Source organism: Hyalella azteca, unplaced genomic scaffold (genome assembly GCF_000764305.2).
Source record: "Hyalella azteca isolate HAZT.00-mixed unplaced genomic scaffold, Hazt_2.0.2 contig13715, whole genome shotgun sequence".
In the NCBI taxonomy this organism is placed as follows: Eukaryota; Metazoa; Arthropoda; class Malacostraca; order Amphipoda; family Hyalellidae; genus Hyalella; species Hyalella azteca.
In genome coordinates, this window is record NW_025943627.1 from 54,320 (window position 1) to 120,445 (window position 66,126).

Below are 66,126 nucleotides of genomic sequence, written 5' to 3' on the forward strand. Positions count from 1 at the left end.
TACATGGATAATGCATAGAGTAAATTGTATACTTCATTACTGCAGGTGAAGCAAATTGCAGGATGGAATGGCTAGAATTACATCTCAATCAGTGACATTGCGGAAGCATAATTTGCATGGATACTGAACTTTACAGAATGACGAGGCGGACTGGGCAAGATTTCTATGGAATCTGTCATGACAGAAAGTAAAACTTATTAATTGTAAGTTACCTTGTTGGATGAAACTGGTGATATGAACCTTGCAGTTATGGCAATGATTTGAAAGGAATAAACATTCAAGTATTGCAGGTATTTTTGGTCAGAAATATTAAATAACAACAAAGAATCTTATTTGTGCAAGACCCTATGAGTCCTAATTTATAATCAAATTTGAATTTAATAATTATGAATTATTAATTATGGATGCAAACAATAATTAGTAAACTCATATGGTGCAAGAACAGGCTAATGAAAAATTTCTAAACACCAAAAATTTAACTGAATAAATTTAAAAATCAAGCACTTATAGCACAGCTTGACTTGTGTAGATGAGCTGCATCACTGAGCTGTGTCACCAGAGTCATGCCCAAACTACTGACATTAGTGAAGTGGATGTGATGAGAAGTATGTCTAAATTCTGATAATATAACTAGCAGAATTAAAAAATCAAGCATGCTTTTAGAGCACTGCTTAACATATCTATAAAGACATAAACTGAAGCATCTGAGAGCTGCATCACACAATTCATGCAGTATCTTCTGACATGAGTGAAGTGGATGTGATGAGAAGTATGTCTAAATTATGATGATGTAACCGGCAGAATTAAAGAAATCAAATACGCTCTACTGAACACTGCTTAACATTTCTATAAAGAGATAAACTGAAGCATCTGAGAGCTTCATCACACAAGTCATGCCCTAACAACTGACATGAGTGTAGCAGATGTGATGAGATGAGTACCAGCAGCCCTGTGGTGATGAGTGTTGTGGTGGTGATACGTAAGCTGCTTGCGGCGCTGTGGTCGGTGGTGGGCGCCGTGAAGCGCTGCTTCTGCTGCGTCAGGAGACGGCGAGACTCCTGCCCCAGCCTGCCCGTCCTGCTGCAGCCTGCGACCGACACTAGTTATGTGAGTCGCGGGCTGGAGATGTTCATGTTAAGAATTGGTGGGCAATATGCCCATGTATCATCATGCTCATGAAGAAATAATTAATTAAGATACCTCTCCTTGTTATTTTAATTAATTCCTTCCTTTAAGATAACTATCCTATATTAAGATAACTAGGTATCCTATATTAAGATAACTATCATATCCTTGTTACTTATGATAGCTATCCATGACACTAGTTAGTTCATTATATATGCCAGCATGTGTCCAGAAAATATTTTAAAAATGCAATTGTATTCTGCCGCTTGATCGCAGGTCTTTGGAAATGAAATAACTATCAGGTAATCCGTAGCGGTTACGGCAGAACTGAGAGTTTATGATGGCTAAGAGTGGCTTGTGGCAGAACCAAGATGTTGATGTGTGTGGGGGGCAGGACAGCGCCTGCTGGGGGGACTGGGACGGCGGTCCGTCCTCGGTGGTGTGTGAGGGCCGCAGCAGCGCCGCGCCACGGCAGATGTCGGCCGTCCAGGAGCAGATCTTCTTGTACCGCCAGCAGCAGCAGATGCGGCAGTCTGAACCTGTTCCTGAACAGCCAAATTTACTTGAGGTATAATATAGATAAAATATATTTAGATCATAAGTTTCATGTTGCTAAAATTAACTACGTGTATATGTTTTGTAGGCTGGCAGTGGGCACTATGGGCAGTATTACTGATTTATTTCTAGCAGGATTTACCCGTGCAAAAAAGGATAACGCACAAAAATCGAGATAATTCCATTACAATTCATGTGCTATGTTAATTCCGAGATACAAGCAAAGTGGATGTGGCTTGAACGTATATTATTATTGGGAAAGAATGAGCCCTAACAAACTCGTCATAATATTAATGCAGGCAATCCCTGGCTTTTAAAGACCTTCAAACTTCGCTGCATGATTTTGAGCATATGAATTTTTTCCTTCCGATAGACGTGTACTGTAGTCTCTTTTTATTTTCGCTCCCAATAGATTATGAACGGCTTTGTGACGGTCAATAATCAACAAACTAATTATTATTCTAAACTATTGACGTTTTCAGGAACTGGCTCCTAAAATTGCGCGTAAACCACAAGTTGTGATATACGCGCGACCAGACGACGACGAGCAGCGATGCGCCGCCCGCACCAGCCTGTCCTGCACTGACGCCCTCATGCAGGTCCTCCACTTTATATATCACTTAGAATCATGCCATGAATGTAGCGGCAATATTTACAGTGCTCCAGTGACCGTCATCGAAGAAGCCTTTATGTTTCTGTATAATGATTTGTAGTATAACGTGAAATTATGTCTAAGTATACTTCGTTAAAATTCAAGTATTTCCTTGCACTTTTCCGTATATATTTTCTTGGAATACGCATCTTCCTTTTTCTTTCCTCTTCCACCTATTTCCCTTCCCTTACCCCTTTACTTTCCCGCTCTTTGTACCTGGTTTCCCCGCATTTTCTCTGGTTTCCATACCTATTTCCATCTTGCTTTCCCTGATTCTTTACCCCAACCCTGGGTGTTGTATTAACCCTGTTTGTGGACGGCAGGTGGGCGGCGAGTTGGGCGAGTGGGACGAGGAGGGCGGCGAGACGCACTGGGACGACGACAGCGAGGACGTGGCGCCTGAACACGTCGCGTGCGTGCTGCAGCAACAGCGGCAGCAGCGACAACAACAGCGTCTTGCTAGAGAGCAGCGTAAACAGCAGCAGCTGCAGCAACACAGGGATAACCGCGCCAAGATGGCTACCAAGATATCCTAGTGTTGGATATTCATGTTTTAAAAAGTTATTTATGCTTTAAAAATTACCGAATAATAATAACACAGTTGACTGTACAACACCTAAAAACCACCAAGATATCCTAGTGCTGGATATTCCTTTAGGGGTCACCGAGATATCCTAGTGTTGGATATTCCTTTAGGGGTCACCAAGATATCCTAGTGTTGGATATTCCTTTAGGAGTACGCTAGACGAAGGAAATTGCCTGCCCAGGATACATGATTAGGAACCTAGATATCCTTCGGTGGGATACAAATTTCATGATGACCTAATATCCTGATCTTAGGAGGATATTGCCTGCCACGGATACATGTTTACGAACCTAGATATTCTAGATCTTAGATTTCCAATGGTAGAAATAAAAGATGTCCAGAGATAAATGTTGTTGATGTTTTCCTGTTTGTTCTAGTGTATGTTTGGATATTATTTCTTAATTAGTAGTAATTTATATTTTTAATATACGTGTGTTATAATCCACCGTGCTTAGTTCACTCGTCTTTCCATGTGATTGTACAATGTTATTTATGAAGGAGTCAAATTTTTGTGAATCTTTCAGGAATGTGCGTGTTGTTTTATCTTGTGTGTACAAGAAGCTATTTGCACTCGACTTGTCTTTGGATGGCAACAAACAAATACTTGTTACCGCTTGTTTCACTCCTTCCTAAGCAGATTCCTTGTTTTACATGTCGCTTTACGCTATTATTTCCCTTGGGTATTTTTCCCTTCACTCGGCGTTTGAGGTCTTCTACTTATATATTTTTGAACAAATAAACATTAGCAATTCGTGAAGGATATTATAAACTGGTGTAATGGTTTGGAATTTTGAGAAATGAGAGGCTGACGATAGTGTTGTGAGGTTACCTTAAGCCAAACTTCTTGTATTATATTTAATGCGAGAATACCTATTTAGGTCGAGCTTGTTTTGTCCATCTACGCCAAACCTGTAATTATATACATAATCTTAATGCAATGAAATTATCTGAATTTCTTGAAACGTTAAGCGCGACTAAATGGATCTATGATGAACTGCCAGCTGCTAGTAAATAGGTAGTAGCTACAACTGCTTGTTCACTTGGTATTTATTTCTTCTTTCATTTGTTTGTGGCGAATTCATGCATTTTAGTGTAAAGTGTGAGCGCGGGCGGCTGTGTTTATGAGTGCAAATTATGCATTACACACGAGAATCATGTATAACTTTGTATAAAAGTTCATTGCCACTGAAAAAGGCAGGATTATTGTACGTTAACATAATTACAGATGGTTTGGTTATACTGAAAATGTTCCGCTTGCTGCGCCTTGATGAACGTTACTTGTTTTCTTGATGATATTCCTATCTGTATCCAGAATTTTGTATTTTACGCTTATATTCGAGGGGATTTTATGGAAGCGAATTGGGAACCCAATGCTTTATTATTACTTACGTGCTTAGATATGACTAGCGTTCTGGGCATGCGTAGTGCTACGGTTATCCCTGTGCTATCTCAAGTTATCAAAAATTCATTCCTCTGTAGTTATGTCGTAGCTTTTATATTCTCAGTAATGCGTTGTATTTTAGTCTCAAAAACATTGGAGCCAGATGACGGCGTAGTGGGAATAAAAGCAAGTACCGAAACTATTTGTTACTGTTAATTGTAATCGACCTTCTGCTATGGAGGAGAGATCGCTGATTTTGCGAGTCATGGGACGTAATTAAACTCATTTAGGAGCGGAAGGCATGAACTATATGATGGCTGTACAAGGCTATGTCCCTAACTCCATTGTTTGTCTTGCCCTCACAAGAGGCAATAGTGAAAAAATTTTATTTTAAAGTTACGCGGTATTAGTTACCAGGTTTGGTAATTCATACCACAATGAGGAGTGGGAGGGTAAGCGTTACTGGTATGCCAAACCAAACAAGTTTGTGGGGAATCATTTGAGTGCGATTTGAGAAAAGTTGAAGTTTCGTCAAACTTGGATGTAACTCATGTAACTCATAACTCAAACTTGGATGTAACTGCTTCTTAAAAACTACGCTGTAAAGCGAAGTTAATTACTTAATCAACAATATTATGAGCCAAAAATACGACTGGTTCAACTGTTACGATGCGGTGGCTTAAGGACTTATCTCATCCTAATGTCGCATTCTCGTGTGTGTAGGCGAGGTTGTTTGTTGTACCTTGGACCAAAATACTTGATATTAGTTTGTGCTCCGATGTTATGAGATGAAATCTATCAATATTTTAGTGCCTGCTCAGTTTACTTTATTCTCCTGCTCGTAATTTATTTTTTTAGTAGATTGGGAATGAAAAGATCATGATGTCGCTATCAACAATTACAATGCAGAGCATTTAGGTATTCACAATGAATAATAATATAGTAAATCAACTAATGCCACGAATTTTGTCAGGTCTTCCAAGTTTTTTGGAATGAGTTTTATCTTCCCAATACCTTTGATATATCTATTTAAATTATTGATACTAGGTCACTCGAATCGAAAATTCACTAAAAATTTAAAAGAAAATGAAAGTCCAGAAAAAGTCACCATATCACCAAGATATGGTGACTTTTTATCGATTTTTTTCGTAATATTCAGTTGTTTGCATTTCAAATATGGCGTCTCAGTGCCAATGCTGCCTTCAGTGTTGACTGATGACGCGATGTGTGACGCCCGCTTCAGTGTTGACTGATGACGCGATGTGTGACGCACGCTTCAGTGTTGACTGATGACGCGATGTGTGACGCACGCTTCAGTGTTGAGTGATGACGCGATGTGTGACGCACGCTTCAGTGTTGAGTGATGATGCGATGTTGTCATCTTACCTTGTCACTCCTCGTCCAAAGTTCTCCACTAAATGAAGTTTGTATGCACGAAATACAATGAGTTTTAGGGACTTTATTCATGAAGCTTCATTTCAGTTAGCTTCACGCTGTCCGAATGTTCTTGGATGCAAATTTTCTGGACTTCAGCGAATTATAGACGGATATTTGCCTGACTTCAGTTAAATATAAACGTATGTCTACTGGAATTCAGTAAAATGTAAACTATGTAAACGTATGTCTACTGGAATTTAGCGAGTCCTCGTATATAGTCTCGCTAATTTCAGTTGTAGTTTTAGAAAATCTATGGTTGTTTAATAGGGCTGTTGATGTTAATACTATAGCGCTCATTGTAAAGGCCATGTTCCTTCACCAATGCTGGGCCAAAATCCTCGTCCTATTTTGCATTTTTGCGATTAAAATTTATTCACTGAAACACCGAAGTTTTATTTGAAGAAAAATTTTTCCCAGCGCAAGAATTTCTACTCAAATACAGAGACCAATTGGAAAATTATTTAAATGAAGTATTACGAGTGTCTCCTTATTTCAGCATTTCGGTCTTAGTGCACGAAAAGGAGCAACTCCACCCGTTACGTTATTACAACCCTCGACCCGCCCCTCCACCCGTTACGTTATTACAACCCCCGAACCGCCCCTCCACCCGTTACGTTATTACAACCCCCGAACCGCCCCTCCACCCGTTACGTTAATGATACCGCAGCACTTGCCTCAAAAATTATTTGAATTAAGAAATATAGCATCAATTCTTCTATGTATCTTTAATTCGGTTTGCGGTTTAGCCACGCTTGAAATTCATAAGGCAAGGATTTGTTTGTCGTTTACATGGAACGTTTTTCTCTCTCGTCAAGACTTCTCCTACTACATAATGGGAATGCAGCCAAACGGTTTATTGAGGGAATTAATGAGAAATATTGCTAACGCGGAAATTGATTAATACACTGATAGTTTGATCGCCAATTTATTCATATAATTATTTTTTGACTGGAAAATTTATTGGAAATTTTTTAATTTGGTATGAATTCATGCGATATTCTCATAAACGTACATTGCTGTCACATATTTTGCTTTGGTATTTGTCATGAGCTAACTTCTATTTATGTACAAGGCAATAATTTCTTACACGGAATAATTTCTCGTATGGTTCATCAATTTGCTATTGTTATGATTCCCTTTACTGCTACTTATTCTCTTGCCATAAAAATGTTCGCGGTGAAGATACCCCGAGAATTAATTTTGATTTAAATTTGATCTTCATGGTTAAGATTAGTGATCGCCTGCAGTTATCATAGGTGGTTAGTTCATCCCTCCAATTCCATCCCTCACGCACTGCAAAAATGCGACACCAGGTGGTTTTGTTGGTATTGCCTCTTCCATACGAGGCTCTTCGTTACTTAGTTCTTCGACAGCTTGGGGGGCAGTGGTAGTAGGGGGGGCAGTGGTAGTAGGGGGGGCAGTGGTATCAGGGGTAGTGGTAGTAGGAGTGGTCGTGGTAGTGGTCGTCGTGGTGGTCGTCTTAGTGCCAGAAGGAGGGAAGAAACAGTTGAGGATCGTAAGCACGACGCCCGAGTCGGTAAGTTTAGTGGCGAGGACGTCGAATATGTCAGGACCGAGCATGGAGAGGAAGCTGTTCATAAGTTGGTTCAGGTCCGAGCCAGGGGTCAGGCCTCGCATGTCAACCTGTCAACGAGGGGTAAGAAGATGACATTGTTGTTGATTAAGAGTGACAAAATTAATTCCTATCATGATTGCCTTCAAACTATTACACAAGCGACTATTGTAATTTCCATCAAGATTTTAGAGAATTTTTTTTGGGCCACTGTCAGGATTGCAGTTACATTATTCCAACTAATTATCTTGAATACATTTTTGATCTTAGTGATATTAACGATGTATGTGCCAATAAAACTATCAATGTTTTATTAAAAGAAGGCGAATGCCACTTGTGAGAACATAACAATTATAATAATAATGGGCATGACAGATCTAATGTAGATTATATTGGCGATAATAGTAATTCAGACAAAGATACACTCGATGATGTCAAAATCATCGAGGAATAAAGTATCATTAGTGTTGAGCATCAACAAAATCACCTTCAGAGCATCTCGAGAAATTCAGACATAAAATCATTTCTTATCATATTTTTGATGTTAATGATTGTTCTCTCTCAAGTATTAATTATAATAGAAGCAATATTTAAAATGTCTCTCAAGTTCTTGTTCTCCATATCAATAAATTGTGTACTTAATTTGAACTTGAACGCTTACACGATTTATCGTCTTCTGTTCACGATTTCTCGATCTGTCTGCTTTTAAATGGTCTTAATGGTTCTGTCTGCTAATAATGGACATTTATGAAATTTTGCAGGCCTATTATTATCATATATAACGCAGCCGTAAATTTAAAATAATGCTTCTGATAGATTTGCTCCATGAGCACCGGTAGTAAATCAGCTCATAAGTGTTTTATTGTGATATCTCGGTAGAAGTTGGAAGTGAAACATGCATGTAGCTTTTAATTACATGCCTCAATTTTATACGATATTGCGATATCTTGTTAAAATTTGAGCTAACATTCGCGTCGTTTTTGTGTTATTCATCTAAATATGTTGTTGCGTTATCTAAACGGAACTTCAAACTGAAACATGCACGTCGCTTTTATGTGCCTCATCTTAACATCTTAACATGTTGTTGTGTTATCTAAACGGAACTTTATACTGAAACATGCACGTCACTGACCGTCCAGCGCTTCAAGTCGAGGGTGACAGTGACGTCATCAAACACCACTACAGGGTTGTCCGNCTTTTATGTGCCTCATCTTAACATCTTAACATGTTGTTGTGTTATCTAAACGGAACTTTATACTGAAACATGCACGTCACTGACCGTCCAGCGCTTCAAGTCGAGGGTGACAGTGACGTCATCAAACACCACTACAGGGTTGTCCGGATCACTCCAGTCGTTGACGGAGGTGGTGCCGTTGATGCCCATAAGGAAGTCCTCCAGTAAAAACCTGTATAAATTAATCAATGATATGAGCAAAATAGGTAAGAATAGAATATGTTTTGTTAGAATTTGAATCCTCGATCATGCTGGAGGATGGAAGTGTTCACTGGGTTCGGCAATGAGCACAAGTTTAAGCGATGGTTATTTTTATGTCAATAGTAAGGTAATTTATTGCAGCCTAAACTTAATCAAAACATTATAACCATCTGGACCCCATACTTCGTTTCTTCTTCGAAAAATTATTGTAATCACGGAGGATTGAATTATTCGTATAATATGAAAAATCCATGACTTTTGTGCGTAACTCCTTCTAAAACTTCTTTAGTTTATCCTCTATAACTACTAGTTTTTGCAATATTTTTATTTGTGGCGAAAGTGGACATGATGTGAAAAATATAGATTCTAAATATTAGCGTGCCTATTTTAGGTATATATCTATAGTATAATCAATATTTTAGCGTTTATTAGGCCGTAGGCCTGTCGCCGATTCTTAAGATAGCAGAACATTCACAGCTTGTTGCGGTCTCGAACTCGCAACTCACTGCTACAATTCTGCTGTGCGTAACCGCCCGGCCCCCTTGCCGATTCTGACCAGAAACTGGCGCACAGAGCTGGGATCGAACCCGCGCCTCTCTGCTCCAATCTTGGTACTCTGAACTGAAGCCACTGGGCCACCCTGCCCCATCATATACATAATTTTGTGTATCATCATATATATACACACAACAGAAATCAAATGAAATCTTTAAATCTATGTGCTCAAAGAGGAGAATTTATTTTTTGTATGCAACTATAAGGATTTTTAACTCACCATCCGTCACCAGAGCCGTCAATTAAAATGTTATCAATGAGAACTCCACTCATGTTCAGGACTTGAGCGTACATCTCAAGTCTCGGCTCAAGAATATGCATTTTCACCTCCATCGTCTCATTATCAGCGGTGCAATCCTTGGCGTACATCTCATTGTACCCCGATATGCTCAGGTTCCTAATGTGCACGGTTATGCTGCGGAAAGTAAAATAAGAATTCGTATAACAAAACAAGCATCAGTATCAACAAATTCGTATTAATGCAAGAAAGCGGGCATCCGTATTGACAAATACGTATTAATGCAAAAAAAATAAATAAGCTTCCTCATTAATGCAAAAAAAATTATTTTCTCAGTTTGTAGGCAGCAAATAACCATATTGCTCGGAAGTTACTTAATGAAAACCAATGCATTTATTTATTTATTTTTTAGCTGTTTTTCTTTCCCATCAATTTTTAATCATAGATATTTGATTTAAATTATGTATCAGAATTGATTTCGTATTTATATAATATATACGTATATTCAAGGTTTACCATTTATGGCTATGACTTCCAAACCGTTAGTTAAATTAACATTCCGCTATAAATATCTGAGCTTCTTTATAGAGGTTGACTTATATACGTCGTCTAAATTGATTTATAGATGTTGACTTATATACGTCGTCTAAATTGAACGCTGAAGCCTCTACCATCAGCTTGTAAATCCCTGCCAAACAACACAGATTGTCACAACTGTTAATTCTTCAATTAATGGCTGTTCTTGTCGGCGTTCAGAGAAAAAGGCTAAGATGAATTGATTAAATTTAATCGACTATTTTTCACTACTTTGATGTCGTTTGTGACCCAGAAAGTAACCATTGTTGCCACCTTAATTCGGAATTTTTTATAATCATGCCCACCAACTCCTCAACCAGGCATAAAAAAACTAATAATTTCGGCAATGAAGGAATGATATATGTATACGTTATAACTAAACGTTTTTCGTTCCGTCTATTCTAAAACATACTTGAGAAATCCTGGGATGTAGATGGGGATACCATTTGTGAAATTTCCGTCGCCCGAGATGAATAGGTTACCATCAAGATTTGACAGGAAACCTTGCAAAGTTTCGTTGAAAGCTTCTGTGAAATCTGAAATTTTAACAAGCAAAATGAAGAATCTTTTCACTGAATTTTAAATAAATTTAATCATATTCTTGAAATTATAGCCTTGAATAAACTCATTAGCATCTTGCCTCACTAAGGTTCTTAAAAAATCTATAGGCCATCTCGCAATTCAAGGTTAGCGATTATTTGCCGCAGTAATTTAAATGACGCCACACAAGCCAACGAATTTTTCGTAAGTAAAAAATGTGAGCTGATTTTATCAGACGTTTTTCAAATTTATATAGTATATTTTTTCACTAATAAAATTATGAGACGACAATGTCTCTTACAGCTCACGAACGTGCATAGCTTTTTTTTTGTCCTCTATCCGGAGGTATAGTGGCCAGATTAAATCAGGTTATAATTATTACTATTGAAATGATACTCTTTATAATGTATAGTATTTCCATATAGAATATTTTTAACTCACCTAAAGGCGTAGCTAAAGCTGAAGTCACCACCGTCATCATCATCACCGCAACCCAAAAGCTGATGTTGCGTTTCATCTATTGAAAAACGAATTGTTTTAAGTTATACCCTTATATTCCAGTTTATTCTCTGTTATATTTTTGTTATTGTAGTCAACATGTGATTCCACGCTCTACCTGAGAGTGCTTTAACGAACTACAGAAATTATCCTTAAATATAATGTTAAATATATGTTTCATCGTTGTCGCAACGGGTTTAAAGAGAAGGCGGAGAATTTATGTTCTGTACAAAATTTCAACATTCCAAATTGAAGGGGTATTGACGAACGTTTGAAATCGTAATTTTGTGAAAAAAGGCAACACGATTTTTACTTAGAGATTATTATCATCAGCCTACTTCCATCCATTTAAGCTAGAGAGATAACTGTACCTTGTTTCTTGTCCTATGGATTCCACTTATCAACTTATTCTTGAAGTCACCCCTGATGCGTGCGATGTCGACGCCGAGTGAGCAGTCAGTGTCCGGTACACCAAGCCTGCAACGCGCCGTGCCTGGGAGTTGCGATGACGGAGGTCGCGCGATGCAGAGGAAATTCATTGTATGATGAGCTTATCAATTCAACTTGAAGTGCCTTTACAGATAACATAGCGATCGTGGTTCTCATGTAGACAGGATGAGGCTCTTATATGAAGAATTACACTTAATGAAACATTAGCGAGACTAGATAAATGATCCTTGCGATGCGTTATGGTATATCGTATACTCAGCTAGAGGTCGACTGATGCATATCAATTTTTTCCAAAGTTATATCCAAGAGAGTTATGTATCAGAAATATTGCAAGTTTTTAGATAGCAGCTCTATAGTATAACCTAATCTTTGCAATTCGTTTTCTGTACAAATAGAAGTAACGAATACCATAATGAATATGAAGCTGCTACGTACGTTTCTATTTATCGAGCTCTTTATTTTTTAAAATAACGATGTCTCTCAGTTAACATAGGTTTACTTTATAACCGATGTCAATACAATGAGCAATAACCAATTTTATGGTATCGTGAAATATCTTTCACTGCCCAGTAAAAATTTACAGACGCAGGAGCTTCTGATTTGGATCACCATGCAGAACTGGGGCAACTCTAAATTTTGTTTGGGTGTATTCTACCGTTTTTGATAGGCATTCTTTTGATAGCGCAAGCAAAAACCTATAAAACAATTCTCTATAAACTCATTAGCTGAGTGTACTCGTATATATCTCCGCAGTCCTGCAGCACACGTCTTTATAAACTCATTAGCTTAGTGTACTCGTATATATCTCTGCAGCCTTGCAGCACATGTCTCTATAAACTCATTAGCTGAGATGTACTCGTTTATATCTCTGCAGCCTTGCAGCACACGTCTTTATAAACTCATTAGCTGAGTGTACTCATGTATATCTCTGCAGCCTTGCAGCACATGTCTCTATGAACTCATTAGCTGAGTCCCTGAGTGTACTCGTATATCTCTGCAGTCTTGTAGCATGTCTCTACAAAACTGAATTGCTGCGAAGTACAAAAAAAAAGCTTAGAAGCGCGTCCTAGAACTCCCTAAATAGATGGTTAAAAACTAAATATGAAAGATGTTTCCATATCTGCAACCGTGCATGCATGAATGTCGATTGCTTGAAAAATTTGCTCGGTGCAGCTGCAGGAATATATTTAAATTGCGTATACGGACTTATGTACGAGTACTTAAAATTTCTCAGTTATATCGTTGCTCTGAAATACAAAATGTATGATAAACGATTTGCATGTTGCTAGCAAATATTTCGTTCGTCATGCCATCCTGCAATTAAAATGCAAATTGAACTGATTATTGTACCTTTGGAGCCACAATTAATCAATCTACTATACACAGTAAGTGGATGTGACTAATTAAGCTTTGTACTTATTGAAAATGAATTATAAACAGAAGAAAATCATAACTCGTTAGCTAAAGCTTAGCTGTTGCAGCAGTCTGTCACTCAAACTAAATTATAATTATGAAAAAAATCATAAATCGTTAGGTAAAGCTTAGCTGTTGCAGCAGGCTGTCACTCAAAATAAATTATAATTATAAAGAGATCATAAATCGTTAGGTAAAGCTTATCTGTTGCAGCAGGCTGTCACTCAAAATAAATTATAATTATGAAGAAATCATAAATCGTTAGGTAAAGCTTATCTGTTGCAGCAGTCTGTCACTCAAAATGGAATTAATTATGTTACAATCTCGTGTTTTCCCTGCAGCGTTTATTGCATATAAAACTTATAGGCTCTCGATGCGCCACTTGAGTCGTATCGTCGGGGCCTTGATGCCGTCAGTTCTTATCGCGCAGAAGAAAAGCTTATGGTCAAGACCGTCCCATTCTTATCGCTAGTGTTCGCTTAATGAAATACTCTGTTATTTCTCGGTATGATAACGTGTATGCTAGACTAGATAAATGAAGCCGGTAAGCATGTTTATCCATTTCACGTCTTAACTGTTAGAGGCTTTTATAATGATGCTCGTTCAATTTGCTTAATTGGACTTTGGTCAGGATAATTTTTCACCTGATTTAATTTTCTGTTATCAATAACGCTGATGGTAATCATATGACTAATTTGTCGTTAGGAAATTCCTAACTGACTTACAAAATATATCACCATGATATATTTTATCATCAATTAATAGCATGATTTCGTTTATTTTTAATTTTCATTTTCCTACATGAATGATTAATTAGTTGGACGGTCAGAATAAAATGCACTAAAATTATTACAATAAATGAAATGAAATCTTGTTTGTTTCACCACGCGATGACTCAGCAAGATTAAAATGTTTCTGTTCACTATAATTTAATGTGCAATGAATTTTTTTCGTTTTCTGGTGGTTCTATAAGCCATGGTGGTTCAATCCATGCATGACCTCGGGTGGTTATCAATTAAAAGTTTAAACCCTAATATTGAAGTTATAAAAACTCTGATAGAAGTACATATATATTTTTACATTTTTTCATACCAGTATCACGCTTCGAAAAAAAAGTCTAAAAACTGTCAGACCGGTGTTTTAGTGGTCGGCCGCTCACGGTGAAACTAACTTATGTTAAAAATGAAACCCGTACGATACCGGCAAATAGCAGGCGGCCATGCACTAAATCGATTGCCAGATCGTTTTTTCGAACCGTGTATGTATAACTATTTTTTCACGGTAAAACTATTTCTATTTAATCATGTAATGAGTTAGCCAATGCAATCACTGAGAAAATTGTCAACTATTGGTCGCAGGGTATATGTAGAATAAGCGTCTGTTCCCCTGAAAATTACATACACAATTGAACTCAGAATTGTCTGCGGTTAAAAATATTCGTTGATTTGATATTGCTGATACGTCGAAAGTTATAATGAATCTACAAACGCCGTCTTCTACGGAGAAGAACATGGCTTTCATATTGGAAGGGCACTTACTTACTAACTGCACTGATCATGAATGAAACTCCATCTAATTAAAAATAATCCAGTAACATACCGGTAAAATATAATAATCTCCACAGTTGAAAAAAAATTCCCTTATATGAAAATAAATTTTATTACAAAATACATTTTAAATCCCATCCTCGTATCTGTCCCAACTATGTACTACAGACGTAGAGTTACTTCTGCTCATTATCGCTCTTATATCTTACAGAATCTCATAATAAATATTACACGCGATTCTCGGCATCAGCGACGGGCGGCCAGCCTTCGGCCGGCCTTGAAACGGTTGTAATTTTCCTGAAGTTAAACATGGAAACAGTCGCCGCGTTGTACGATACGAGCGTGAGTTTCAACAGGCATCTGTTGGCTCCTAAATTGTCCTCATTAAAACTTTGAAGTACACGCGAGGGAACGTTGAATTGCTTTTCCATTCGTTTTACATTCACCTCATTATTCCGTCTAAATAAATGAAATTTATTAATTCTTCTAGATTGAAGTATTCGCTTCATTTATTTAAAAAAATCATCGTAATATTCATGTATTTCATGTTCTAATCATTCATTAATGACATATTAACTTATTCGCTTTGTTCATATAGATTTATTCAATTCTCAAGTTAACCCACCGATGCATTTGTCATCTTATTCTCCCTCTCTGGAACTCAGTATTTATTAGTGAATCGTACCTTATCTGAACTGAGTTTGAATGAGTCCTCTACTGTATTTAGTGCATTTCACTGCCGCCGCTAATCTTATTACAAAATGATATAAAAAGTCCATACAGCCAAACACTTATGCGATTATGTCTCTAGACTCTGGTGTTTGTCTGTATTATGTATGGGCGGGTATGGGCGCTCCTACTTCTCCTGCACGTATGCTCACGTGCACGGGTGACTGCAGTCACTGCACCGCCATGATCTCCCTTGCAGGTCTCCCCAACCAGGACCTCGAGTTCGTTCAGTTACCCCCCACAGGCATCTACGGCACTGGGTGCCTGAAAACGGAAGGTTGCCGCGGCGAGGGCGGCTTCCTGGTGAACCGCGAAGGCGAGCGCTTCATGGAGCGCTACGCACCCACTGCCAAGGATCTCGCGTCTCATGACGTCGTCTCGCGCTCCATGAACATCGAGATATGGGAGGGCCGATGCTGTGGTCCTGAGAAAGATCATGTCTTTTTACAACACTTCTCTTTAACTTCACTTCTTGTTTGTTTGTTTGTCTGTCTGTCTGCTACAAATCTTGTAATCGAAATTTAATACACTTCTACTTATCCTATCGATCTGAAATTTTGCACACTTGTGTAAAGTTGGAGACAATGCATGAATCAAATGTCAAAATAAATTATTTTAAAAATTGAAATTTTTTCAAAATTACAAAAATTGAAAAAATAATTTTGTCAGCTCCAAATCTTGTAACTGATATTTGACACACTTTTACCTGTTTAATTGATCTGAAATTTTGCACACTTATGTGAAGTCGGAGGCAATGCATGAATCAATTGACAGAATAAATAATTTTGAAAAAATTTATAAATAAAAAAATTGAAAAATCAACTTTTATAATATTCGAAAATAAAATGAGAAATTCATTCTACATCTTTAACATTGGAGACACTGGATTCTTTAGAAGTGTTGTCTTTAAAAAGTAATTTTTTAAACGTATATTATTTATTACAGCTTCAGCATCTTCCTCCTGAACAACTTGCCGCGCGCCTCCCCGGGATTTTCTAGATCGGGTTACGACCACAAACCACAGTTTAGACTTTGAAGAGTTTATTAGAATCAAACTATTTTTTTTATGTTGGCACTGACTCATTCATATTAAAGACTAAATTTTTGCAAATAAAGCTGTTACCAAGAAAAAATATAGAAAAGTTTATTTGAAGCAAAATTATGCGTTTTTGAAGTACATTTGTTCCCGTTTTTTTACGTCTCGTTGTTCTCAGTGCGTGATATGTCATTTTCCAATAGTTAGCCTGTGAAAGTGTTTTCTACTGATCACCTCAGACGGCAACGCGTTTTCTTTGAATGTCCTTATCACGCAACAGCCAACAGGTGCAAATCTTATCTGCACGGAAGAAATTTTGACCATTTGAAACAAGGATTGTTTTTCCTGTCATCACTATCTTTTACTTACCTATAAACTATCGCAAATTTAAACATTCTAGGTATTTTGTTAAACGCTCACTGAAGTAAACATTTTATAACAGCTAGCTAAACTGAGTTACTCAAGGAAAATCAGTTGTTCACTCCACAAAGAATAACTGACTAATGTAAGTAACAGCAGCGACTTTAAAAGTATATAAGATATATATACAGATGTAAGGAGTAAATGTGATAATGACTCAACTATGAAACTACTTAAATGTACACTAATGAGTAGCCTTTATTTTGCCAACCGACAAAATCAGGCGATCTTGTCTACTCTGCATCTAAATATCAAACAACGGCGTCCACATCAACTTGAAAATTTTGATGAGCAAAAAAGCCCACCGAACGTAAATATCAACGGCGTATTAGCATATTTATGAATAAAATTATTTCTTTGCGCCTGTAATTTTTTAGATGTGCAATTAGGAAGATGCCCTATTTGCCCATACATAGGGTAGTTCGGGAACCATTCCATCCAAACGTTTCATTAATTAGCTCAATGATCACACTCTCTTCTTTACCGCCATCACGTTTCATGTATTTAGATTTAAATGCTTTTAGCTTAATGTGGAATTTGACAGGATCCAGCCCGAATAAATTCAAAATTTCTAAAAGTTTCCATCTACAAATTCATGAATAAACGTGCATTTTCAGTAGTATTTGGGACGGTCCTAATTATAAGCTGATATTTAAATAATTCTGTATAAGGTCTTTCTGTAGAAGTACGTTTCCAAGCACCCAGAGAAATGATAGAGAGTTGTTCAAATGGCGATATATTTTTTGAGTTGTGTGGGTCAGTATTTGGCCAATAAGCCATTTATTTTGTGTGCGGATGTTTTAATGAGGTTAAAGCTCCGTAAAGTTTTTTTTAGTTTATTAGTAGTAATTTAATTATAAAGAAATCTCTTGAACGCTTTACGAGGGTTTATATTCCATTCGTTCAATGACTCTTTTGCGTGGCGAAGATTTGCCATGTACAACCTCTATCAATATCCTGTAACATTTTACTACGTAAATTCACCACATCATGATTGGGACTACAGTGAAGAAAAATGTTGTACATTTAATTGGTGTTTCTTTTACTTCTAAGGAAACTGAACTTCGGTCTAAGCAGACTGAGGATATAAGAACTTATTGATCTAAGTCAGCTAACTCTGGAGCTCAGATTTTTAACGTATAAAAATGGTCATCGTTTGCAAGTCTTCCAGTGATGCGCAACGAATTGATTTAAAAGCTAATACCACAGCTCGTCAAAGGCCCCCAATCGCTGTCCGTGCCGAATATCCAAGCCGGGCATCACTGTGTCGTGTTTACACTGAATAACCGCGCGGAATGTGGCAGTACAAGCGTGTGTGTGGTCGTACAGCACAATCCATGTGTGTTTTGCCATTGTGATCGCTATTTTTGTATATGAATAAGCATGAGTTAATCTTAGTGTTAGTTTATGGTATCACTTTTATTTATTTCTTGTTATTGTGTTGAGACAACCAAATATATTATTTTTGTGTGAAGTAATCACTGCATAAAGAATATTTACGAAATTTCCTGACCTTATAACATTTGAATTATAATTTCTTTCCGGTGTTCTTCACAAACACAATTTTTAACGCGCAGCTTTAAATAAATTAACTTGTTTGTACTTCTGACTTTTTACAGTGAATGGAACGATAATTTCGCTGGCGTTGACAGATCAAAAACCAGGTTTCCACATGACATTTCAACATGATAAACGACGTTTTAAATTAACACTATTCATTCTCAAGTAAAACTATTGAAAACAGTATATGCTACACGTTGATTTTAAATTAAAGTACGACTTTATTCAATGAGTAGTTTTGAATCAAATTACTTACTGCGCCCGCTTCCTCACTGCGTAAAGTCGTAAGAACCGAGAAAGTGAACCGAAGAATCTACACCGACGAAGGAAAGCCACAGCGAAGGCCGGTCGGTCGGACAAGGTCTAAGTCATAAATGATATTTCCGGTGTCCACGAGAGACACAGCGGAGCAAGCTCCTCACATGCGTCACTTTTCGCAGCGTTGAATAATATGTACCTCGGAATTGTGTGATGCGATTGAAAATTGAATGATATATAAAGTTTTTTTTGTGTTGTTCATATGTAATTCCAATAAATTGCTAGTCCAAAGTGAAACAACGGAAGTAAAGTGATCAACTGAACGACAACGACTGACTCCATCTTATTCGATGATGGTCTTCGGGAATAAAATAATAATAATATATTCTTATTGGTCATCTAGTCTTATTCCCCCAGACGTCATAAAGGTGATTAGTTATAGCCATCGACTTGTTATTATATAATGAGAACTTATGACGAATGAACAAACGTTTCTTTTAACAATTTATTTCAATACTTTTAAATTTAAGCGAAATAACGACGTCAAAAATGCACAAAAGATATCTGATGAAAAAGGAGCTGGACAACTGGTAGAAACGAAATAATCATTATGAAGTAAATCTTTACAATGAGTAAAAATACTAGCTTCTACATAGAAAATTCTACGATAAGAGTTTATACTCGGATGATTCACTGACCAGTAGCTTCTGAAATGGTCACAGAAGCAAGTGCGTGCTGCTACTTTTCGTTTCATGACTGCTTGCTGGTGCCTGCTGCCGATTGCGGTTAACCACTGGGCAGTCTCCCATAAGGCGTCGTGTGAGAAGGTCAGGTCGGAGTTTCGTTCGTGCTGTTAACTGGACGTCTCTAACTGAACACGAGACATGTTCAAGTGACACTTGTCAAGTTGGTTCAGGGAAGGTGATGGAAATTTCTCTATATTAAGTTTTGCACAGCTTGAAACTATTTCTTAGTAGTGATGTTGATGGATTGTTAGTGTTGAATGAAGAGCATTGGTCTTGGTTGAGTGTAAAGAATAAGACACGAGCATACTGCCTTGAGCGCACATTTTCACTCCCGTGAACTTCATGACTAAGATTACGAACGATGTAACTCTCTTCTGTGGACAATAGCAAGCCTTGGCAATGTCAAGGCTCAACTTTGCGAAGTTATACATGCATTATTTCAACATATTGCATCCTTCGATGACCTGCATTAGGTGTACGAAGTAATCGGTGGAGGTACTGTAAAAGTAGCGTGAAATTAGTGTTACCTATCTTATTAGCACTTTTCCGTCTAGACTTCAGGGTTCAGGCATCACCGCACCAGTAAAGAGATGGATCGGCTTCTTATTAATTTACTAAAGACATACTGGGACGAAATTCATTTAGTGCCTAATGATTCTCTTAATTATAGCCCACGTACAACTAGAGATGACCGTTATTGTCATTTTGACACCTGTTCTGAATCCATTCTAATATAGTAAACTACATATTAACTAATAACGAAGTAACTACATATTAACTAATTTTCAATTTTAGATGTAGGTGCTCTTATCGATCTGCAGAATGTCGACGCTGAGAGTTATTTTTTACTTGGTAATTGGACACGACGAGACCGACGTTATCTTGGAAATATTAGACTGCGCGACCTAAACTCCAACGTTTACTGAAGAGACTCAAAAAGTGGACATTCGTTCATGGGTTATTCTCCGTCATATGAAACCCGAAGATGTATAAGCTTTAATTTTAAGTAGGTTTAAATTCTTCAATTTAATTTCTTGCATGAAAGAATAACTTTTCATCGTTACAATTTTTCGTGAATTATATATTTCTTTATACCGATGATGTCCACTTTCTTTACTGTTACCATTTTATCTCCTGATACTACAGCACAACATACTAATGCGCATCATGAATTTCCCCTAGCTTTCTGTGAACTCTCTAGCATGGGAAGAAACATTCATGACTATTTTATAATTTGATGCACAGAAACTTTAATTCAAACGTCATATATACATGTGAGCTTTTCATGGATTTACGTATCTTATCAGTTCGAGGTGTTGTTCATGCTATTGAATCGCTAGGCTGTATCTTAAGTTTTCATGTAACTTATGATTCACAGGCTTGCTTTTGTTTTTACAGAACGAATGCAGATGATTATATTTCAGTAGTTTCTTTGTTAAGTGTTTCGCGGCGGTGTATTACATCAATTAACCCATGAACTTTGAGACCGTGCATTGCAGCACACCATCGCAATAATTTTAATATCGCAATTATTTAAAAGCACGTTGAAGTACGGGAAAAAGGAAGCTAATCGTTCAATTCTTCTTGTTGGTATCAATAAACTTATTTAAACTCATTTTAACTGCTTTTCGCTGGTTAAATTTGTTCCCCTTGTTAATCACACTTGTCGCTGGCGTAGGCGATTTATAACAATACATTAGTTATTAGTAAATATAATTTCCTGAGTAGTATGGCGTCTGGAGATTACCAGTCAGTGTTGCCAACGGACGAGTTGTCGTCCGCCTCAATGGATCTGGCGGGAAACTCTACCTTGGCCCCCATCCACTACCCAAGGGAGGCGACGATCTTCGCCGCCGTGTGCAGCATCTTGTTCATCGTCGTCGGCGTGGCGGGTAAGTGTTTATTTCATATAATTGCTGCAATAAATAACATTTTGGACTTTAATGTTCTTAGCTTGAACCTAAAAACTTCACTATGTCCATTTTCGCTATCTCATTGCCCAGCTAAGTAACAATTGTTACTTTAGTAATGTTCTTAGTTCGCTTCTCAGGACTTCATTATGTCCACTTTTTCCGTCTCATTGTACCAAATAGTAATATTTGGTACTTTAAAGTTCTTACTTCGATCTATGAGCCTATAGATGTCCACATGACTATTGCATGCTGTAAAACAAATTTATGGTAAAGCTATTCATTATATGGTCATGATTTAATGGAGCATTTATGCAACTTCTCGCTCCATATTTTTTGATCGTTTCTTAATTCTGATTAGTCAAGAATTCACCAGGAAATGGTCACTAGTAAATACTGCAGTTACTTATACCTACTACAGTTACTAGGAACTAGTACAGTTACTATTTACCACTACAGTTACTAGTAACTATATACCGGTACTACAGTTATTAGTAACTACTACAGTTACTAGCAACCACTACAGTTACTAGTTACTATTACAGTTACTTATAACTACCCAGTGAACCTATTTTAAGAAACAACATCCAACGCGGCTCTATTTATGCTTTATGTGATCATTTTTTTCGTTTTTTGATTCTTCAAGTCGCTGAACTTAAGCTTGATCTCTCAGTTATTAATCATTAGCGCTTTATCGTTGACATAGACACGGTTTTCGGACGGCCATTGATAACGAGACACTGGTTCTTACCCAGGGTAGCCGGTAGAAAACTGCTGACTCAGGGCATTAGTCAGCGCTTAGTGTTCACGCACACGCCACTGTTCCGTTGCTGGGTGTACGACTCTGCGATGTCAGCAGTGTGCTTGTTTTAAACATTGTACACCCTCAGGTCGTTAATTTTAAAGGTTCAATTCTTTACGGTATTTATGTGGTTGATAGTTGTGTAAGTAGATTTGTACACATATGTATAAATTACGTGTGGTCCGTGTGTACAGATGTGTGTACCCGTATGATAAGTTTTTATTGTAAGTAAAAGTGGATAGGAGTGGTAATAGCTAGTGGATTTGTACGATAGTTACAAGCATTAATGTTGGATAGTTATCAGTTGATAGGTATGGTAAGTACGAGTGGCTAGGTATGAAGAGATGGATATAGGTAGGCGGTGCTAGCGATGCAGGGGGAAGTGACCAGTTGTGATCTTCCGGTCGCGGCCCATCTCGCTACAATTATTTGATCACGCTACAATACCTTACATCACGCTACAATGCGTTGCATCACGCTACAATTATTTGATCACGCTACAATGCGTTGTATCACGCTTTAATGCATCACGCATTTACGACTAAACGTCTACTATGTATCGTTATCGAATCTGAAATTGCGAATTTAGTCAATTTATTTCTTTCGATGCTCACAAGTTCCCTGATATTGAATTTATATCATGTATGCAATATAGGTAATGACGCGGTTTGCTTGGGTAACTGGGCATTGACACCGCGATGAAACGTACAGACGATCGTATGTTGAATGTTGCACAAAAATTCCCGTCAGTTCTAGTGATGAGCCTCGCTTCGCATAGGTGCTGCTCTGTATTGACTTCCAAATCCTGTATAGTTTGTGATATCTGCCCCTGGCACATTAAATATTTGTTATATATTCTTTAGAACGGAAAACTTGATTAAGAATGGCACATTTGGTCATGTTGCTGCACCTTGGATGTTTTTTCCCCAAGTCGATTTATCCCTGCGTGTGATCCTGCACTTGATCGCTGTCACTCTTCATCGCAAAGTACACTCACTGAAGCGCGTGGTCGCGGCATTTGGAGTGGCGTACGTGTGTGTGGATGCGGCTTTATAATCCCCTGAGAGGAGTGAAGAACACGAGTCGCGGTATGATGACGAAGGCCGCGTATGATATGCAGGCGGCTAGTCGTGGTTCAAATCTTCTTGTCTCTGTCAAAATTCTAACAATGTTAGGGTTGCAATTCAGAGAGTGACGGAGTTGCAGTTCAGGGATGGGGGTTGCAGATCAAGGTTTTGATTGCAGGTCAGTGTTGAGGTTGTAGGTTAATATTGGGGTTGCAGTTCTGGGATGGTGTTGCAGTTCAATGGTGGGGTTGCACTTCTGTGTTGACTTCTGTGTTGGGGTTGCACTTCTGTGTTGGGGTTGCTCTTCTGTGTTGGGGTTGCACTTCTGTGTTGGGGTTGCTCTCCTGTGTTGGGGTTGCACTTCTGTGTTGGGGTTGCACTTCTGTGTTAGTGTTGCAATTCAGAGACTGACAGTGTTGCAGTGCAGTGATGGGGTTACAGTTCAAGAATAGTGTTCGAGTGCAGTGTCGGTGTTGCAGTTCAGTGTTGGTATTGTTGTTCAGTTTTGCTGTTACAGTTCAGTGTTACTAGCGTAGCTTAGTGATGGGTTTGTAATTTAATAATGGGGTTACAGAATATGAACCTAGCTGGTCACTGTACAAAAATGGGGGTTCTGGTTCAGGAATTAGATTGTGGTTCATGGATGAGGTTGAAGTGCAAGAGTAAAATTGCCTCATCTTGATGTTGCAATGCAGGGGTTTTGTCGTATTTCATGAAATGCATGCCCTTAAGATAAATAGAATAAAATGGGACATTACTTCAATAAATAACCAGTCCTATACGTTCAGCGTGTGAAATTTTTCAATGAATGCAATCTAAATTTAATGTCTGTTCACTTAGATGCAAAACTGTTCACTTAGAAGCATTATATTCACTGTCTGTTCACTTAAAGCATTATTTTATTGACACGTGTATTCAGAGGAAGCACAACATTTCAAGATGATGGCGAGCGAACCGGAATGAAGCTTTTTGTGCTGCCCAAGTTTTTATGGGCATCACTTGCGACGGAGAGTAAAGTCGTGACTCAAGACTCAGCAAGAGATAAATTAACCATCATGTTTGAACAAGAAAATCACTCCATCTTATAGCATCTGTCTTGTGGTTCAAGTCAAGATAGACTCTTTTGGGCAGCTACAGATGAAGCAAATTGGTCTTTTGTATTGCAAGATTGCGTACAATTGCGCCGGGCACTCCCTTTAATGCAACATAATTGTCATGGTGATGATAGCTCTTATGATGGTAGTGACAGACAAGTTTGCGTGCCGTCACGCAATTCAAGTTTAATGATTTAAACTTTGTGCTCTATCATAACTTTTATGCTAAATTTAATGTTAGTTCCTTCTAATGTTTGGAGTTTCCGACCAGGTTTGAATTTCATGTTTTGATGGTAACGAGTTATTTAAGACAAATTAAGTTACATAAATGACATGTAGATGGGATAATTCAATACTTGTATGGTTCAGAAAGATATTGGTGGAAATGATTTTTGGAACTAGTAAGCATATTCTACATTCTTGTAGGTATATTACTTGTTAGTAATTAGTATCATTCCAAGTAATTCAAAATTTTAGTTATTTATCAGTAGAAGCGGCTCCCAGTATCATAACATTTTTGCACGTCCTTCAAAATAATTTTCAACTAATGCGAGTTCGCCCTGAATATCGATCTCAATTTTAATTTGCTAAGTTGCATATCCGTATAATTTAAAAAGAATTAGCCTGCATATTAACCGACAAAGCAGCTCTTAAGCCCTTGCTTTGCAAGCTTGAGTATCAGGTTTACAGGGTTGGATCGTTTTAAGGATCTCATAAGGTCGAGGAAATGACTGTAAGGTAGGAGATGCCCTCAAAGGGCTGCTCAAAAGAGGGGCAACAACGACGCTCTGTCCTCAACGAAGCAGCAGCTGGTCGGCGCCGGCGTGTACGTTTACGCTATTCATGATTTTTCGCAATATTTCTTGAGCAATACAGTTTTTTTCTCAATTTTCCATTGAGTCGTGCGCAAAGATCACTTGTTAACCGTGCTTGTAAGATTTATTTTTTACTTCACAAGGCAAGTTTTCTCCTTGCATTTTACTTTTGTTTTACCGCTTGCTTCTTGCATCAGTTTATTTTCACACTATACGTCTATCACATTTTTGCTCTTTCCGTAAAATTTTCTCGCGCGTACCTCTCACATCTTCACCCTTGTACGTCTGTGTTTCTTCCCATGGATAAATGTTGTGTATATATATTGTTTTTAGTATACACAATTGGAGTGAAGTTTTTGCTGATTAATTTTTTTACTCTACTGTCCTAAATTAACTCTCCTAATATTTTTATTTCACTCACCGATTTAAAGTGTAAAGCTGTGAAATATCTTCAGTTTCGTAGTCTTTATGTGTTCAGATGTACACTGAAAATAGGCATTTATTTCCGGCCAATACCATACTTCAAACGTTGGGTCGTTGGAAATTTTATGACTGCGGTGTCTGCTTCTTTGTTTTATTTTATTGCTACTCATCGTCATTTTATTGCTGCACTATACAGATTTCTCTTCAACTTATCATTTTGGAATGCTGGTGTGAAGACATAAGCGTTCTGGTCACACCGCATGACATTTCCTGCTGTCACATTCGTGTCAAAAAATCCCCACTTTTCATGATTTCAATCCCCATGATTGGGCAAAAAAATTTAAAAATAATATGAGATAGTGGTTTAATTATATACCTTTCAATCCACGCTTCCGCTCCTGCTTTTAAAGATCTCGAGTATGAGTATATGTGCTGAAAATATCTCAGAACAGCTTCCGCCATCACTCGTAAGTATGGCGGCCGCGATGCGTGCGTGACGCCGATGCTGCTTCGCTGTATCAAAGCTTGTGTTGTCGATGCTTTAGCGGCTCCAGCGGCCAACAGACGCCCTCTGTTGGTAGAGGCTGCTGTTGGTGATGACAGCGTCTGTTCGGCTATAGCACATTACTGCCCCCCATCCTGCTGCTTCCTCGTACAACGTACTTCTATGTACGACGTCTGATACGTACAACGTACTTCTATGTACGACGTCTGATACGTACAACGTACTTATATGTACGACGTCTGATACGTACAACGTACTTCTATGTACGACGTCTGCTACGTACAACGTACTTCTATGTATACGACGTCTGATACGTACAACGTACTTCTATATGTACGACGTCTGCTACGTACAACCTACTTCTATCGAAAATATTTGCTCTAGACCTATAATGTGTAAAAAAACCTCTCTAATCTCTAACTCATCCTCAAATCCCAGGATCCTGCCTGAAATGGATACTTAGACCCTCTACTTGCCCCACGAACCTCCCCATGTTGGAAAGCCCACAAAAACCTGACCTCTTAGATCATAAACAAAGAGAGTTGCTCGTCTCAAGCCGTGATATCTAGCGCAGCATCCAGAAGCTTCATCTGCCGAGTATACGTATAGCTAGAGACGACACGACGCTGAGATATGCTCTATATTAGCGTGCTAGGGATGACACGACGCTGAGATATGCTCTATATTAGCGTGCTAGGGACGACATGACGCTGAGATATGCTCTATATTAGCGTGCTAGAGACGACAGGACGCTGAGATATGCTCTATATTAGCGTGCTAGAGACGACAGGACGCTGAGATATGCTCTAGATTAGCGTGCTAGAGACGAGTGCTAGAGACGACATGACGCTGAGATATGCTCTATATTAGCGAGCTAGAGACGACATGACGCTGAGATATGCTCTATATTAGCGAGCTAGAGACGACGTGACGCTGAGATATGCTCTATATTAGCGTGCTAGAGACGACAGGACGCTGAGATATGCTCTATATTAGCGAGCTAGGGACGACAGGACGCTGAGATATGCTCTATATTAGCGTGCTAGCTAGGGACGGCAAGACGCTGAGATTCGCTCTATATTAGCGTGCTAGGGACGGCACGACGCTGAGATATGCTCTAGATTAGCGTGCTAGAGACGACAGGACGCTGAGGTATGCTCTATATTAGCGTGCTATAGGGACGGCACAACGCTGAGATATGCTTTATATTTTATACATGCCACAGTTTGCTGTCCGTGCCTCGTCTTATATTTGTGCAACTGACCATATACATATATGGTCTATGGAAACCCCACAATTCAACTTTATTCCTAATTCGGGAGTGCATTAAAATCCGCAACTCTAAACTTAATTGACTCTCTTAAGCCATCAAATCTAGGGTTCTATAACCACAATTCACTAGCTTGTCTGATCCTAAGTAGCACAGGCAAGAGTCCGGATTTTTACTCCGTAACCTCTTAGTTAATTTAACCTTACAAAGTCTGAATCTGACAATCTGAAAGCTAATTGGTCTCTACAAGCTGCCAGAACAGGGAGTCTTTACCCCACAATTTAACAGTTGATTTAGTCCCGCAATCTTCCTGCAATCTTGGAGCCAGTGAAGCACCCACCAGCTACATCGTAACTCATGACTGTAGAAACAAGCTCGTATGATCTCCGCTGAGAATTATCGCGCTAGCAATGAACTGAAACAACAACTTGAAGAGCTGCTACTGAGCCCTGCCGTGTTCTGATGCTGGTCACATGGTCCCAGACTTGACTGTATACATGATGCTGTATCTACTGCACTGTAGTAGATGTAGTGTAGTAGACATAGCGTCATGTATCTACTACACTACATCACGTCTTAGCGTCTTGCGATGTTTACGCGGGTTGTACTTTACGTGCGTTTGTGAACTGGGGAATCGTCGAACTAGCGTACTACGTTTTGTTCAGAATACCGTCCACGCCATATATAAGTATTTGTTAGACATGGTTTTTCATTTTTATAAAAGCAAGGTTATTCATACATTAAAACGAATAATTTCATAAAAATTGCGTTTCATAAAAACGAATAAACGAAACGCAAGCTTCTTTATGTAAGTTGTGGGAAGAAGGTGTTCTTATTAGAGTGGCATTTCTGGGTGGCATTTCGCACTTTCTGTTTGCATTAAATCGCTAAAAAATATTTTAATCGCATAACTTAGAATGTTTCATGAAGGAAGCATTCCTTTATCAGTGTGGGCTCAGATTCTTCTGTCGGCTTTCAACTTAGTATAACGATGATTGTTTTCAACATATCCCCAATTATTTTAATTGCGTTTACTACCTAAGCTGTCTAACTTTTTCATTCTGTACAAAATTCTGGTGGAATTTTTACGTAATTTTTAATTATTGAATTAGCTTTAAAAATTGTTTCTCGTTTTACGTCTCAAAGATCGAATACAAACCATCTTATTTCAACCGTCGACGCAGAGACCAACTAATAAATAACAGTTTTCATATACCAGCTCGCTCATAATAATTAACCCTAGTTTGTTGCAAGAAGCCCTGCTACATAATCGACGTTTGTGATAGTTTAGTGACTCACTAAGCTGCACAGGATGTCCCTCTGTCCTCGATTGCTTCCCTCACTTGAGCAATCATGCTTGCAGCGACCCTCGCTTCCCTCGGACAAAGATCTGATTGATCCGTGAGAGGATCATCGAGTGGTTGCCTTTGGGGATCTGAGATTTGGTCTGAGCGCTCACTGCAGCTGCCGACGATGATGCTCATGCTGAGTGTTTACTGCCGGTTCTTAAAAGTTCTCAAAAGTTATTTTGATTCAAATGATGCTGCAACAGCGGCGATATACGTGCAGGTAAGGTTGCATAGACTGCAGAAGTTGGGTTGCCGCAGCGGATGATGCAATGGCTGATGCTGCTGAGTGAGTTATGCAAAAACGATTGCTTTTGTTGCTGATCTTGCGACGACTGGAGCTGCAACTTCGCTGCTCATGCAAAGCAGTTTACAGCTGTTTTAAAACAAGTGGAGAAGCCGCTGTAACGCAGTTGTTACGCAACTGGCGCAAAAATAAATATTGACATGTGATTGCTGCTGATGTATTGTGATTGCCAAACTGATGCTGATGATGTATTCATTTAGCAGCTGAGGCTGACCGTCCTTATTATGCCGCTCACAGCTCGGTCGAGCAAATTGGAAAATAAATTCAGGCTATGGTCCAATAGAGTGAAGTAAAATCACTAGACGATAATTTAGCAGGAATGAAGTTGTAATAATTGTTAACTGTCAGATTATGACACATTGGTATACGGTCAGAAAATTTAGATTCCTCATTTTCAATTGGCAGTATTTGTCAATAATACGTTCAGTTATTGGTTTTTGAACTTATGCCATGGCGACTACTCTAAAGATTTTTTATGTCAGACCTGCAACTACAAACCAACTCGACCGTCCATACTGATGAGATTCGCCTCCGTCCGGGACAGTGGATGACCTATGATAAATTTACATGTCGGTTGCGACGACGGCTGATCGAGGCCATTAAATTCAGAGAACTCAATAAATGTTGATGAACTTAATTTCTCACTACCTATCGATTTGTTTGAGTGGAATTCAATGTGTGAAAATCAGAATCAGACAAAAATATTAATACCGTATTAGAAACCGCCAAAAAATATCAAACCTACAATAATGTGGTGGCCGGCAAGTCGCATTAGCTTGAAAACCTCGCGTATGTTCACAATCAAATGTCATGCGCGACTCCGTCTCGAGGTCGAATTACAAACAAAAGAAGGTAGAATTGCATTACAGCTCTGCAGTGTTTACTGATTATATGCCGTATGTGTATGTGAATTGTGCTTCCCTGCGATAGTTACGAGCAGTATAATTACAATAATTCAGTGCGACCTGAAAAGCGAAATCAGTTGTAAGAACAGTTCTAATGCATGTTGTAAATCGCTGTGTTTAAAAATACAACTCAGTAAGTCACGGACGGACAGACAGACGGACGGACAGACGGACGCACAGACGGACATGGCGAGCACAATAGTGCATTTTTTCCATAAATGAGAAAATGCGCTAATAAGAAGTCATTCTTTTTTGCACTCTCACTGTTTGCGAACACTTATTATGGTTGCATAGTTTGTTGCCTGCATTGCATGCATTGTTCGTGCCATGCGTTTATCGTGGGCTAGTCAAGAAACTTAATATAGACCTCTAGCCTCGCATACATTTCAATTATAAATGTTCTGGCCCGACTTGGATTCAAATGCATGCAATTTCTTTTGCATAGTTCCATAGATTTATAATGGAGAAGTTTTGCAATTGGAGATGCCGCGGTCTCTTCGGTATGTGCGCCTCCCTGTTGAATTTTCTGTGATCCTGAATGTGCATTATTCTGTGCAATGCAACGTCAAAATTTGTTTTCTTGTTCTTCCGTTTGTAGTAATACAGTATTTATTGCATTCTTATATGTGAACCTGTTTTTCTCTAATGGGTCTAAGAAGTTTGTTATTGGCACGTATTAGACGAAATTCCACATTTCCTGTTGTAAAAATAAACTTTTCAAAGCATCTTTACCATTTTCATTGCTGCCTCTTTATCGTGTATGTGTTTCAAGTCAGTTTATTAAAAATGTACCTAATTCTTTTGTTTTTGTACAGACTTTGTCTGAATCTGTATGATCAGACCACGTCTCTGCACATCCCCCAGGCCATCAACAACACCAGCAAACATCTTCATAATTACTGCCTTCCTTCAGGTTACCTTCAGCGCGCCCATTTTGATCGCACGTAAAAAATTAAATTGCCTCTAAAAAATCTCTGCGGCCTGCGAGCTGACTTATTATTTTAGAGACCCCTCTTGCCTGCAATTGTCTGGATGTACGAGCGCATTGATTATTATTTGTTGATTTTTTTAGTTAGCTTGGCTTAGGAGGAGCTATTATGTCTATGACGTCCTGCAGCGTTGTTATGCGCGCAACATAAATTTGCATGCCTAATTCGTTCCATAATTTCAGGTTGCAATTGACGTGTACAACAATAGTTTGAAAGGATCTTCATGTTGTTTTATCTATGATGATGCGTTAACCAAGTGGTTTCTAATTTTTTTGCTGTTTCATGTCTGTGGTGAATTGCAGCTTCAAGTAGACGGGACTTGAGTTGAAACACCATTAAAGTATACACATGCAGTAGCGTGACAAGAAATTCGAACTTCGCTGAATCAAACAAATGTGTAAATTATTTTAGATATCTTCACGAGTGTCTGCGTAGTTAGTTCATCAAATTCAAGCCTCGGTAGTATTAGTGATTCAGCTTATAAGTTGTTTATTATGGAAGCACGACGTAATCGGGCCAACGTATTACATAAAAAACGAAATACATAATTTGATGAGATTTTATTCTCGGCTGGCGCGAAGAAACACTTATTTTTTACGGTTATAAAAAGCTTGTTTCTAAGGAATTTATTAAGTTCAAATTGTGAATTTACTTTCTAATACAATCGCTAGAAAAATTAACCATTAAATCTTCTGAGAGAATGAAGATGATCAGAAAGCACGAGATGACGGGTTAAACAAGGAGTTTAGCAATCGTTGATCGAACTTGTATACACGAGGATGTGCAGCCTGTAGGCGAGTGCTTGCTGTGCGCAATCGCATGTGCAACCTGCGCGGTGGGCGCTGTGCTGTTCACTGTACAGCCTGCGCGGTGGGCGCTGTGCACTGTACAGCCTGCGCGGTGGGCGCTGTGCACTGTACAGCCTGCGCGGTGGGCGCTGTGCTGTAGCCATCATAAATACTTAATTAACAAGCTCTTATAAGTTATATGCGGCGATTACGTACCTGGCCATCACGTATCCCCCATTAAAAGCCTGAACCTTTCGCATCCATTCATTTTGTGCGCAATTAAAGTGCATCTAAAGCGATGGCGAGATAGCAGTATTGCAAACCATGCCAGTGATGCCACTTGCATTTTAGGACTAAAAAATATGCGGCTGAATTATAGCTACGTGATTGTTGTACTGTAAAAGTGGCTTAATTCTTGTACTGCAATAGTTGCATGATCGCAGTTCTGTATTGTTGTGCTCGCATCATCAACTGCACGGTAACTCTAGCTTATCACACGTATTGACGCTTACGTACGCATGGTGTACGCACTATCAGCATGCGTATGTATTACCAGTAAACGTGCGTATGGTGCAACGGATGACCAGCATGCATGCGTATTACCACTGAGCGTGCGTATGACGCTGCACATTACCAGTAAGCGAGCATGGTGCAACGTATGACCAGTATGCGCACGCATTACCACTAAGTGTGCGTATGGTGCTACGCGCTATCGCACACCCAGACTCTGGTGTTTCTCCACTTCGATAAGCTACCCGAGCATGCGATGCCTTCTCCCTTATTGAAAATCTAGGCCGGTCTACAAGTGGCCGATGAATGACCGAGGTTTGCATGGCCCTGAAACTTCTAGTTCTCTGCAGGTAACCTATGCCCGGTCTGAAAAACGTACGAAGGAAATTTCTGTGAAGAAAACGTGTGTATAGTATTTGCAAGCATGTACAAAGAAACGTCAAGGCGGAATAGACTTAAAATGAATCATAGGATTGACAATAGGAGTTACAAACTCGTAACTATTTTTTACAACAATTCTCATTAACTTCACTTCTTGTTTGTTTGTTTGTTTGTCTTAAATTTTATAATCGATAAGGATTTACCGTAGTTTGCCCTGGGTTCAAGGAGCGATGTTGAAGTTGCTGTAGTTAGCAGTCGGATTACAAAAAGGAGACGTGTTGGAGATATGACAGTTTACAGTAGGATTACTATCTCAGAGAAGCGTTGTAGATGCTGTAGTTTGCCATGAGATTACAAAATAAGAGGCGTTGGAGGTGCGGGCTCTAAAACGAAGAGTTTGTGTTATGTATTATTGTAGGTAATGAAGATGAAAAATATCTTGAGATAAGAATTAGCTAACAGGAAGTTTTAGAGTGAAATTATACATCAGAAGCGTCTTGGCAAACAAAATTATAATGACCAGATTGGTTAAATATTAACTATTTGGGAGCAATCCTGAAAGTTCCTAATGACATCACAAGCATTGGAATGAAAAGTAATTCCAACCTGCTTGCGTTTAGTTTTAACATCGACCAGCACTCACACTTTTACAGCACAAAGAAGAGATATGTGTAATAAAACAATTACAACTCTTCAATAAAGACGCGGGCCTATCATTTAGGAACGGCCGGGTGGCCGGTTTGGGTTCGCATTTTATCGTAATTAGGTATCCGTGCCAAAAGTATATGTGTTCATTGTCAAACTTCGACTTGCACTACCGTCGTAAAAATCCATAGTCCCATTACTAAACTCAGAGTTTTCGTCTACGTACATTTTATTTTCATCTTTCTAAGCACGAAAGTACACGTGTTCTAAGATAGCTTGTTGTCTTTCTTCTCAGTTTTGTTTGTGAGAACAACATCGTCGACCGGCGTCGGTGTCCCAGCCTGTTATTGGTGACGCGACAAGCTCTTTGCTCGTACTGAGTGACGTTGACGCATTGCGCTCCTCTATTCGTTTACATGTGTTCGTTTTAGATGACAAAATTCGCGATGATTGATCGCTAGACTTAGTTATTTATCTTCGTTATTTTTTTAACGTGTTTTTGCGTTTGTTTATGTATAATTATAAAATTTCGAAATACCTTTGGATATGTTTTCAAATATCTATTCATTACTTAGCTATTAATTTGCTGCAACATTAGTGTTGTAAACAAATATGCTTCTATCAAATTGACTTGAGAAAAATAACGTTCTACTCTTCCTCCGCTGCAAATTAATTCTTGCTGTGCAAGCTGCACCTGCCTGTCGATTATGAAGATTATCAGTGATTCCTTAATTCAGTTGCATCGCAGATGCAGAGGACAAACTAACATATTAATGTTGGCGTTTTGACGATTAATTTTCACTATCACAGCGCAATTCAATAGCCCTACCCAACCATATGGTAGTTAGCCTTGTTTTTCCTGAAGCTCGTCCTGAAGGAAGATCGTCTAAAAGTGAACCGCCCTTGTTGTTGGTCCGCTCAAAATTCCTTCGTATAGGAAGGAGCTGTCGTGTAAGGGGATCTTCTTGTTAGCCGAGACCTGCATGACCATTTCATCGTTCCTGGCTCCTGAGTCCTACGCTCACCAACAACACTATCCAACAACCAAAGATTTTTTCTAATTATTATCATATCTTTGGATTTCTATACTTCACCTGAACCCGTCTGCCGTTCGCTTTTTGATTACACCGAAGAGCGCAATTAAATTGAATGAGCAAAAGTATGACTGTTGTGAATTTTGTACATAACAAATCTATAATTATTGGCCGAGCACTTCAGCAAGGCATAAAATAAGCAAGCTTTTGTAGGTCCCTGCGTCTTATTAGTTTTTTATAAGCTCGATTCCTGTCTTCTGCTTCAACATTTATTGACCAATTTATTTTAGGTTCTAGTAGAAATAGCTTGGTTGAGCGCTTGTCCGTTTTATCAATTATGGGCTGAATGCAATCCAGGTACGAATATCATTAGAAGTAGAATAGCGATTTTTACCGAATATAATGGCGAATTTTTAAATAGTGCTGGGCTAATGAGGTTGTCAATCACCTGTCATTTATATATGTAGTGAAGCTACAATGTATTTTCATTATTGCCAGTTTCTTGCTATTTTTTTGAGAGAGTTGTCTTTCAATAACTTCATTTTTATCTGTAATTCTTGCATGAGATGTTATGGCTGTGGCATGGCTTGTGATTCGAGTCTCAACTGCTTGATTTTTTTTTGGATTTCGATTTTTTGCGGCACCTTGCTTCTATTTCCCTACCTTGAAAGATAATATTGAAGTAGATCGCTCCTAGTCCCATATGTTTAAATTAGCTCCATAAACCTTCCAATTGATTTAAACTTAGTGTTTTAACAGTTAGATCAATTACGTAAGATTCCTATTAAAATAACATTCGTGAATCACTTGAAGTTGTAATAAAAACTCTCAAAGTTACCGGTGATTGTAATTTGACTTCCGAATATGCAGTTGATAGTATAACGTCATTCGATGATGTTCGTAAAAAATAATGTTGATATCATGTATTCTGGGGCTAATCATTATTCAGTTTGCAAGGTACACTCCAATGTAATGTTGCAAGGTACACTCCAATGTAATTAGTTAAAGAGAGTATTTTTCACGCATGCAATGGATGCCCAGTTTTTTCCACCGGGGAGCTTGACTCAATCTATACTAGCAAGTCACAAGCATGAAGCACATGCCCCTGTTTCTCGGCACTAAACTTAAGTTCACAAAAAAAAAAAACAGGCAGCCAGATTTTAGCTGATGCTCGACCACGTCGCGGGCTACCTGTCAGATCACCTATTTTTACATTTGTTCATCTTTCAAACTTGTTTGTTTTTTCCTCGTCTACGCGCGTTAATGTTGACCAGCTAGTGGCGCCATCTCAGATTGCGAAGCTTGTTAATAGTTCCTGGTTCTTCATAGCTCGCATCGCTCAGAATAGTAGGAATTGTTTTGGCATGTCTCTAACCTATTATGAATATTTCGATCATGTATTTATTCTACTCAATAAAAGCATCAAGAGAAAATCTTTAATTAAGAATCTTTGATGTTGCTGGATTTTATTTATTAATTATTCGCCATGTATATTTGTGTCTATCAATATTTTATATCTATAGATTATATTTTCACCTGTGCATTTGATATATGTATATATCATTATCTATATTAGAAGCGGTGTGGTCTATATCAAAGCTAGTGTGATGGAGGCCGCAGAAGCTGTGGTCGATACGTGTACAGCCTATACATTACGCTCGCAGTTAAGAGGTCATAAATATGAAGCTTTGACTCTTCGCTGCTCCGGCTTTCAAGCTCCCCTCCTGTAGCTTTTTCTATAGTTTTTTTCACGATTCTGGTTCATATTTTTTTAATTTTATGCTTCTAATAAATCTTACTGCCCCAATGAAAAGGATTTGAGTTTCCAAGGCCAGAAAAAAGGGCACGAAACGTTTCTAATGAACGAGACTTGGACGAATTAATTTCTAATGAATAAAGCTTCGTGGAATAAATTTTGATCAAGCTCACGACTCGGCTTACATTCTACGAGTTTGAAAGGACGTTTTACGTTTCGTGTGATATTTCTGTACAAGGTGGCATCTAATAACATAACTGAATCACACAGAACCAGAGACTGCTCAGAGATTGTTTGCAGTGAACCACGCAAGAGTTATCCACCGCTCTCGATTTGATCTGTAAACGCTTCCTGATCCGCTTGGCAGTAATTATTTTTGTCCTATTGCTTTCTGATTAGCGTTTAATATGACGCGTGTAATATGCGAGTTACTTGAATGTCTCCAATTGTTCTTTATTTAACAGGGTAACTTGACGACCATCGTGGCATTGTCTCGCAGCGTGAAAGTAATTATTTTCGTCCTATTATTTTCTGATTGTCGTTTAATATGACGCGTGTAATATGCGAGTTACTTGAATGTCTCCAATTGTTCATTATTTAACAGGTAACTTGACGACCATCGTGGCGCTGTCTCGCAGCGTAAAGCTCCGTGTGCACGCCACCACCGCGTTTGTGATCAGCCTCTGCGTCTCCGACCTCTTGTTCTGTACCATCAACCTGCCGCTCACTGCCTCCAGGTGATTTACCATGCAACTATTCGATTATTTACAGGACAATACAATTTTAAAGTTTATTTTGTCACAAGTTATCTTTTCATCCTTCAAGCAGAAAGTTCCACAATGTTGCTATTCGCTATGAGCATAATTTGATATTTTTTATTTCAAACTGCCTCTGCCGTGGATCGACAACTCTTTCTCCGTAAGACAACTCGTTCTCCGACCATCAGCATGACGTTGTTGTTGACGTTATCACTTATCCAGCATATCCCGTAAACGAGTTTGCCTAACGCCCCCCTGTCGCTGCTCCCCACAGGTACATCCACGAGGCGTGGGTGCTGGGGGACACTTTGTGCAGCGTCTTCCCCTTCTTCTTCTACGGCAACGTGGCGGTGTCGCTCCTCAACCTCGTTGCCATCACTCTTAACAGGTAGAACTCGTATGCCACATTCGATAAGTCAACTTAACAGGGACTCTTTAATTTTTTAGTTGATATAACTTATATACCTATACTACGTGTATCACGCTATACACTCTGGGAGCTTAGAACACATTTATTTTTACCCATTGTTTTCTTGAACCTATGTGTCCCAAATAAATCACGCATAGCACGATATGAAGTGTTTCATTAACGTTATCGCTGTAAATGCCAAGTTATAAATCCTTGATGGAAAAATCATATATTTGTTCAGAAGATTTTTCACAATATCTCGTTTTCCTGTACTGAATATATTCCCCGTACATGCAGATACATCCTGATTGCACATCACAGTATCTACGACCGCGTGTACCGGCGCGTCAACCTGTACATCATGATACTAGCGATGTGGTTGTTTGCGTTCGGTATTATGGTCCCCCCTCTGCTGGGGGTGTGGGGGAGTCTGGGGCTGGACCCCCAATCCTTCTCATGCACCATCCTCAAGAAGGATGGCAAGTCCCCGAAGAAATTCCTCTTCCTCATGGGCTTCCTTCTGCCGTGCGTCATGATCATCGTCTGCAACATGGCCATTTTCTTCAAGGTTTTCACACGTTTCCGTTGTTTTTTCTAATTCCGTGAAAAATAAATTTACTTCAGTGGTTATCAAAGAAGCAATGTAACTCGAGTGACCGTAAGTAAATTAACTTTCAAGCTTTGGTTAAAAAAATATAACTCAGTACTCACTGCAGTGAGTGACAGAGAGCGCATTTTCTCGTCGACGAAAAACATGAAGTCACGGACGGACGGACAGACGGACGGACAGACAGACGGACAGACAGACGGACGGAAAGACGAACGGACAGACGAACATGTCGAGCACAATAGTGAATTTCTGTCATAAATCAGAAAATGCGCTAAAAATATGACCAGATTTGGTAAAGCTTGCGACGCGCTCATTTATGATCCCCTGCAGGTGTGTCAGTCCCGCCGTAATCTCGCGACGCTGCGCAGCACCTCTTCGTCAGCAGCGCCCGGGTCTGTGTCGCCCCTCAAGAAGCCCTCGTCGTTCCCGACGGTGCGCAAGGAGGACATTCGTCTCGCCGTCATGATCGCCATCATCTTCCTGTGCTTCATCCTCTCCTTCCTGCCGCTCATGATCGTCAACGTATTCGATGATGATGTGAGTAACCATGATTTTTGATGATTTCGGGCGTGTGGCAAGTTCAGGCTGAAGTTTCAGACATATGGAAAGTTCGGGCTGAAGTTTCAAACATGGAAAGTTCAGGCTGAAGTTTCAGATATATGGAAAGTTCGAGCTGAAGTTTCAAACATGGAAAGTTCAGGCTGAAGTTTCAGGCATATGGGAAGTTCAAGCTGAAGTTTCAGACGTATGGGAAGTACAGGCTGAAATTTTAGTCGTGAGTCTCTGAATTTTGAAATTTTTCCGATCGAAACAGTCAGTAAAGCCTTAATAAATGTAAGTGGTCCGCCCACATTGATTTAGCTGACATGTTTCGGTGATAAGTGATTCATTCTCTTTTTCATTCAGTCCTCGTACATTTTTAGGTCCTGTAGGTTTTCACAATTTTGCTACATAATCTTAGTTTTATTGCGATTTATTGTGAAATATTTCACCGTTTTTATTGAATGCATTTGGTTTCATTGAAAGCCTTTCTGAGGTTTATTTTCTCAATATCTCCGTTTACTTTGAAGGCTGGTGCTTTTGTTTGCTCTTCATTCAAGGCAAGCAATATTTCACTCGATTTTGCTTCAGTATTGTTCCTGCTTCAATATCCTTGCATGATTCTACTGTGCCAACTGATTACCCCATCAATATGATTATGCCTGCATTTATATTTACTAGATTTTACTAAAAATTATTCTACTTTTTAAAGACGCTATGTTCAAATTTTGTCAGTCTTATTAGGACCTTCCTTGCATTTCGCCTGTCCCTCGCCGAGTTAAATATAATATGTTCATATTAAAAACTCAGAAACCAATAAAATAATTAGAAATTGCAACTTATTTTCCTTGAAAACTTCTGGACCAGCTTCATTATCAGATTAGAATTATAAAATAAAAGTAGTAACAATTTTTGAGAGTTGATTTACAAAGTAGATATTGAAACCCACTTTGACGATGAAATAAGAAACAAACGGTCAAAAACATGAAAAATTTCAATTTTTATTTCAGCTTTGATCTATGTAGAAGCAAGGTACTCGTTATAAAAATACCGAAAATCTAAAATGTTGCTGTATACGCATTGTTTAATGCGGGGAATGCGTTGTATCGTTTCCATTACGACTATTCTCTGCGTAATTGCTTTGTTTAAACACCTAGTATGGTTTTTAAACGTATCTAATCATCGATAGATACAAAATTTCACATTACTTTCATTTTTGGTGGTCAATTTAGGTTTTGCTTTTGACTTTATGAATGGAGTCGTTTGAATTCGTAGTAATAATATTTCCGAATTGTGAATTTATGATGGCGCTGACTTCGGAAACTTTTCCAGTGGAATTACAGTGAATTTCAATTGTTTTTAAATTCCGGTTGATTTGCGATGTAACAGATAAAAAGTTCCTAATCGAATTATTTGTAAGTTTTTATGCATTGCTTTTCATTGTTGTTACTCGCATGCATCGGCTTTCTGGTGTCCCTCAAGTTTCAACAAGGCCAAGTTGTTACGATCATACCAAAATGTACCCTTCACTTTATCTTAAATTTACTCTAGTTTGGTTTGGGCTCATGCATGAAGGGAAAATATTTTTGATTGGCTTTAAAACCATGCTTGAGTTACCTCTCATTTGTAAATTCAACATCCACTCAATCACTTCTGCACTTTGTTCACAGATAATTCAACCCGACACTAAAATGATCTCTCCATGAACCGTTCTCCACCGCATGTTTCCAATCAAATAAAAATACTAACTTTTGTTCTTGTCGCCCGTAACTTTGGCCAGCCAAACTCTCAGGTGGTGTACCCAAGCATCCACGTGGTGGCCTCTGTTCTGGCGTGGGCGTCTGCAGTAGTCAACCCCTTCGTGTACGCCGTCACCAACCGCCAGTACCGTTCGGCGTATCGCAAGCTCTTCTGCGGTTCCCGCACCCGGCGCGATGCGTCCCACCGGCCCCACGACCACGACAAAAGCAACTCGTCCAAGACCTACATCACTGAATTCCAGTACCACGCGTCCACTGCACAGGTCACATCAACGCCGCTGCAGCAGCGACAGGCTGCTAACAACAAGCCTCTTATTTAAAACACGACAGGTCAAATGTCGTTGAAAGGAAACGTGGAAGTCATCGTGAACATTTTCTTTTATCTGTCGAGATGCAAATAGAACCATCCATAGACGCTACAGTGGAAAGTATCGTTATCGTAAGGCAGCGAACAATTGACCTCACATTTTAGGTTATATGAAGATTAGGTGAACTATCTTTCGCACTTCTCGTGAACGCCTAGTAATTTTTTGGTTGCTAAACGAAGGGGTTTTTAACAATCGATTTTATATTATAATATTTTAACATTTAATTTCAGTTTTGTTTCAGATGCTTGCAAAACCTGTTTTCTTAGTAAATGTTATTAAATAGAGTCAATTGCGAAAAAATTGAGAGCCTTAGAAAATGAAATTTGAAGTTTCATGTTCTTACAATGAAGTAATGCGAAAACTTTTTTGATGAGAATGTATTGGTGAGCTTTTTCATCTTTGAATGCGTACTTCGATGTGATGTGAATTTTTTATTGATCAAAACCCTACGAAAGCTACAATCTTGATGCTACTGACTGAGCAGCTCACAGTCGCTGTTGAATTTCAAAATCATTAAAAGCAAAGGAAAAAATCCGTTTTAAAATGGTTTTATAAAATTTCGCTGTCATTTATAGACATGAAGCGTGCGTGAAAGAAAACATAGCACGGTGTTCATTCTGGTTAAAATTTTGAATTTACCATGAACGTAGTCAAATATTTTAAGAGAGTTGGAATGGCAAGGCACTGTAGGAATGGAAGCAAATTTGCGACTGCATGTAGGAACAGACAAAGTAAATTTTCCGCGTCGCTTGAATGCTTGGAACTGACCGTTGAAAATAAGAAGTGCACAGAAATAACGAAAGTTGAAACCAATTCAGCGCAAGCACGCGAAACGAAAGAAGGTTAAATGTGTATAGTAAGAAGTGCGTTCTGCAGCAGGTACGATACTGGTGTGTACAATCTACATTTTCCTTACTAATTTACATGTATTAGCTTTAAGGCATTGTAGTTTTTAAGTCCTTCAGTATTGATAACTTTGTCTTAGTCTCGCATCCTTGTAAATCTGCAACATATCACATTGCTACGTAATTTCCGAGTCTTGTTGAAAAATCCACGTTATAGTCAATTTTTGGTCCGTAAAGATGTTTATAATAATTCTTTATGACAATCTGTTCCACGTTGCTGCTAACAAAATCAGCAGTTGATCTTTTTTTTTTTTTGTTCTCTGCACCGGTCAGAAAAGACATTGTCAGAGTTTGAAATCAAAATGAACGCGATCGTAATTTTTTTAATTGTAGCTGATGAATCTCGTGTATAGAGTAGTACGTTTGTTAGGAGCTTGTGAATAATGCATTAATGTAGGTATACTGCTTATAGATTTTATTTAGATTTTTCGTTTAGAAGTTGGTTGTCTCCAGTCGTGAGTTTACACAACTTGCGTTCTGTTCTAAGATTATCTTTAAATGCGAACAAATTTAATGCCGAGTAGATATTCTCATGAGGCAAGGAAGACAAGGCTCAGAATTGTATAACGTTTTGGCGGTAAAGAATAGTTCCACAAAAATTATTAAGGTGCTGTTAAACTCCATGCTGTTAAGTCAGAGACATTCTTGTCAAGATTTTTTAATAGTGCAGAATACAATGCTTGCTTGTTTACTTGATGATACTAAACAGCATTTGTTGTTGATTGGAGTTGCTGCCGAGTCGAGTGACGAGTGCTGGCTGCAAACGGCAGTGATGCTATCCATTGCGGATGATAGTGCTGAACTGTGTGCTTATTAATATTTACGAAATGATGGTATTTGACGATGGTGCTAAACAAGTGATTATTGTAGATGATGATGGTGTTGACACATGATTTTGGAAGTGGATGATCTTGATATGAATTATGCAATTTTAATGAAAGTATCATTAGTTGAAATGTTGTTGCGTCTATTTTGTTCATAGAACATTAGTGAAACAACGGTTTTCCGATGCCGACCGCCAAAAATGGATTTCAGATTCGTAATCTACACCCCAAAAAACATATAATTAAAAAAAAAAACACCCTTTTTTTTGGATGTAGTTAATCTGCAATAATACCCTCCATGCTGTCAAGTCAATGACATTCTTGTCAAGATTTTTTAATTGTGCGGAATACAATGCTTGATGATTTACTTGATGATACTAAACAGCATTTGTCGGTGATGGGACGTCATTTGAGTTGTTACCGAGTGGAGTGCTGGCTGCAAATGACATTGATGCTATCCATTTCTGATGATAGTGCTGAACTGTGTGTTTATTAATATTTGCGAAATGATGGTATTTGACGATGGTGCTAAACAAGTGATTATTGTAGATGCTGATGGTGTTGACACATGATTTTGGAAATGGATGATCTTGATATGAATTATGCAATTTTAATGAAAGTATCATTAGTTGAAATGTTGTTGCGTCTATTTTGTTCATAGAACATTAGTGAAACATCTCGTCTGTAGATCAACACATTAATCCTAAGCATGTTTTATTCAATAAACTGTATTGCTAACCTGCCTGCTAGGCTGTTTACGCTGTTAGGATTTTATTATTGTTAATAAGCGTGTTTACCCTCTAGTTTAGTTTCCCCTGTAAACTACGTTCTCTGTACAAACTCCTGATAGAAAACTTGTAATTATATCATTTGCAGAGGTCACTTCATTATGCGAGGGTGGTTTTTATTGTTCTTTCTCTCTTGAATTATTACGTAATCGAAGTTATCGAACGTACCATACATACAGGCAAATTATTTATAGCTTTAGTAAATGAAATTTACTCATTACTCTCAGTTCAGAAATAACGAGGGCTTGTTGGGCAACCTTCACGTTTACTTGTATTTCTTCTAGTTCTTGCGAATAGTCAAGTATTGGATGAATTCTTATTGTTACCTAATATTTTAATGTATTTTATCAATTATGAGATTCCGTCGAGTGCTAAGACCGACTTGGCTCTCAACGCCCGAGTGCTGTCAGTGTCAGATACATTCTAAGATGAAATACAATGATATTAAAATGCTGAATTTGAAATGAAAACTTCACGGATAATGGAAGAATGAGTTCTTCTGGATTAAGATACCTTGGCATTGATTAGAATATTTGCTATAGAACATTGCGCCTGTCGGCTGAGAACACAGGCGAAAAATGCTTTCAATGGCTATGGACAGCCACACAGCGTGCGAGAGAAAATAAAATGAATACTCACGGAATTTTTTTTTTGCTTGACAAAATTTGTTACGAGGCTTGTGTATCAAATGTCGCTTTACCTAACCGCTCTTCTTAAAGTATAATCGATCAGAAAGTGCAGTTTCTCCAAACATTCCAGCGCTCCTTTTCTCCTTGATCAATAATGGACCAAGTATTTAAACATGAAGTCTTTGCTGGTGAATGCTACACGTTTTTATTAGTGATTTATATTGTTCATTAGCGTGCACTCATGACGTGTTGTCTTGTTTTGTACTCACGATATTTACTATCATCGTCTGAATTGTCATACTCTCATACTCATACTTTTTCTAAAAATGTTAAGTTCCCAATCGACTTATAATTTTTATTTGCATTCAGACGGAAAGGCTGTGTCTAAAGTTTCACTTGAGATTTGCTAGAAAATGTCTCAATAAATTTACAATCAGCCCAGTCGAAAGGCTATATATAGTGTGGCTTGGATTCGTCATTTAGAACTCCAAGCTGAATGCTGAATTTATTGAGGATTTTGTCGTAGTGAGACTCGAAATATTTTTGGAACTGAAATTCTTCAACATCATTAGTAGCCCATTGAAAACAACTTGAAATTTTAAACGCGTGTGTAGCCAGAGAACTTCGTTAGTTCAATTTTCGTTTTGAATGAGGTTTGATTGTTCTCATGATTGTCGAGTTTTGATCAATAATATATTGTAAAATCAGTGTATGTAATAATAAACCTCATGGAAGAATTTTCCATCTTTCTTTTCCTAAGTTTTGCAGAAGAAACCAATCGCGTAAGCATACATAACAATTTCCAGATGCATCGTATTGGATGAACTTTATCAATAACCAAGGACTGCCTGCAGCTATGGATAGGACGAGCAGCAAGAACATGAAAATGCTTCTTTGAATGCAATAAAAATAACGTAAGTGTATATTAGATACGAGTTGGCAAACCTGGAGACGCTCACGGTTGATAATCGCTGAGCCACTCGAGGCTCAATTCAAAATTTCATTCTTACAATAGGACAGGGTGGGCAGTAGCGCGCTACATGTAGCGGCCGCTACATTTTAAGTAGCGGTAGCGGCGCTACATTTAAGCAATTGTAGCGGTAGCGGTAGCGCCCGCTACATATTTAAGTAGCGATACGAGGTTTTGCCGCTACAGCGCTACCGCTACATTAATAGATAAATCCTTTGGATTTTATTTAATAGTATTAAATATTATTTAAAAACCAGCATGATACATACATAATATATTACAGAATAAAACTGTATGAAAGATTTCGGTGTAATGTTGTCAACCTACTGAACCTAGGCCTGTTACTAGTGTCAACATGTTAGTTGTTAGTCCAGAGGTGGGCAGTAGCGCGCTATATGTAGCGGCCGCTACATTTTCAGTAGCGGTAGCGGTAGCGCCCGCTACATTTAGAGCATTTAGCGGTAGCGGTAACGGCCGCTTCATTTCAAAGTAGCGCTGCCCAGCTCTGCAATAGGAGCGGCAATCTGAATTTTGCAGCAAAATTGTAATTTCATAATCGTGTTTTAACATGCTGATAGTCTCAACTTATGTGCAGCAAAAGTTCAAATTCAATATATAAAAGCAGACAGTTTTCTGGCAAAATTTCTTCTTGCTGGCCGAGAACAATCGTCACTCTTTTCTATCTTGATCGTAATTTGTTCTCCTAGCTGGAAGGATAAAATTGGAGGAATATTGAGTAGTTAGAAGTTAAATTTCATTACTAAACTAAAGGGGTGGGAGGTCAAATGAAATTTTTCGCAATATTTGGGGTGATCTCAGTTTTTCGACTATTTCGTGATGCAATAAAGATCGCTTTCCTATATAGATTACGAGGACGGAAGCGGTCAGAACGAATTTTGTATAAAAATGAAAATCATTTGACAAGGAACTATTCTAATCATGAGTGTGTGTTCGTTTTCAACTCAATTTTTAAAATATCTAAATATACTCTTCCAATGGCTACAATTATCATAACGCTTCTAACTAACACAAGATAATTAAAGCAAGACCCTCAATAAGATATCAACTAAGCCAATTTTCTTCATCACAGTAATTATCAGTAAACACGCAAAAATGAATTCTCGCCTTATATAATCATAGTTTTCTTGTAAATAGATCGAGAAAGAGAAGATAATTTTGTCTGCAAAGTCATCTGAGGTGCCGCCGGCTAGCGTGTTTCGAATCCGCTTGTCAGTTGTTCAGAATTTAGGCTTCTGGTGAAAAAGTTAGCGGCGAGCGTGGTGATGAACAAAGTCCTAAGAAAATGGACAATAGAAGGAGAAACGGTTACGATCGTTCATCACTGTAATCTTTGTGACATTGTGAACAGTTTGAACCGTAAAATCTATTTTTTTTCAATCAATGCAATTTTTCTGCCGAAATATGTTTGACAAGGACAATCATTATTCTACGTAGCAGTTATCGGGTCGTCTGGTTCAAACGAATTTTTTTGGCACGTTACACATAAGTTCAATGACAAACGAAAAATAATATGCGTTTAAAAATTATTTTTTAAAGACAACTCTTCTAAAGAGGCCAGTCTCTCCGATGTTACCTATCTACAATGAATTTCTAATTTTATTTTTAAAAATTTAAATTCAATTAATTTTTTTTTTCATTTTTAATGATAGAAAATAAAAAAAATTTCAATTTATTTATTCGATCTATTAATTTAAACATTGTCTCCGACGCAAGTGTGCAAAATTTTAGAAGGAATTAGTGTTCTATATAGATTATAACATTTGTAACAGACAAACAAACCAACAAAGAAACAAACAAACAAATAAACTAACAGACAAGAAATGAAGTTAAGAGAAGTATTGTAATAAACAAATAGACACAAGAAAAGATGTGAACATAAATAATGACTAAGCACTAGATTCATAGGCTCTACGAAATGGTTCCGTCTTTAGGTGTCGACAAAATACCTGCAAGGAGTACAGAGGTCGTTGTCTTGGTACAGGGATGAGTAGCACGCGAGTACAGCACGAAGTTATCGTTACGTAGGTGCAGTTGTTTGCCCCTAGCTCAGTTCGTCCCAAGTCTCTATTGTGAGTGGCTGCCTTGCGTCAGATGTTTGCACAGAAATTTCTCCGACTGCGACTGGATTTCAGTTTTCGAGTGAAACATTAAGCAACTGAATGTCATGCAATTTAGCTGAATTCTTGATAATCGGATAATTGTTAATATGTCAAACAGAAGTTTGAGGTCAGTTTAGAAAAAGCATAATGATGTAATCGAGTCGGTTTCGATGCACAGGGCAAAAGGATCTACTTCTTAGAAAGATAAGCTTCATTTCTTGGCTGAATTTCTATTATGGAATGGTCAATGGCTGCAAGGGGAAGTGAGATATGTTAGCGTATATGAGGCATGTCCACTGTCCATTAAAAAAGTCTCTGCAGTTTTATAATTACTTAGTTAATTTTTGTAATTTTCAATGCAAATTCAATTTGGGTTGACTTCGGAAAGACTTCAGGTTTGTGCGCGTAATATGAACTGAAGATTAGAGACCATCAGTATAAGAATTCTACAATTTAATTTCAGTTATCGTGTAGCATAACATAACATAACACAGTGATGTCGGCGCTGAAGTGGAGGCCAGATGTGGCCTGTCGCCGATTCTTTTCCTTTTCGTGCCTTGATCATAGATCTAAACTCGTGTCATTTGACCGGATCTTTTCATGACTGACGATAGTTTGAAGTAGCTACTAGACTTCCACCGGGTTCGATAAGGAGCTAGGCATTTCAAATCTGAACATATATTTTTCCATAGCTTTATCTAGTCTGTTCTTGAACGCGTTCATACTTGGAGCGCCAACGATGTCATCGGGGAGGCTGTTCCACATGTCGGTGATTCGAAGCGAGAAGAAACTGAAATTGCCGTCCTTTGGTGTGTAGCGTGTGATGTCTTGGCTGCAGAACATTGCTCACTTCAGCCTTAATGTTTTTCTTCACACGTTTTTGAAATTCCAATTTAGGTTGCCTACATTATAAATGTAATATCCAGCATGTGGTAAAACTGTATTGAACGTTTTCTCTCATCTTCTGACCTAATTTTCATTCCGCTATTTCAATTGATAATTTCTTGCTACCGATTCAACTTTCAGATTTTCTTTTCTTTTGGTTATTTTTTTTATTATTTTTCATGAATTAATCAGCCTGTCAAAAGCAGCAAAATGAAGCCCAACACATATTTTTTATTGGGGCTCACTACTTTAGTGTGCGTGTCGTTCACCTACTGGCTGGCAATGGAACATTACTGGCAACCCATTGCCTTTCAAAGTGAGTATTACTATGATTTTTGTGGCCTTGAGGTCCAATCCTTGCAATTACCTGACGAATAATTCACTTATCCCGAACGATTCATTTAAATTATTTACACGCATGTTATTCAACCTGAAGTAGAATACCTTATACAAGAGTGCATCGATATCTCTCCTGCAATGCTGTTGTTTCTATATTTTTCTATCTCTGCCAGTATTATTTAGAATACAAAGTTCAAAAACCAGATTAAATTTTCTGTTAGTAACGCATTCCAAATAAAGGTTATTCGTAGACAAGGTGCATTCACATGGTGATAATTTTAACGTGCGGTGCTTGATATGGACACATTCTGAAAAATGAGTCCGTACAATACAACTAACGGTTACGTCGAGTTCAAGGGTGTAGGAGCAGGTCTTTTACATTATATTGTGTACGGACTTGGAATGTTATTATTTGTATGAGCTTTAACCGGTTAGTATTCCGAGCGCAACATGAATGATCCTAAAAGATACGTGAGAACAATAATTTTCGAGGCCGAAGTCGTTTCTCCCAGCTAGTTAGTTTTGACCTTCAAGTGAATACACAGCATACATACGTCCCGAAATCAAATAAAAAATATTTAAAATAAAACTACCCATCTATTTCAATTTGATCAACAATAAAGTGGTATCACCAAATCATATTTTCCGTATTGTTAAGAATGATTTGTATAGATTGTGTTGATAATAATTCAGACTGGGTATTTTCGTCGTGGTTCTGATGGAAACAATCTACAATTGTCATACCCCATAGAAAGCTGCTTTATCTGAAATAAAAGTGCCAGGTTGCCCTGAACGCTGCATACTCACTGGGCGATTAATTAATGCTACCGTCATACCGTGTACCATATGAGGTGCATTCAGGGGGGCGCATGCCGGAGGCCAACTTTGCCAAACTTCACACTTAGTTCATATTCCTTTCCATAGGTAAGAACGCTAGAGTGCATAACGGCCTATGAAGTCAAGTGCTTTGAGCACTTGACTTCGTACCACAGCCACAAAATAAGCTTGCCAAAGGTAAACATGGCCATACTGCATCTGCCCAAAGCTTCTCTGGCCTAACCTCTTCAGGCCTAACCTATACAAGCTCAGGTCAAGTTGCAACCTTTCTCCACACAAAACAAACCTGAGCGGACCTAACCTAACCTCATTGGCTGCAAGAAGTTAGAAAGGCGGTCCAAGTGTGCTGGTAGAGCCAGTCATTGGCTGCAAGAAGGTTGTGAGCCGGGACAGCGTGAATAGGTTAGGCCAGAAGAGGTTAGGCCAGAAGAGGTTAGGCCGGAGTAGATGCATCCGGATGGGAAACTGCCTGCTTATGAGCGTGCATGCGTTAAGCATTGGCTGAAGACCTGCGGCGCTATTATCTTTCGGCAGTGTGTCGCTTGTCTGGATTACGGAGGTCAAGCGTAGTCTGCAGCTTCTAGTTCTGAGGCTGAGTTAAGTTAATGTATGGTGAAGCTAGGCGTTGGCTCCAGGGCTTATTTAAGAGTAAAATTTGTGGCCTACGGCTGCCCCCCATTCAGGGTTATGCATTCAATCTACAAAACGGAGCGATAGCTAGTTACTATATTCAGCGATCAAAATACACGTAACGGTCGATTTCTCGTGACTGATTGGTGGGTTTACGTCAGTAATTGTGTGCCGGAGTCGTCGCGAACTCCTAATTATTTTTTTTTATAGTACGGCCGAATGCCGTACTATAAAACCATTAACATAAAACCAGTACCATTAAGCCTAGATTTTATAAAATTGTATTATTTGAAGTCTTCTAGTAAAATCTGTATTCAAATTCCTCGTACAATGTTCAAAATCGCAGACTCTACAATGATTGTTGAATTTCTTTTCTTCGGATCATTACTTCGAGAAAATACAGAACTAATGAACATTCTACAATTAAGTGGCAATTCAATGAAAAATGAATAAATTTCATCGATAATAAGATTGCACATGTAAGCAAGTACATCATGTTCATTTCAGACGGCACTTGAAGATTCCATGAATTATTTCTCACTTCATGTAGTACGAGTTGTCGTTTAGACGCCCTTATATTTGTTGCGTCTGTTTAGGATAAACTAAACGACTAAGTGAAATTTTAGTTAAATAAATTAATTTCTTATGATATAACTAATAATTGAGACATAATTCACGTAAATGAATTCAGTTCTTAGGATACAATTGATAATTGAGACGGCGTCTTGGTAAACTGAATTCATTTATTCAGATGCACTTAATAATTGCAATGAAATCTTAAATTAATTCATTTCACCTGCTGGGAAGAGGCATAAGCAGATGCCAGCACCTGCACTGTTCATGTGACGCAGTCTTGGTAATGCAGAAGTGGTAGGCAACCGCACGCTCTCAGGGCATGACTCGGCCGAGTCTTGCTGGGATGCAGCGAAGATGCGAACTGCAATCGAAATGTAAAAGGTTCATTTGGCAACGAATCAATAATGAAATAAATTATTCATAGTGCGATACTTGTTTTGGTTTTGTCCTTTTTACGATTTAAGCTTTAAGTGCTACACCAGTGAAATAATTGGGTGCAAAAATATTTCGAACACCAATTAAAATTTTATAGGAAAATAATGGATTTCTTAACTAGTGAATATATATTGACCATTATAGTATTCCCAACAAATGTTTATTCTTCAATGTTATTCTCATTGATCCAAACAATATCGTTTCGCCAGAATATACAGTATATATTTTAAAGAATTGGCCCGTTGTAGATGCAAGTCTGCACTTGGCAGGCTCAGAATTCAACTTGAATGTTGATTGGCTAATGAATCTACGATGTCTTAGTTACTAATCACGATATTTCTTCCCTAAAAAATAGCTTATCTTAAAAGTTTCATCATATAGTCACCATAATCGATTTTAAACAGGACCGCTTTGATCAAGATAGAACGGGTAAAATAATCGGACGTTTAATTATAATTTAGTCATGCATGAAGTGGAAGATGCGCGACTAAATCGTAATTTTCCCCATTATAACGGCTAATGATTAGAAACGATAAAGTAATCTGAAGTTAACTGATGCGTTTCTTCGGATCTAGAACTAGAATACGGGTCGTCTATATCTTTTCCACTGACCGCGATGATACGCGGTGATTAGATTAGATTCCGCCCAGGCAAAGCTAACAGCAATGCCCGTGCCCAACTTTATACCTCGGCATAAGGCGTAACATTTGTGACAGATGAACGTCACAAGGTTCATAAAATTGTCATATTAACGTCATATTAATTCTCAATCGAGGCAAAATCGTATTGGTTGCTTATCCGAACCAATTTAATCACCCATAGTCGCGAGGCGTCGCTGCATGTAAGTTGCGGCTGGGATATTCATTTACAGGCTATAGATATATATTGCCCCTAACGACTGGGGGACGCATGCCGAAGGCCAGCTTCACCCAACTTCACATTTTAATCAAATTCCTTGCTATGGATAAGAACGCTATAGGAAATAGCAGCCTATGAAGTCTAGTTCTTAAAGCCATAACGCAGTATGCCCATAGCCACAGCGCAAGTATGCCCAAGTTAAGCGTGGTCATATTGCATCTAGCCAAACCTATTCCCGCCCAACCTCTTCTGGCCTAGCCTACACACGTTGCAACATTTCACCACGCAAAACGAACCTGAGCTGACCTAACCTCATTGACTACTGGACGTTGAGAAGAAGGGCAAGTGAGAAGGTAGAACCAGTCATTGGCTGCAAGAAGGTTGTGAGTCGGGGCAGCATGAATAGGTTAGGCCAGAAGATGTTAGGCCATAGTAGGTGAGTCCGAATGCTGAACTGCCTGCTAATGAGCAAGCATGATGAAGTTTTGGCTGAAGACCTACGGCGCTATTATCTTTAAGCAGTGTATCACTGGTGCGGATTACGGTGTTCCAGCGTGGACTGCGGCAGCTATCTCTGAGGCTGAGTAAAGTTATTGCATGCTGAGGCTGAGAGTTAGCTCCATGGCTTATTTAAGAGTAAAATTTGCAGACCGCGGCTGCGCCCCCATGACTGGTAATATAAGAAGATACTAAATCAAATAACATTTCGATACCTAAGACGCCGAAGTCAATTATACATAGAGATTTAATTTCAATATATTAGTTCCGTCACTAAGTTAGTTACTATTTCTGGGAGCTTGGACCACAGATTATAAGGGCTGAGTTTGGTAACGTATTTGAAAGTATTATCACTCAGTTGTTATCTCAGTCATGTTCTCATACTGACGTAAGCACAAAGAACTTAAATATTTTTAATGCATTATTGCTTTATAAATTATTATTCCTTATTTATTCCTCTGTTTACCTTCAATGAAAGAAACCTTCAATTCATCTAGTAGAAAATAATTGTTGGGAAAGCAGAACATACGAATTTCTTCTGGAATATTGACTACTTTGCTTTTAAATTTTAATTCTATTTCTGAGAGTTTTTTTAAACCTTTGGACTTCTTTCCACACATTTGTACCCCTCCGTGGTAGGCTCCCGGTCTTCTTTTTCTGGAATTTTTACTTCAACTTATGATGATTTTCATAGTGACAGCTTCCTCAGCAACGAACGAGAGCGAGGTCGGCCCTCCAGCGCCCGAAGCAGCGCGTCTGCGGTTGCCTACAACGTCGCAAGGTCTCGCTTCGTTCAAACGCTTACGCACTGCTTTAATATCCTCTATATTTGCACGCGACTTGCACGAAATAGGCGTGAACCGGCCACTCAAACTTTTACAGATGACATTGAGCTTCTTATATCAATCATGTGATCGATGTTACAAAATGAGAAAATTGGTCATCTCATTTTCCACTTGCTTTTCGCAACTGGAAAGAACACGTTATGGTATCCTAGACGAAACAAGTCAATAAAACGATGGCATTATTTTTCTAAGAGCTTTTGCTGTTCGCGAATTGCATTTGGTCGTCTTCTTAAATTTCTGTCATTTTTCTTTTACTGCTTCATTGTTTCACGTTTCAGATAGTATTAAACAACAGGTTTAATACTACTCCGGACTAAACTCGTACTAAAATGCCCAAAACTCAACTTGCTGTAATGCGCCCAAAGGCCCCGGACTGATGGAATGCATGACTTAAAAATTAATTTAAAATTGCTTTTTACCCTTTAGCGGGATAATTACTAATAGTCGCTTAACACGTTGACTCATAAGTGGTGCTTGTGCGTGCCACGAAATATTTTTCTCCAGGACGAAGTGGTACGTAAATCAGGGTTGTCATATGGCCTAAAAACGGCCAAATCCCCGATCAAAGATGGCCCAAAAGGCCTATAACTCAACATATACTTGTTTATTTGTAGGTTGCGATGTAAAAATTAATTTTTTTACGGTTCTTTAAATTTATTTAGAAAGTATCCCAACCATAAATTTTAGCCGGCCAACGCAATTGAAAAAAAAAACTAGATCACGGAATTTGTCCGGAAAAAGACCGTCTGGCAACCCTGTTTTATAATAGTACAAAAAATGAAATAATAATACAAGATGAATCAATCGGAGTCAACGTGTTAAATTTCCTCCTAAAAAGACCCACAAGAGCCTCCAATTAGTGTTTGCTGCTTCGTTATCATGCTCTCCCAATCATCATCATCTGACCATCGTTCCGTCATCCCCAATCATGCCCAAAAAATAAAATGTGAGCTTTTCAATTAAAGTTTTGACTCGGAATATGAAATTTTCGATTTATCCACATTTTTAAGGCAGAAGTATCAACATATATTCAATTAACTAAAGAAATTTGATAGTAGTAACTTGAAGGTGGATAGTTATTCCCTTTACATTTGCATCTTTAACTTTGAATTACATTAAATTTTGTTGGCGTAGTGATCATATTTAATACATTCTTTAACTGCGATTTACTCCTTCAATAAGTCGAATTTTCAGAAAATCAATAGTAGTAAGTGCATCTTAAAATGTTTCGTACATTCTTGCAATGGATTGAGAAATTTGCATCCTTGCACATTTCAATGCTTACCAAAAGTTTAACTCTGCTGTACCGAATTATCACTATAATAGCTGAGCGATACGAAAATTGAACATTTTAAGCAATAAGATGTGTTTATATAATAACCTCACATGAATTAGTCAATAAGAAATGAAATGTTTGCTATTCATCGGTACGGAACGGCAGAAACGGTCCAAGCTTGAGATGTAATGAGAAGGCAGTTTCATGCACCTTATCACCCCATTCCTCGCTATCTCCCATAAGGTGCCCTGTCTCCGTAATTGATTCTAGTGTTACATTAAAAATTTTTGCTATGTGATGAAGAGCTTCCTTGATTTTCTTCTGTCATAGAGCCTATAATACTGTTGTTGTCCCTTCACTATTTCTCATTGTATTGTTGTAGGCCCTCAACTATTTCATCCTTCAAGCACTGTAGGCCTGCAATGCATGTAGATTGTAGTCAATCAAACCTTGATACATGATTTTGAACATAAGATATGTACTCTCGTCAACCATTTGAACTATTTAATCTATTCTTCTATAAATGAATTAATTAAAACTTGTTTCCTCGCAGTAGATGGCACGCATTTGGGGTACCTCATCGACACACCATCTTGCAGAATGCCTGACTACGACCCTTATGACGTCAGCATCAAGAAATTCATTAAAAAGCCCTTCAAGGTTAGTGAGCACGTCCTTAGCATCCAATAGCAGTTCAATATGTCCTTTTGAGATTGTCAAAATTTCCTCTTTGTTTACATTATCTATATTAAAGTGGTTCCCAAACTTTTACAGGCTTTCCCAAACCGATAGCCTCACAGACACAGACACCTCTTTCGTGATATTTGGTATGCTGATAATTTGAGCAGTTTTAACTGTTTCAGCAACATAGAAGGGTAAATGAACATTCCACCAGTAATTTTCATTGTCTCACACTTATTGTAGTATGCTTAATGGGATGGTTGTGCTTGGTTATATTACTTCGACTCCGGACTACCGCCCCTCCCCTTCCCATATCCTTCCACCGACTCGAGGGTGGAAACCGGAAACCGACTCCTTTCCATTTACCGCCCACTCTGGGAACCACTGATCTCTAATGAAGACCTTAAATGATTTAGATTTAGTCTTAAGCGTTTCCCATGAGGCTAGCAATAACATTCCTCCATTGTAGAGGTCATCGCGTTTGTTTTGATTATTCAGCTATGTTTTATTTTCCGGCGTACAATGCCAAGTTCATTTAGATTAATGCCGCCTCTTTGCACTATAGAAACATATTCTAAAATATTCATCTATTCATAAAATATCCTTCTTTCTCTTACAGAGCTTTGCGTTTTGCATCTAATTCGCTTCAATGGCATTCCCTGATTGAATATAATGTGCTACGTGTTAGGATTTGTCAACTAGATGATTAGTACCAGATGATAAGAAATGTGAGTGCATCAACATAAGGACATAATTGTGAAATGCAAATTTCATTCAATCACTAGTCGATTTGATATTCTATACCAGCAATAACAAACGCCACATCACAGACGCAAACCCACATTCTACGGCTAAGTCTATCTGGTTTAGATCGATTTATATTACATTTTTAAAACAGTTATCTTTCATTCTACGCTAATTTGCCTACTTTAATTTGACCGTTATAGAAATTATTTCGTCTCATATTAGTTCATCAATTATGATTATGACAACATTCATCTCAGACGAGGTTGATCCTGCAGTGTAGAGAAGGGTTCCCCAACTTAATGTGATCGTTCACCATGTGGAGGTTCGGGCAAGCACCCAAAACGTATCATGAATCCTACCCATTATCACATATATTTTACATTTTATTTTATCACGTTCAATGATTATCAGCATTGCTGAAGATTGTTCATGATATTGTATGTGCTCGCATACCTTCTGACAGACCCTCCCGTATGACAGTTTGGGCACCTCTGCTCCCAAGAATCAAACTTTTTGGAGGACTACAGTATATCTTGACATGTCCAATTGTTCTTTGATGTGTTAGAATATTTATTTATTACCCTAAATCAACGCCAGATGGTCTGCAATCCTGAGAATTTGAGCCCCTTTACCTTCACTGAAGGATTCAGGATCAAGATTAATGAGGACCCCAAATTAATGGCACATTACGATGTGACGCTCGACTCGCTGTCCTGCTGTGTTCACGAGATCACCAGGACCACGCAATCCTTCAAAAAGTTCGATGCGGACTGTGATAACAAATACAAGTAAGCCCCCTCAGGGTGGGACTTCTGGCGCTTGTCTGTGCTCGTCAGAAGTCCTATGGGATTTCGAGCTCCTATAGGTGGATTGACCTGAGAGCCCCGCCGCTGAGTTCGCAGTGTCTCACTGCAGGTCTCAGTTGTGGGGTCAAGTTATTATGTAGATAGGATTCCTTACATTTCTCTTCTCTATCTCTCTCTTGCGGGCGGTCGACGTCCCGTGTAAGCGACCTTTTGTTCGGGTGTCTTTAGTTTCTGTTGCTTTTCACCTTGTTACTTCGTCTTTTAGCGATGCTAACGCTGCTTCCTTCGATCCAGCTTCAACGGGCTGGACAATTGAGACCATCTGAATCTTGTGGGTGATGAACAATTTTTGATTTGAGAAACTTTCGATAATTGAGACCTACCACCTCCTAGGTGATGTTCATCTTGACTCTCGGTGCGAGATAGCTAAATAGCTGAAGCGCTAGTAGCTAGTAAACATTTGGCCACTAAATTAACTAAATACAAGTAAGCGTGAGTTGAATATACAGGAAGTTTTTTTTTGATTTCATTCCTTTGAATTTATTGAGTTAGTTCATTTTAGGGCTTAGGATATTAACACACAATTTGACGAGCAGTCTGTGTGTTATTAAGCGTTGTATATCTCCTAAATTGACAAACGGTACAATGTCTCTTCAGTCTAAAACTTTCCCATATTAAATTTCGAAGCACATAGCTGAAAGCTTTAACCCTCAAACAACAATTTTTATTATCGATTAGTGATCAAATGCTTTGCTGGATAATTGAATTCATATACGTTACTAATGACCTAAGTCCTAAAAATGAATTACTGTGAGGTAGCGGAACCAAACTTGTTTTGTGAATTGCTTCTCAACACTGCTGTTATGAATATAGAACAAAATGATGTATGAAATTCTCATATATCTCAAACTTCAATTAATTTGCTCAATAATTCAAATTATATTGTGTTTGCATGCTGCAGAACGAGCAAGTGTCATCTGATCGTCAACGGCTCTTCCGCAGAAGTCGCAACAGACGGAGCTTTTGTCGTCTGCTCAAAAAACAACTCGATATCTAAGCCATTCTACAAGAACGTCCACTATTTCTTCCACACGGAAAAAATACGCGACAAAATTGCCGCTCACAAAGTAAGCTTAATATAAACTCATAAAAATTGCGATTTAAATATTTCTCGACTTACGTTGGAGAGAATACCTCTCTGACTGACTCCCATGGAATTTGGAAAGTAAGTATATATTTTAATAGAATTATAAGTTGTACTTCAAATAATAGAGTACAAGAAAAGAAAAAATGATGCTAAGAAGCAAGTGCACAATCATCTCGATAGAAATTTAGAGTTCTCATTTGGTCTGAAATTCAGCATAACCTCATTACATTTTTCTACACAAAATATGAGAATGTTTATTCCTTCATTTCTAGGAGCGTTTAGAGTCCAGTGAAGCTCTCCCTCTAAACTTCATCCTAATGGGGATCGATTCGACTTCTCGACAAAATTTGCGCAGATTTTTTCCGGAGACATTCAAGTTTCTTTCAGACGATCCAAGCACCTTAGACTTCATGGGCTACAACAAGGTGGCAGACAATACTGATGTGAACGTTTCACCCGTCATCATGGGCAATCGCGCAGAAGACCTAATGAGCTTCAAATTGGACTGCTACAAGAAACAAAAAGCTAACTTCGACAGTTGTCCTTTCATTTGGAAGAACTTCTCCGCTCAAGGCTACGCAACGGTGTACTCTGAAGACGCACCCAGTATGGGACTCTACCACTTCAATAAAATCGGATTTGTTCAACCCCCTGTTGATTTCTATGCTCGCCCATACATGTTGCTCTCCGAAAAAGAGATCGGCCATCCTAAAGACGTTTATAACCACTACTGCTATGGCCTACAGGCCAGTACGGAGGTAGTTTACGATCAAATTATGAGGGCTCTAGATAATCTATCCGATCAGGTGCCTGTATTTGGATACTTCTGGAGCGCCACTTACACACACGGCAGTAATCAGAACGCAGCCCCTCTAGACAAACCAACACTACGTTTCCTAGAAAAATTTACACAATCACCTCATCGTAACAACACCATTCTCCTTTTCTTCAGTGACCACGGCCTTAGATTTGGCGACATACGATCTACCTACCTTGGTGCCTTGGAAGAAAGATTACCGTTCGTAACCATGCTATTTCCTCCATGGTTCAAAGATGAGTTTCCGGAAACATGGCGTAACTTACTAACCAACCAACGACGCTTGACGAACAACTACGACTTGCATAGCACCCTTCTTGACATATTACACGGGGCCTATAATGCCTCATTAGACCTTAAAACACTTGCTGGACGGGGACAAAGCCTATTTCTGGAGGTTCCAACGAACAGGACGTGCGAATCAATTCATATTCCATGGCATTACTGCGCCTGTCAGTCTTCCTTACCTGCGAACACTCAGAATTCGGACGTCAAGCAAGCGGCACAAGTTCTCACGCAAGCCATAAATAAGCTTATTGAAAAACATCCCGAGTGTTCTAGGTTGGAAATCAAGGAAGTGAGTTATAGTAACGTATTTCAGTGTTTTGTATTCACAGTGCAAATTTATCGAAACAGAATAACCCCAAAATACATCAAATACTTGATTTGATTTACCTACACCGATATCATGAACTTTCTTCGTTGACTTTAAAAATGCAAGTATGCGTAACAATTTAGCTGTTATGCACGCAGCTCCTAATATGACTCCGACTACTCCTACCGTGAAAATTTTTATTAACTTTCAATGAATTTTCTTCTAACAGATCATTAGTGCTCGAGAGTACCTGAATCACGAGAAATTTGGCGAAGGAACCGTCAAGAAAAAACTAGAGAAGTGGACGACGTATTCCGTGATGATCGAAACCACGCCAGGTGAGACTTGTCGGAGAAAGTATGAGACTTGTAAGTTTGTGAGACTTGCGGGCAGCCATTAAATGTTGCGAATAGTGGCCGAATTGTATGGACAATGCGATTAATATACATAGACATTTGTTCCTACTTCAGCTTCAAAGGGTGGAGAAGTAAAAGGAGTTTTCGTCAATTATATTGCTTAAAATTACTTACAATGTCAATGTACTGCAGCATGGCACAGGGCAGGCATAGAGCAGAAATTTTCTGGGCCGCGAAACTTGTGTATTAATATTACCTATAGGTGTGAGTTGAGCTCAGCCCAAATTTTAGAGTGGGTAAAGTTACTTAACAGACAACATGTCTGCTGAATTTTAATGATCAAGAATTATTTCGTTGACCAATGTATTGACCATTGATAGTAATTTTCACTTGTTAAGTTACGAATATCAAGCTATCAAAATTTTGAATGTCGCATCGCTGTATTTTGAAACAACAACATTGTGTATACTTAAATAATCTTAGTTTTTATGAGAGTAAATATATTTCTTAGTTGAGTAAATAACGGTTTGAACATCGTCAAATAACTCGAATCTTTACTAAACATCTTGAATGACGTCCTAAAAATGTGAAAATTCAAACTCTAGATATAGACTAAGTATCTACAGAGTATACCTTGATCGTTGATTTCATTATTAGACCAAGAAGTATTATTTAAATTACTGCAGCCTATAAGTCTTTAAATTGTTTTTCAAATAACACTTACCATTATATCCAGTGATTGCAAATATCATTTCCATATATTTTTCTGTTCAGGAGGCGGCCATTTCGAAGGATCTGTCGTCAAGGGACACAACAAGTCTTGGAAAGTTTTAGAAGACATTTCACGGATAAATCTGTACGGAAACCAAAGCACTTGCATTGAAGACACAGAACTGAAGAAAATATGTCACTGTAGATAACAAAAAATTATTATTTTTTAATTAATAATAACATACGCTTTACTTTGTAATGTCCATTCCATGCCTTATTAACGTCATGGGCGCCAGCAATGTTAGAATTGAGTCTATCTGTCATGTGTAACAGGAGTGACATGTGTGACAGGAGGTTCGATTTCCTGTGTTCTCTTGATTCGTGTGAAACTCTGATTTTCATGCGTGTATTCAACTGCTAATGTTGAGATTCTTACAGAGTTTTCCTAATCTTAATTCTTACATCCGTCATGTGTTTATTCTATTATCTAAGTGCCTGAAGAATAGGAGTATAATGTGTTACATCAATACTATAAATCTAGAGTCTAGAAGACAGAGCCGCTTCCTTATGCCAATGGTTTCTAAACTGATACGCGTACCATTAGTGGCTGGCAAAAACCTTCGGTACCACGAATAATTAAAGCTGTTTTAGTCTTACTTCAAAAATGGTTATGTTTAGCACAGCGAGTTCCAATTAACAGTATCCACACGTTACGTAGATGTTCTCAGCGCGACTTGGAGTTAAATTCAAGCATTAAACTTACTCAAACTTAGCGCCTTGAGCAAATGAAATGCAACTAATACCACATTTTAGAGAGTAATATAGTATATATTTAGTGCCCTATCAAAATTTGGCGAGCCTGGCGAGCCTGAATTAGGAACCGCCTAGGACTCGGACCGAACGTATATCAGCTTCTCTATGTCCGCTTTTTGGTCTACATTCCGATCCCCGATTCAGACGGCTACCAGAGCCTGGTGAGGGGACTGAGGGGATTCTGCCAACTCTTGCCCTACTCTCAGGAGACCATAAAGTCGGTCAGGAGATTCTGACTAGACGCTGATTGCGATCAGTTGGCCAACTGACCCAGAATAACTTTGCGCCGAGTGTAGTGACTATTCGGCCGAAGCCTAGGCGGTCCCCGAATTTTGTTAGGGTGGTAGGCAGAGACTGCACAAAACTTGCATCTGGTACACGTTTGTACCAGATGCAAACGTACAAAAATATATACTCTCTTCCGTGACTGAAATAAGTCTCATGCAGATTCCAGCGATGTCAAAAGGAATCTATCTCCAATGTACATAGTCTATCCATTCATTGTGGGTGTGATGTCGTGTGTTCTAACTTCTGAGGATAATTCTCTATTTCAACATCATCGCGCGTTGTAATATTTCGTGTCGTTTTACGCCTTGCAGCTTGATTATCCTTAGTGTTCGAAAAAGCATCTACCATCAAACATCAAAGTTTTCGAAAAAACATCAATTTCGTTTCTACGATGGCATTTTCCCAATTGAAGTCTGATCAAATAACATAGAAGAATTTTTTATAAAGTATCAGTGCAACGAAAGTTTAACTCTGCTGAAGGATTCGTGTACTATCATATATATTAAGTAATGAATGTGTTGAATGCTATGTCATAGATACGGAGAATGGGCCACGTATTAGTTACGATTTCTTGCGCTGTCTTGATTCGTGTGAAGCTTTGAATTTCATGTGTGCATTCAATTGTTAATGCTGAGATTCTTACATGATGCACTAGGTTTTTGTAATGAAACATTTTTTCAACGGATGTATGTTTTAAACCTTAATTACGTGATATTCAAATGCCATCCTATCCAAGGAGAAACATACTTAAATGCTTAAATCTTTTACGATGAATCAGTCTTTGAAAAATCTGAAGAGGATTTTTTTGGTTACGTTCCTTAACACGGCAGTCATTACTCAAAAACGTCAAGTAGAATAAATTTGATACTCATAATAGATCAACTCGCAAAACGTTATCTTTCAAATCCTAAGTATAAGGAAAATTTTCCCCTAAATTTTTTCAGTTCATAGTTACGCTAGATTATCATACATTTACCTAAGATTACGCTTAAAGGAGTCAAAAAGTCCCAGTGGATGAACAGTACAGTTAAAGCTCAGCTAAAGACCAAGAAAGAAGTCTATAAGCGTTATTTACGAACTCGCAGCGATCACGATTATAACAGTGAAAAACTTCGAAAAAATATTGCTAAAAATGCAAAAAAGAATCCAAAAGCCTTCTTTTTGTAAGTGTGAATCATGAGGAATAGGAATATTTTCTTTGCTTTTAAATTCCTTGTGAACTTGCGATATAAGCAGACTAATGATATAAGTACTTGAATAGGACGAAGTGTTGCTCAAGTGTTTAGTAGGAATGAAAATGACATAGGCCGGACTCAATCCACTGAGTAGAAAATTGAGCTGTTAGACGATACGCCGGTTTATGAACGTCGATCCACGCCCTTCTCCGAAACCTACTGAAGACCTGATTAACAAACAATGTGATGATTTGCATGCATTAGGAATCATAGAACCTAGTTCGGCAGGAGCGGCTCACTTTCTGTGTGCCTACAGTAAATTACGTAATTTAACGATGCCCGGAAGTAATATTCGATCTGCGGCCTGGTGGTGCACGGCAGGTTCTATGCAAAGCCGGAGGAGGACAAAGCCGAGTCGTTTACGGCTGATTGATGCATGTCCGGAGAGATCCAAGGCGTTCGATTCAGGGCTTATTGGTGCACAAAATTGGTGGTGCACGGCTGCGCTCCCGAATTATTCGGACCCGTAAATTCGTAGAAGCAGTCTTAAATTATCCCAGACCACAAACAGTCCGAGACTTGCAGAAATTTTTAGGCTTGATAAATTTTCAAAGAAAGTTTGTACTATTCTGTTCAGACCTCTTGCAACCTGTCTAAATTTACTGGCAAGCGCGGCTCTGTTAAACTCAAATGGTCAGACCAAATGCTCGAGTTTTTCGAGACTTTAGAGAAACTCGTTGCCGAGAAATGCTCACTAGTCTATCCCGATTATTCGCCAGATGCTCAGAAGCTTGAGCTTTGGGTGGATGCTTCGGCAACCGGAGCCGGTGCTTGCTTGGTGCAAAAGCAGGAGGGCGTTTTAAAAGTCATTAAAATTAAATCTTAAAACAAATTTTTTTAAATCTTAAAATTCAAAAGAATTATTCTAGAATCGAAAGGGATCCAGCTGCATTGCGCTGGGCAGTGAAAAACTTACGACCTTTCTTGTACGGCATTGATTTCATTGCGCACACTGATCGCCAAGCTCTTGTGTATTTGCATAATATGAAGCTAGTTAGCAGCAAGCTAGCTCAAACTGTTGAGAATTCAGCAGAGTTCAGTTTTGAGATTAAGTTCACTCCTAGTAGCCGAAATGCCGCGGACCAACTGTCTCGGTGGACCTCTGCCCCTGATATCGAGACAGAGTGTGATAATGACCAACCGTTGCCTCTTAATTGGATTGATTTTGGACGGCCCGCTCGCTTCAGGGGGTGGCGACTCTTTATTCATGAGACTTCATAGGGTATGATGCAGGAGTTGTAGAGAAATAACCGGTCGTAAGTCTCATGTTGAACTCGGTCAGATATTAATAGATGTTATTTTTTCTGATCTCAAAAGTTATAATCTGTCTGCAAACTCAAAGACAAAAAGTGCGTTGAAATTAATGAAAATTCGAGGTAATTTGCCGTGTTTGTTGTATGCTACCAGCAAATTGTTTAATGTGAGAATCGATGTGCATTACGGTGATAAATCTGTAATTTATAAACATGACTCGTGTTATGACGATGAAGTTGTATCTTTGAAATGTCTGGCATGTATCCACTATAATCCGTTAATAGATTTGAAAGATTTTTCTCCTCCTAAATTAAAACTCTTAAATCAAATTAAAATTAGAGCAAACTCCGTTTTAGGCTGTTTGCTTTTAACATGTTGAAAGCGCTATTTGATCTTTTCGATTGGTTCTTCCTCGAATTTAATTCGAAAAAATTAAACTTAAAATTGACGACATCGTTTCAGGTGAGCTAATGACGGAGCCTGTTGAGGACGAAGAGTATAATCTTGACAATTTGTTTTGCCAGGTGGAAGAATGTAACGTCCAAGAGACTAATCTTCCACAGGTCAACATTTGCGTCCAAGGTGTGTCATGTTGTGCCCCTGTTGATACGGGAACTCAAGTGAGTCTAATTACGGTAGGTTTCATGCAAACCCTTAGTCAAGGCACCGAGAAGATTTTAAGTGATCATTCTCTTGAACTGGTTATGATTGACTTGTGCTAAACACGTCGTTTCTGTTGTAACTGCACTACATGCAGATACAACTTTGCGAGTCAGTCAAAATACACGATTTTTGTATTGTTCTAAATGATATTTAGCCCTGTTCTATGTTGTTAGGCTTAGATTTTCCTGCTTTGCATAAAATTTGATTGAACTTTGTAACCATGACTTGCTGAAGTAGCAATGGTGTAATTCAGCCCATTTTGGGCCGACACTCGTCGAACCCGCTGATTTCTGTTAACGCAGCTATGGCGCTGACCCGCAACAATGACGTGCCGCCAGGTACGTCCGTCAATGATACCTCTTATCATGTGAATTCTTTGGAATCTTTGGGTGGTAAAGAGGAATAGCGGGAAATTCAAATGCAAGTCACAATTCTACGCAAGTTGTGCAATGTTGTCAAACATAATGTATCTCGTGAATTGTGGCGCGATTCCTGTAGGCCTTTTCAGCGATTTGTGCAATTTATAAGATTTGAGAATGATTTGTTGTTGTTCAAGAAGACCGTGACTGTGCCAATATTTACTTACGACTGTTCTTTTTAATTTAGTTGTAGAAATTTATCGCTGTGTAGCGGGCCAATTTTTGGCCGCTCTGTTAGTTTTAAGTCGGCGTAATTCTCCAACTATGACTGAAGATGAAAAGTATAGGAACGCATCTTTCTTAGTACGTGGTGATCAGTCTGTAGCTTGGCTCCACTTTGAGCTTCTGTCACTGACCTTTTGTTAGCACTTTCGCTTGCTGTAATGTAATTGTGTTTCCGTTCTATGAACACCGTGCAAGCCTCTCATAATCAAAGGTTTAAGTAAATACATTACGTGTTCCTTTCCAAATTCGAATGTTGTTATTAGTGAACCGCGTATGTTAGGGCCCGCGGGCAGAGACCCATGATGGTTGAATGTGGCTAGTTGTCCCGCTACAGTAGTATGGCTCCTGTCGGCAGAGATAAAATGTTGAACTTGCTAAATTCAACGGCCTGGCACCCAGAAGTATATCGGGTGGTTAATTAAGGATGTTTGCACGATGTGCCATCACTGTCATATCTTTAAAGCCAGTGGGTCGGTGGTCGTTCCTCCAGCCTGGAAGATCGTCACCAGTCGCCCTTTCGAGATGGTCGCTGTAGATCTCGTCTCGTTTCCGACGAGTACTAGTCGCCATGTAGCAGCGCTGGTCTTAGTGGATCTACACAGTAAGTGGCTGTGCGCTGTTGCGTTGAAAGATAAAACCAGTCACTAGGGCGTTTATGCTTTAAACAGAATTATTCTTCCTACTTTACTAGCCTTACCATCCCGTCTCCTTAGCTATAATGGACCAGAGTTCAGATAAGACTTGTTTAGAGAAACGTTTGAGTCCTGGCGAATCAAACATGTCTAGCTTGGCCACTCCTCATAAAACCGCAAGCAATGAAGGGGCGGAGAGAGCCATAGACGCTTTAAGTTTAAGGTTTTCTGCGTGGTCTTTGTTCGCAGGGAGGGAACTGGGATGTAAAATTACCACAAGATGTTTCGGTTTATAATCGTACTGTCCACAGAGAAATTGGTGCTTCTCTTTCACGATATTTGTTGCAAATGTCTCGTATGTCACAACCTGTGTACGTCCCAGATACGCGGAAGCTTGGTCATCCTGCGTTACAGTTTCATTCCGGTACGTGGGTCCTGAAGCGAATATGCACGTCAGGAAGGTCGAACGTTGATAAATTCAGCCCTGTGTACGAGGGTCCTTTTGAGGTGAAGCGGATCAACGAGATCGCAGTGACGTACGAGCTGCTCCATGTGAATACCGGCAAGTCCGTAAAGACGCATCACAAGTTTTTGAAAAGGTATAATGCTCCTCCATTGTATATTATAAGAAACGAAATGCTCAATATGATGGAATGAGAAGGTTCTCCCGATTCTCTCTGTAACGGTCCTAATATGCCTATTAGCGATGTTAACTCGGATATTGCTTAGGATAGTGACAGCGATTCCTCCTCAAGTACTACCAGTTGTGTTGTATTCTTATGATCGTTACAGGAGCAAAGATGTGAATTTGGCGCCCGTGGGAGGTTCTAATTTTCCTGTTGTTCATGATGGAAATTATTCTCTGTACGTATGCATCAGGAAGCTGTGGGGCCTGCGAGCAGTTGCAATTAGGTTCTGTTCCGATAGGAGAGCGGCCTCTGAAGTCTTTCTGAAGTCAACCCAAATTGAATTACAAAAATTAACTAATAAATTATAAAACTGCAGAGACTTATTAATGGA

The 66,126-nt window shown here is 38.7% G+C and overlaps 5 protein-coding genes across 11 annotated transcripts in view; 4 read left to right on the top strand and 1 right to left on the bottom strand.

The window, feature by feature from the left end:
• LOC108677400 (receptor-binding cancer antigen expressed on SiSo cells) overlaps positions 1-6,118 on the top strand; it is a 6,177-nt gene extending 59 nt beyond the window's left edge. The window contains exons 1-5 of one of the 3 annotated variants that reach the window (XM_047883806.1): positions 1-757; positions 924-1,107; positions 1,490-1,693; positions 2,163-2,279; positions 2,656-6,118. The exon at positions 1-757 is cut by the window's left edge and continues 59 nt beyond it. In XM_047883806.1, coding sequence (XP_047739762.1) covers positions 934-1,107; positions 1,490-1,693; positions 2,163-2,279; positions 2,656-2,868 — 708 coding nt within the window. In that variant the 5' untranslated portion in view covers positions 1-757; positions 924-933 and the 3' untranslated portion in view covers positions 2,869-6,118. The other 2 variants (XM_018165615.2, XM_018165616.2) reach the window with 2 other exon arrangements.
• A 569-nt stretch (positions 6,119-6,687) lies between these two features.
• Positions 6,688-11,650, bottom strand: LOC108677394. Its single transcript, XM_047883804.1, has 7 exons — positions 11,523-11,650; positions 11,095-11,170; positions 10,526-10,649; positions 9,520-9,714; positions 8,634-8,715; positions 8,442-8,486; positions 6,688-7,380 (listed from the first exon to the last, which is right to left on the bottom strand). Exons 2-7 carry the CDS (start codon positions 11,168-11,170, stop codon positions 6,997-6,999), a joined length of 906 nt encoding a protein of 301 aa, XP_047739760.1. The 5' UTR covers positions 11,523-11,650; the 3' UTR covers positions 6,688-6,996.
• Positions 11,651-20,706: 9,056 nt separating this feature from the next.
• LOC108677401 (protein trapped in endoderm-1-like) lies at positions 20,707-41,462 on the top strand. Of its 2 annotated transcripts, none has more exons than XM_018165617.2 (6): positions 20,707-21,202; positions 36,462-36,594; positions 36,890-37,003; positions 37,322-37,592; positions 37,965-38,171; positions 39,955-41,462. In XM_018165617.2, the coding sequence occupies exons 1-6, from the start codon at positions 21,040-21,042 to the stop codon at positions 40,252-40,254; spliced, it is 1,188 nt and encodes a 395-aa protein (XP_018021106.1). In that variant the 5' UTR covers positions 20,707-21,039; the 3' UTR covers positions 40,255-41,462. The 2 variants fall into 2 exon arrangements, with proteins under 2 accessions (XP_018021106.1, XP_018021107.1); XM_018165618.2 differs by having other exon boundaries at positions 39,967-41,462.
• A 6,102-nt stretch (positions 41,463-47,564) lies between these two features.
• On the top strand, positions 47,565-60,439 carry LOC108677402. 4 transcript variants are annotated; one of them, XM_047883807.1, is made up of 8 exons: positions 47,565-47,739; positions 52,291-52,377; positions 54,271-54,377; positions 55,743-55,933; positions 56,913-57,078; positions 57,371-58,492; positions 58,740-58,848; positions 59,641-60,439. In XM_047883807.1, the coding sequence occupies exons 1-8, from the start codon at positions 47,634-47,636 to the stop codon at positions 59,784-59,786; spliced, it is 2,034 nt and encodes a 677-aa protein (XP_047739763.1). In that variant the 5' UTR covers positions 47,565-47,633; the 3' UTR covers positions 59,787-60,439. The 4 variants fall into 4 exon arrangements, with proteins under 4 accessions (XP_047739763.1, XP_018021108.1, XP_018021109.1 ...); XM_018165619.2 differs by having other exon boundaries at positions 54,274-54,377; XM_018165620.2 differs by lacking the exon at positions 52,291-52,377.
• Positions 60,440-64,134: 3,695 nt separating this feature from the next.
• LOC108677391 overlaps positions 64,135-66,126 on the top strand; it is a 14,670-nt gene continuing 12,678 nt past the window's right edge. The window contains exons 1-2 of the mRNA XM_018165598.2: positions 64,135-64,168; positions 65,564-65,668. Coding sequence (XP_018021087.2) covers positions 64,135-64,168; positions 65,564-65,668 — 139 coding nt within the window. The remainder of the gene's footprint in view (positions 64,169-65,563; positions 65,669-66,126) is intronic.

Bases quoted from the DNA above. Each gene is read 5' to 3' on its own strand.
- LOC108677401 (XM_018165617.2), top strand. From the start codon at position 21,040: ATGGCGTCTGGAGATTACCAGTCAGTGTTGCCAACGGACGAGTTGTCG. The intron at 37,593-37,964 runs GTTTTCACACGT...GATCCCCTGCAG, and splicing joins ACATGGCCATTTTCTTCAAG to GTGTGTCAGTCCCGCCGTAA. The intron at 38,172-39,954 runs GTGAGTAACCAT...AACTTTGGCCAG, and splicing joins TCAACGTATTCGATGATGAT to CCAAACTCTCAGGTGGTGTA.
- LOC108677394 (XM_047883804.1), bottom strand. From the start codon at position 11,170: ATGAAACGCAACATCAGCTTTTGGGTTGCGGTGATGATGATGACGGTG. The intron at 10,650-11,094 runs GTGAGTTAAAAA...TTAAAATTTCAG, and splicing joins AGCTTTAGCTACGCCTTTAG to ATTTCACAGAAGCTTTCAAC. The intron at 7,381-8,441 runs GTCAGTGACGTG...CCTCGTTGACAG, and splicing joins TCGACTTGAAGCGCTGGACG to GTTGACATGCGAGGCCTGAC.
- LOC108677402 (XM_047883807.1), top strand. From the start codon at position 47,634: ATGAAGCCCAACACATATTTTTTATTGGGGCTCACTACTTTAGTGTGC. The intron at 47,740-52,290 runs GTGAGTATTACT...TGATTTTCATAG, and splicing joins GCAACCCATTGCCTTTCAAA to TGACAGCTTCCTCAGCAACG. The intron at 58,849-59,640 runs GTGAGACTTGTC...TTTTCTGTTCAG, and splicing joins GATGATCGAAACCACGCCAG to GAGGCGGCCATTTCGAAGGA.